General features: G+C 45.2%; 1 long non-coding RNA gene across 1 annotated transcript; it reads right to left on the reverse strand.

The window, feature by feature from the left end:
* Positions 1-6,797: 6,797 nt before the first annotated feature.
* On the reverse strand, positions 6,798-57,165 carry LOC123765931 (uncharacterized). The gene is made up of 3 exons (XR_011230719.1): positions 56,913-57,165; positions 34,104-34,174; positions 6,798-9,153 (listed from the first exon to the last, which is right to left on the reverse strand). It is a non-coding gene; the product is annotated as an uncharacterized lncRNA (long non-coding RNA).
* Between the last annotated feature and the right edge of the window lie 14,924 nt (positions 57,166-72,089).

Below are 72,089 nucleotides of genomic sequence, written 5' to 3' on the forward strand. Positions count from 1 at the left end.
TGGGAGAATGGGTTCGAGTCACTTCTGGGGTGTGAGTTTTCAGTTGCATATTGTCCTGGGGACCATTCAGGCTTGTTCGCATTTGTGTTCCTCACATGTGCCCCAAAGAATGAGGTGATTTGGTAAAATGCTATGTCCAAGATTACTATCCGAGTGCCGGCGGTGGGGTGGTTCAAATAGCCTCGGCTATCACCTCATTTTGTCCGGTCGTGATGGTCAAGTGGATTAAGGCGTCTTGTACATACCAGTTGCGTTGCTCCTGGGAGTATGGGTTCGAGTCACTGCTGGGGTGTGAGTTTTCAGTTGCATATTGTCCTGGGGACCATTCAGGCTTGTTCGCATTTGTGTTCCTCACGTGTGCCCCAAAGAATAAGGTGATTTGGTAAAATGCTATGCCCAAGATTACTATCCGAGTGCCGGCGATGGGGTGGTTCAAATAGCCTCGGCTATCACCTCATTTTGTCCGGTCGTGATGGTCAAGTGGATTAAGGCGTCTTGTACATACCAGTTGCCTTGCTCCTGGGAGTATGGGTTCGAGTCACTTCTGGGGTGTGAGTTTTCAGTTGCATATTGTCCTGGGGACCATTCAGGCTTGTTCGCATTTGTGTTCCTCACGTGTGCCCCAAAGAATGAGGTGATTTGGTAAAATGCTATGCCCAAGATTACTATCCGAGTGCCGGCGGTGGGGTGGTTCAAATAGCCTCGGCGATCACCTCATTTTGTCCGGTCGTGATGGTCAAGTGGATTAAGGCGTCTTGTACATACCAGTTGCGTTGCTCCTGGGAGAATGGGTTCGAGTCACTTCTGGGGTGTGAGTTTTCAGTTGCATATTGTCCTGGAGACCATTCAGGCTTGTTCGCATTTGTGTTCCTCACATGTGCCCCAAAGAATGAGGTGATTTGGTAAAATGCTATGCCCAAGATTACTATCCGAGTGCCGGCGGTGGGGTGGTTCAAATAGCCTCGGCTATCACCTCATTTTGTCTGGTCGTGATGGTCAAGTGGATTAAGGCGTCTTGTACATACCAGTTGCGTTGCTCCTGGGAGTATGGGTTCGAGTCACTTCTGGGGTGTGAGTTTTCAGTTGCATATTGTCCTGGGGACTATTCAGGCTTGTTCGCATTTGTGTTCCTCACGTGTGCCCCAAAGAATGAGGTGATTTGGTAAAATGCTATGCCCAAGATTACTATCCGAGTGCCGGCGGTGGGGTGGTTCAAATAGCCTCGGCTATCACCTCATTTTGTCCGGTCGTGATGGTCAAGTGGATTAAGGCGTCTTGTACATACCAGTTGCGTTGCTCCTGGGAGTATGGGTTTGAATCACTTCTGGGGTGTGAGTTTTCAGTTGCATATTGTCCTGGGGACCATTCAGGCTTGTTCGCATTTGTGTTCCTCACGTGTGCCCCAAAGAATGAGGTGATTTGATAAAATGCTATGCCCAAAATTACTATCCGAGTGCCGGCGGTGGGGTGGTTCAAATAGCCTCGGCTATCACCTCATTTTGTCCGGTCGTGATGGTCAAGTGGATTAAGGCGTCTTGTACATACCAGTTGCGTTGCTCCTGGGAGTATGGGTTTCGAGTCACTTCTGGGGTGTGAGTTTTCAGTTGCATATTGTCCTGGGGACCATTCAGGCTTGTTCACATTTGTGTTCCTCACGTGTGCCCCAAAGAATGAGGTGATTTGGTAAAATGCTATGCCCAAGATTACTATCCGAGTGCCGGCGGTGGGGTGGTTCAAATAGCCTCGGCTATCACCTCATTTTGTCCGGTCGTGATGGTCAAGTGGATTAAGGCGTCTTGTACATACCAGTTGCGTTGCTCCTGGGAGAATGGGTTCGAGTCACTTCTGGGGTGTGAGTTTTCAGTTGCATATTGTCCTGGGGACCATTCAGGCTTGTTCGCATTTGTGTTCCTCACATGTGCCTCAAAGAATGAGGTGATTTGGTAAAATGCTATGTCCAAGATTACTATCCGAGTGCCGGCGGTGGGGTGGTTCAAATAGCCTCGGCTATCACCTCATTTTGTCCGGTCGTGATGGTCAAGTGGATTAAGGCGTCTTGTACATACCAGTTGCGTTGCTCCTGGGAGTATGGGTTCGAGTCACTGCTGGGGTGTGAGTTTTCAGTTGCATATTGTCCTGGGGACCATTCAGGCTTGTTCGCATTTGTGTTCCTCACGTGTGCCCCAAAGAATAAGGTGATTTGGTAAAATGCTATGCCCAAGATTACTATCCGAGTGCCGGCGATGGGGTGGTTCAAATAGCCTCGGCTATCACCTCATTTTGTCCGGTCGTGATGGTCAAGTGGATTAAGGCGTCTTGTACATACCAGTTGCCTTGCTCCTGGGAGTATGGGTTCGAGTCACTTCTGCGGTGTGAGTTTTCAGTTGCATATTGTCCTGGGGACCATTCAGGCTTGTTCGCATTTGTGTTCCTCACATGTGCCCCAAAGAATGAGGTGATTTGGTAAAATGCTATGTCCAAGATTACTATCCGAGTGCCGGCGGTGGGGTGGTTCAAATAGCCTCGGCTATCACCTCATTTTGTCCGGTCGTGATGGTCAAGTGGATTAAGGCGTCTTGTACATACCAGTTGCGTTTCTCCTGGGAGTATGGGTTCGAGTCACTTCTGGGGTGTGAGTTTTCAGTTGCATATTTTCCTGGGGACCATTCAGGCTTGTTCGCATTTGTGTTCCTCACGTGTGCCCCAAAGAATGAGGTGATTTGGTAAAATGCTATGCCCAAGATTACTATCCGAGTGCCGGCGGTGGGGTGGTTCAAATAGCCTCGGCTATCACCTCATTTTGTCCGGTCGTGATGGTCAAGTGGATTAAGGCGTCTTGTACATACCAGTTGCGTTGCTCCTGGGAGTATGGGTTCGAGTCACTTCTGGGGTGTGAGTTTTCAGTTGCATATTGTCCTGGGGACCATTCAGGCTTGTTCGCATTTGTGTTCCTCACATGTGCCCCAAAGAATGAGGCGATTTGGTAAAATGCTATGCCCAAGATTACTATCCGAGTGCCGGCGGTGGGGTGGTTCAAATAGCCTCGGCTATCACCTCATTTTGTCCGGTCGTGATGGTCAAGTGGATTAAGGCGTCTTGTACATACCAGTTGCGTTGCTCCTGGGAGTATGGGTTCGAGTCACTTCTGGGGTGAGTTTTCAGTTGCATATTGTCCTGGGGACCATTCAGGCTTGTTCGCATTTGTGTTCCTCACGTGTGCCCCAAAGAATGAGGTGATTTGGTAAAATGCTATGCCCAAGATTACTATCCGAGTGCCGGCGGTGGGGTGGTTCAAATAGCCTCGGCTATCACCTCATTTTGTCCGGTCGTGATGGTCAAGTGGATTAAGGCGTCTTGTACATACCAGTTGCGTTGCTCCTGGGAGAATGGGTTCGAGTCACTTCTGGGGTGTGAGTTTTCAGTTGCATATTGTCCTGGGGACCATTCAGGCTTGTTCGCATTTGTGTTCCTCACATGTGCCTCAAAGAATGAGGTGATTTGGTAAAATGCTATGTCCAAGATTACTATCCGAGTGCCGGCGGTGGGGTGGTTCAAATAGCCTCGGCTATCACCTCATTTTGTCCGGTCGTGATGGTCAAGTGGATTAAGGCGTCTTGTACATACCAGTTGCGTTGCTCCTGGGAGTATGGGTTCGAGTCACTGCTGGGGTGTGAGTTTTCAGTTGCATATTGTCCTGGGGACCATTCAGGCTTGTTCGCATTTGTGTTCCTCACGTGTGCCCCAAAGAATAAGGTGATTTGGTAAAATGCTATGCCCAAGATTACTATCCGAGTGCCGGCGATGGGGTGGTTCAAATAGCCTCGGCTATCACCTCATTTTGTCCGGTCGTGATGGTCAAGTGGATTAAGGCGTCTTGTACATACCAGTTGCCTTGCTCCTGGGAGTATGGGTTCGAGTCACTTCTGCGGTGTGAGTTTTCAGTTGCATATTGTCCTGGGGACCATTCAGGCTTGTTCGCATTTGTGTTCCTCACATGTGCCCCAAAGAATGAGGTGATTTGGTAAAATGCTATGTCCAAGATTACTATCCGAGTGCCGGCGGTGGGGTGGTTCAAATAGCCTCGGCTATCACCTCATTTTGTCCGGTCGTGATGGTCAAGTGGATTAAGGCGTCTTGTACATACCAGTTGCGTTTCTCCTGGGAGTATGGGTTCGAGTCACTTCTGGGGTGTGAGTTTTCAGTTGCATATTTTCCTGGGGACCATTCAGGCTTGTTCGCATTTGTGTTCCTCACGTGTGCCCCAAAGAATGAGGTGATTTGGTAAAATGCTATGCCCAAGATTACTATCCGAGTGCCGGCGGTGGGGTGGTTCAAATAGCCTCGGCTATCACCTCATTTTGTCCGGTCGTGATGGTCAAGTGGATTAAGGCGTCTTGTACATACCAGTTGCGTTGCTCCTGGGAGTATGGGTTCGAGTCACTTCTGGGGTGTGAGTTTTCAGTTGCATATTGTCCTGGGGACCATTCAGGCTTGTTCGCATTTGTGTTCCTCACATGTGCCCCAAAGAATGAGGTGATTTGGTAAAATGCTATGCCCAAGATTACTATCCGAGTGCCGGCGGTGGGGTGGTTCAAATAGCCTCGGCTATCACCTCATTTTGTCCGGTCGTGATGGTCAAGTGGATTAAGGCGTCTTGTACATACCAGTTGCGTTGCTCCTGGGAGTATGGGTTCGAGTCACTTCTGGGGTGAGTTTTCAGTTGCATATTGTCCTGGGGACCATTCAGGCTTGTTCGCATTTGTGTTCCTCACGTGTGCCCCAAAGAATGAGGTGATTTGGTAAAATGCTATGCCCAAGATTACTATCCGAGTGCCGGCGGTGGGGTGGTTCAAATAGCCTCGGCTATCACCTCATTTTGTCCGGTCGTGATGGTCAAGTGGATTAAGGCGTCTTGTACATACCAGTTGCGTTGCTCCTGGGAGAATGGGTTCGAGTCACTTCTGGGGTGTGAGTTTTCAGTTGCATATTGTCCTGGGGACCATTCAGGCTTGTTCGCATTTGTGTTCCTCACATGTGCCCCAAAGAATGAGGTGATTTGGTAAAATGCTATGCCCAAGATTACTATCCGAGTGCCGGCGGTGGGGTGGTTCAAATAGCCTCGGCTATCACCTCGTTTTGTCTGGTCGTGATGGTCAAGTGGATTAAGGCGTCTTGTACATACCAGTTGCGTTGCTCCTGGGAGTATGGGTTCGAGTCACTTCTGGGGTGTGAGTTTTCAGTTGCATATTGTCCTGGGGACTATTCAGGCTTGTTCGCATTTGTGTTCCTCACGTGTGCCCCAAAGAATGAGGTGATTTGGTAAAATGCTATGCCCAAGATTACTATCCGAGTGCCGGCGGTGGGGTGGTTCAAATAGCCTCGGCTATCATCTCATTTTGTCCGGTCGTGATGGTCAAGTGGATTAAGGCGTCTTGTACATACCAGTTGCGTTGCTCCTGGGAGTATGGGTTCGAATCACTTCTGGGGTGTGAGTTTTCAGTTGCATATTGTCCTGGGGACCATTCAGGCTTGTTCGCATTTGTGTTCCTCACGTGTGCCCCAAAGAATGAGGTGATTTGATAAAATGCTATGCCCAAGATTACTATCCGAGTGCCGGCGGTGGGGTGGTTCAAATAGCCTCGGCTATCACCTCATTTTGTCCGGTCGTGATGGTCAAGTGGATTAAGGCGTCTTGTACATACCAGTTGCGTTGCTCCTGGGAGTATGGGTTCGAGTCACTGCTGGGGTGTGAGTTTTCAGTTGCATATTGTCCTGGGGACCATTCAGGCTTGTTCGCATTTGTGTTCCTCACGTGTGCCCCAAAGAATAAGGTGATTTGGTAAAATGCTATGCCCAAGATTACTATCCGAGTGCCGGCGGTGGGGTGGTTCAAATAGCCTCGGCTATCACCTCATTTTGTCCGGTCGTGATGGTTAAGTGGATTAAGGCGTCTTGTACATACCAGTTGCGTTGCTCCTGGGAGTATGGGTTCGAGTCACTTCTGGGGTGTGAGTTTTCAGTTGCATATTGTCCTGGGGACCATTCAGGCTTGTTCGCATTTGTGTTCCTCACGTGTGCCCCAAAGAATGAGGTGATTTGGTAAAATGCTATGCCCAAGATTACTATCCGAGTGCCGGCGGTGGGGTGGTTCAAATAGCCTCGGCTATCACCTCATTTTGTCCGGTCCTGATGGTCAAGTGGATTAAGGCGTCTTGTACATTCCAGTTGCGTTGCTCCTGGGAGTATGGGTTCGAGTCACTTCTGGGGTGTGAGTTTTCAGTTGCATATTGTCCTGGGGACCAGTCAGACATGTTCGCATATATATATATATATATATATATATATATATATATATATATATATATATATATATATATATATATATTGTTGGGGTTTCACCTCTCTTCTCTCTAGTCTGGGGTGAGCAATAGTTATGCTCAAGGTCATTCACCGTAGCCCTGCGGGTCTTCACTCGATCCTCACGGCGCCACTGCACGCCAGGAGAGTCTCCCAGTCCATCTTAATGGCCTCTTATTAAGAAAGAGTGAGAACACGACTCGTTCACATCGACTGTCGTGTGCCCTCCCCAACAATAGGGCTCTAGGGTTATCCACAAGATCGCCAACTGGTGTTTTAGGTGGCCAGTAACACCATCAGTGGACTGGTGTATTCAGTGGGAGCCTTGGCAAGGTCACACTCAAAGATCAGGAATCAGGCAGGTACTTATTGTTATCACTCTATGTTTACCAGTATAATATAGCCACAAGATCAATGGAGGGGATGATATAAACACAAAGATAGTTTTGTATTTTACTTAAAATGTATGAAAGATGTCATAAAGGCCAAACAATAATCCATAAATCAACTGATCCTGACGCGGCCGGTAATTCCCACGGATATTATGTGATCGTAAGATGGCAACATCTCCCTTCCTCATCAAGTGTCAAGAACAGCTGATCGCAATGGCCTCTCCGCGCGAACTTTGCTTGTTTTCTAGATTCACGCGCGCTGTTTCTTTAAAATTCTCCAATATTACTAGAAACTCGCACACATTCGATATTGGAACAAATAAACCGTATTACTCAGTTACACTGTACTCAGGCTCAAACAGTCTTTTCTACAATCAATGCTATAATGATTCACTGTAATGGCTTTACATTGTTCTTCACTCAGCAATATATTAAGAACTATTAACACTGGAGTTTTCAATACTTTCTCTCGTGGGCGATAACGCAATAATTCACTGTACTCACAAATGATTATTCACTGAATGAACATAGACATATATATGGTATACAAATCAATCATCAATACATGGAAAATAAATAGTTTCTGGGCACATAGCCTAACCTCCAAATACTGGCATAATATTATATATAATTTACCACTATATGTTCATATCAAAATCTATAGAAAGATATACACAACACAGTAAATTTATCACTGGTTCCTGGTGCCTGTACACACCAATAATCAACATGAATATTACAAGTACTCTTGATAGTACTGTCTAGCACACTGGTGCTTTATCGTGACATGGGTGAGACTTGCTCACGACATATAAAATCCTCAGGCTAGATAATATAGCCAAATAACATAGCTAACTAAAGGGGAATGGGGAGGGAACTAGAAACACCTACTTCACCCTATCCTCCGATGAGAGTCGAGATGTAGCTCCTGGTCCTCGTGTCGGGAACGCCCCCACACTACACGTCGTCGTGTCCTACCAGAGCCTCTCGTCTTCCCACCGTTTAGCGCGTCGTCTCCGTGCCTCCTCACTGCAGGTCCGTCCTCCTCCTTTACTTCTTGAAGGTTGGAGTCGGTCTCCTGGCCGTCGTCTTCTCCCAGCAACGGCTGTCGCCTACGTCTCAGCTACAGTCGTCCGGTTTCCCCAAATAGTCCTCTCTTCCTCAGCTACCCAGTGGCTCTGTCAGCCACTACGCTGTATTATAGACTCGTGGGTTGGTTGGTGTTGTCGTCGTCGATCCTTCTCTATGGACAACCCAACCCACAACTCGGCAGAGTGCTTATACTAGGAGATCACCCTTGGCGCTTCTGGCTCTTGGAGAGGGGCTCAGCGTCACACGTTTAGGGGATGCGGCTCCAACACTTAGCCTCGTTGTCACGTGCACACACCCACTCGAGCCGCTGTGACTCCCCACTCTCTCCTTATGAGATATGATCTCCTCAATCCCCTATGACTTACTAGTATTACCTCTTACCCTGTCCACAGCAGTGGTTCTTGGTTCTTTCTCTCTCTCTCTCCTTCTTCACTACTTCCTGTGAAGCCTCACTAGGACAAGGGCAAACACCAGCAAATTGTGACACATTTACTGGACAAAGCACATACACGATACATACACGCATATAATAATAATGAATCCTATACTCTATAATATCACAATCAGGTTGCACTCCAACACCATCAGAACTCTATTATCAGCTTATCAAGTGGTATCCTATCTCCTGGTTCACCACCTGATACTATTAACCTCCTCAAGTTGATCAAGCCTACATACACTGTTGCACTATCAGCAAGATAATGTATACATAGAAAACCAGCATTTGAATGCAATAACATATATCAGTATAAATGTTCATTGATACACAACAATGATTAATCGATCACTGTCAGTCCTCGAGCACATACATCTGTAGGTAATCAAGCCTACGACTGCAACTCTAAGCTTCAGAATAAATCACTCCTTGACATAAGAATGCAAACAGTCACTCACCTCTCACTGCGTCTTGCACGCTAATGACAACCAAACACTATCAACTCCCTATAAGTAATCCACCAGAACTTCCCCTTCCACCTCTGGAAGTTCACTACCCTAATATCCTTAGGTTCTTCCGGGCTTCACTACCAGGATCCTCTGCAGCTCCTCCAGGCTGCTATCATGAAGTTTCCTTGAGTAACTACGGTGCTTCACCCTTCTGCTAGGTTCCTCCACAGCTCTCTTGGCTGCTACACCATGAAGTTTCCCCGAGCAACTGTGGTGCTTCTCCACCTCTACAGAAGCACGTGACACTCCTCTTCACTGCTGCTTCTCCTCACAGCTCGAGGTCCTCTGCTCCACTACCTTGGAGTCTCATCAGCTACTTCATCTGCTGGCTTCGAAGTGCTCAGCAACTTCTTCCCCAAAGACAAACCTGCAACCCATCGACACTCCAATAAAATGTTCCCCTTTAACACATAAACAAAAATAACCACACAATATGCTTGCCTCAAACCTCTATCTGTCCTCTACATACAGTGAGAGTGGACTCCCCCGTTTTGGGCGGGTCCATACTCCACCTCGCCTGGCGGCGGTCCTCACTCGCGGGGAGGGTCTTCCTCCATCCGGAGCCAGGCTCCCTCAGTTGTCCGCCAGCGCTCAGAGGGGGCGGACGTCGCTCCGTGTTCCTCCCTCTCCACTCTCTTATTTCAGGCCTTCTGCCTTATTAAAACATGTCTAACTTATAAATAAACATCGCTACTGTCGCTGGGCACACGACCAACTATAAGCAATCACTATGAACTGGCGTATATCGTGCTTACCACAGATTAACTGATCGAGGGCGCTTTCCCTCTGACGGCGTCTGGTCAGGGCGCTCCACACAGCCCACGAAAATGCCTCTGAGCAGCTTATTAAACTCTCCTCGCCGTCCAAGACTTGACACCACAACGTTCTCAGCTCAATTCCACAGCTGGCACGTCTGCACACTTCTCTTCTCTTAGAGATATATCACTAGGGGTTCCCTTCTGGCGGGAGCTCAAACGGAGCGCGGCTTCCCCCTGCGATGTCTGGCACTCAAGTGAGGTCAAGGTCCTCCGGAAGCGAGCCTCACGCCTCCAGCAAAATGTCCACATCTCCTAGCCAGTCATTTATCTATTTCCTTACTTACTGCCCATAATCTTAAATTGTTTTACATATCCAACCAGCCATTTTTCATATGGGTTATCACCTCAATATTTGCTAGACCTTCTAGTTAGGTCAGGCTTGACGAATAACTCTCAAGGAGGGAGACTCGTTTCTCCTGTAGGCCGAGATCATAACAGCTGTCACGAACTGGTAAATTGCCACAGACGCCACATACGTCACTGCACGGCTTCACTGCTTATTGCACAGCACCTGACTGGAGCACTTGTTGCTCAAATAACCGTCAATTCCCTCTTCTGGTTCAACACATGAACTAGGGAAGACTTCTCAGAGTACTGGCGGACTTCCGGTGATGCGTAAATCCACGGGAGCGGGAACAACTGTCCAACTGACAGGACCAACCGTCGCACGTCCGACCTCTATGACGTGTCGTGTCTGACTGATGGCGCCAGCCCGGCTCGCGGGCCGGACCCCCTTCCTTCGTGTCATCACTTTTGCTACAGGAGGTTTTCATTGGCTCCCGGTGCCACACTGCTGTCGGAGACCAATCCGGTGCCACTGACGTCACACGGTTTTGGCGGGAGATCAGGGAAGCCAGCGCCATCTTGGCTCCCTAAAGGGCCTATACCACAGGCCAAAATATTACTATTTCACAAATTTCTCGGCTCTCCGAGAACACTCCACTTTCTCCCATATATCAAATTGTAGCCTGCAACGTAGAGAACGCTTGGGAAAAGCAGACATGACTCTTACTGCAGGCGTGGGAGAATTACAAGGGGGGGGGGAACTCCGTCACAATATATATATATATATATATATATATATATATATATATATATATATATATATGTCGTACCTAATAGCCAGAACGCACTTCTCAGCCTACTATTCAAGGCCCGATTTGCCTAATAAGCCAAGTTTTCATGAATTAATGTTTTTTCGTCTACCTAACCTACTTAACCTAACCTAACCTAGCTTTTTTTGGCTACCTAACCTAACCTTACCTATAAATTTAGGTTAGGTAGGGTTGGTTAGGTTCGGTCATATATCTACGTTAATTTTAACTCCAATAAAAAAAAATTGACCTCATACATAGAGAAAAGGGTTGCTTTATCATTTCATAAGAAAAAAATTATAGTAAATATATTAATTCAGGAAAACTTGGCTTATTAGGCAAATCGGGCCTTGAATAGTAGGCTGAGAAGTGAGTTCTGGCTACTAGGTACGACATATATATATATATATATATATATATATATATATATATATATATATATATATATATATATATAGGGAGAGGGAGAGGCCTAGGGGACGGACGGGTAGCGGAGGAGCTGCTGCCTTCTCAGCCATTACCCTGAGACATCTTGGCCTCACCGTACCAAGACTCAACCATATTCACCGTGAATACACCAAGCAGACGTGGAAGTGGCCAGAAGTGCCTACTGTGTACCATCTATGTGAAAACTTATCAAAACAGGTGGGTTGGCAGTGTGGAGTCATGGAGGCTGGAGTGAGGGGCCAGGATGGACCCTGCAGGCCTCCCATAGTGAGGGGAGGTGGGGGGTGAGTGAGGGGTGTTGTGTGGTCAGGAGAGAGAGGTGGGGGTTATGCGTGTGCCAAATAGTGTTTTGTGTTTTTCTTTTTTGAAAGTTTTGTTGAACAAGTTACGTTGTCAGCGATAATTGGCGCAACATATCTATCATATTGTGAGTACATCACACGTGCAGTGAGTCAGATTACAAGTGTGTGATTCAATCATTATTGTGCAGTGATATACGGGGGAATTATACCAGTGTTAGTGTCGCCCTGACCCCCGCCCCCACCCAGCGCCCCGGCCGGGAAGTACCTGCTCTCCCCCTACTACCCACCCCACCACGTCGCCTCCCCACCCACGAGGCCACCTTGCCACCCGCCCATAGAAGCCGGGAGGCTCCCATGTGTGTCTACGCCACCCACCCACCCAATGTATACCCACATATTGTGTAGTGGATGTATACCCACACTTTGTAAAGAGTTGGTATATGTATTACCACTCATCTGAGTAGTAAGTGTCACGGCCAGCTGATCATCCCCCCAGCCTCCAACCGCCGCCCACCCTCCAGTCTCCACCCGCCGTCCACCCTCCCGCCCAGCGCCCGCCCAGCGCCCGCCCATGTCGCAGCTCTCAACAGATAGCCAGGCTTCTCCAAGCCAAGATGAGCGATCAAGCAGGGGTAGACAAGGCAGATGTCAGACGTGTGACAGGGTATGCTATATCCGGTTGAGGGACGATAATGTGCGCTTTCATTCCAACAACGGAGCCAGGTGTTTGGGTTCTGGGCGCCCTCCCAGGCAGAACACCAATCAACAGCCCACACCGCCCGTAAGGCAAAACACCTTCCAGACCTTCATTCCCACAGAAAATTTATTAGAAGCTATCAAAGCAACATCGGCCAGAACCTTGCAGCACATCCCTAAAGCAGCCCGCCCCCATGCAGCAGCCAAATTATCTGCCCTCCTGAGAAAGGTCAACGACTCTCCTGGAACGACCCAAGCATGGCACAACCTCCTAATGTTTGGCAACATATGTCTAGCCACCCCTGCAAGGAGAGACAAAACCTTAGCTGCCTCAGTCATCAAAGCTATAAATGATTTTCCCAGGGAGGACAACCAGGTGCGCCTTCCCACTCGCGCGAGAAACACCCACGGCAGGAAGAGCAACAGTGGCATATCCGAGACATCAAAAATCAGAACATCAGTCACCAAGAAAATAGAAGAAGGAAACACTATTGGCGCAATACGAGTTATCACCAGTGAGGACTCAATTGCCGACAGAGATGCCGCAACAGCTCAAGCCCTAAGGAAGAAACACCCACCCAGGGCTCCGCGTGAGGACGACATTGTACAAGTGGGGGCTACCGGAGCAGAACCTCTCTGGGTGGCTGAATCTGTGGTCCATAAAGCAGCCATGTCCTTCCCTACAGGATCAGCAGGTGGGTTCACAGGACTAAAACCCAACCACCTCAAGCAAATGCTCAACCCTGCACTGGGTGACATTGCAAAGAACCTCTTGGTGGAACTAATCAGATTCACCAACACATGTCTAGCTGGCAACATACCAGCGTCCATAAGACCTATCTTTTTTGGAGCATCTCTCTGTGCTCTAAAGAAAAAGAATGGAGGGATCAGGCCAATAGCTGTGGGCAATTCTCTCCGGCGTCTCGTCGCAAAGGCAGCTGCAAGAACTGTTAGTGATGTAGCAGCCAACATGCTGAAGCCAAAACAGCTCGGGTTTGGCATTCCACAAGGGTGTGAGGCGGCAGCCCATGCAGCTCGAGCCTTCATCGCCAACATCACAGACGAAAAGGCCCTTATCAAGCTAGATTTCAAAAATGCCTACAATTTGGTGCGGAGGGATGCTGTACTCCGTGCGGTTCATAGTCATTTCCTTTCCCTCTACCCTTTTGCACATTCATGCTACAGTATGGATCTTAAGCTACTTTTTGGTGAACATGAAATTGACTCGCGAGAAGGCGTCCAACAGGGTGACCCCCTTGCTCCTCTGCTTAGTCATCAAACAAGTCACAGAGGTCCTGTCCAGCGAGCTTAACATCTGGTTTTTGGATGATTTTACCCTAGCTGGTTCCCAAGACTCCCTCCAGGAGGACATCAGAAAAATCCAGGAGCAAGGTGCAGTTTTAGGCCTCACCCTGAACCCTTCTAAATGTGAAATAATATGTTCCAACCAGGGCATCGTAGAGAGAATAGAGGGTCTTCTGCCAAATATCCATAAAACTAAACCTGAAGACAGCACACTCCTAAGAGCTATCCTGGGGTTGAAAGCCATCGATGAGGTCCTTGATAAGAAAATCGCCGACCTTAAGAGGATGGATGGGAGGATTGAGGATATTGATGCTCATGATGCACTCTACCTCATCACCAGATGTCTGTCCCTCCCCAGGTTAACCTACTTTCTGAGGTGTTCACCATCTTACAGTAGCCAAAAACTAAGTGAGTATGACTGGTTACTGAAATCAATGCTAGAAAAAGCCCTTAACCTCTCTCTCTCGATGACCTACAGTGGAAACAAGCCTCTCTTCCCGTAAGACTTGGGGGCCTCGGAGTTCGAACAGCAACGCAAATCGCTGTTCCAACCTTCCTGTCCTCCTTATCAGCATCCGACGACCTTGTGAAGGAAATTCTACCTGCCCACTTACATCAGCTGGCAGGTGTACATGATCCCAATTTTACACACTGTGCCACAGAGTGGGCCTCTCGTGCAGGCCAATCACCTCAACCACCATCCCCAAAAGCCCACAAGCAATCCAGCTGGGATGGCCCCATTGTAGACCGAGTTGCTGCAGAGTGCCTGGGTGCTGCAACAACACAACACGACATTGCTCGCCTCACAGCAGTAGCAGCACCACATGCATGGGATTTCCTGTTAGCAACCCCAATGTCGGCAACTGGCACGCGTCTCACACCACACGCCCTCCGAATTGCTGTGGCCCTCCGAATTGCTGTGGCCCTCCGCCTTGCTGCCCCAATCCACACCAGATATAGGTGTATTTGCGGCGAGGTGGTGGCTGACAGGTACGGCCACCATGGCCTACTCTGCCAAAGCACAGGGGGATGGCACTCAAGGCACAGTGAAGTTAACGACATCATCAAGAGGAGCCTCACCACAGCTGGATGCCCAGCTGAAAGAGAGCCCCGTTACCTAACGCCCCGTAACTCTGATGCTTTTATTGGTCGCCCGGATGGTATCACAGTGAACCCCTGGAAGAATGGCAAGCAGTTGGTATGGGACTACACGTGCGTATCAACCCTGGCTAACACCTACATTAACCTCAGTGATGCACAACCAGGTGGTGCTGCCACCCACAGGGAAGCAGCCAAATCCCGTAAGTATAGAGAACTGGATCACCACTACAATTTTGTCCCCATTGCTTCTGAGACACTCGGCGCCTGGGGTAAAAGTGCTACCAGTTTTTTGAAGGAACTGGGTTCTAGGATCATTGAAATGACAAGGGACCCAAGAGCTGCAAGCTTTCTTTTCCAGCGCCTCAGTGTGGCGATACAGAGGGGAAATGCGCACTGCATCCAGGGTTCCTGCCCGCCATCTGAGGAGCTGGAGGAACTCGACAACCTATGATAACCATCTTTGTAACCTATATGTAACTCCTTTTTTGTAACAAAGTTCAAATAAAGTAAATATATATGTGCACATACAAAAGAATGGGGGTGGTAGAAGATAATATTAGTGTTCAGTGAGAAACCACAAGGTCTCCTCTGAATACTTTTTATTTTCTTCTCCGAGGCTATGGGTCCCCACATTGGCACCAGAGGTGGTACCCTCACAAACTTATATATATATATATTGTGACGGTAACGCGTTGGTGTTCGGCTGTTTAAGGCTAGGGGTATGGCCTCGTCACATAGTTATAAAAAAAAATAGAAAAACTGGAACTTCGTCTGTGGTAAGGTAAGGAGAAGACACACAAAACACAAGTAAACTTTAACAATGAAATTTTAATTACGTTAAATAAATCAAAACATGAAAAAATGGACAAACAAATTCTTATAATAAAATCAATCAATCAAAATAATAAGAATAATTAAATGACACAATGAAAAGTTACGTTAAGATAAAATAACAAGAAGTGCAACACAAAATTAAAGGGAGGTGCTGGAATATTGGCTTTAAGCTACCACCTCTCTCAGTACACGCTAACGTCTAGCCGGGAGGAGTGATAGCTGCGAAAGCACAGAATATTCTGAGGTCTGAGGTCGTGGCGACCCCAGACATCAAGTAGTATGGGGGGGCGAGTGCAGGTGCAGCCAGGCCGGCGACCAATCAGCGGAGCCGGTAGCGATCAACAGGTAGTTTGGCGGTTTGAGTCTGAACAGGTGTCTCTGGCTGCAACGTTTTGCGCTCTGGCAAACCTTGGAGATGTTGTTGTCGTTGTTGGACATTTCTTCCCTAGTAGTTATATATATTTGTGGCGACGTATTTGTGGAGGGAAGAGCAGGCTCAATCTCTTGAAGGAGATTATCGTCACAACTCTCCCCCGAAGCCTGCGGTTCTGGAAGAAGTACGTCGTTATGTGGTGGCGTAATGGATGGAGTTGCTTCTACTTCATAAACTCTGGAGAGATCATGGGCTAAGATGTTGTCAGACTCTTGGTATAGCGTGTCTCCAGGTTGAATTTCTGCAGGTAGCAAGCCCATAGTAGAAGACGTTGAGATGGGAAGTGGGCGTGCTGCAGGTGGTGTAGGGTGGTGTGGTCCGTATTGATGGTGGACCGAGCACTTTTCAGGTGTGGAGTGAAGTGCTGAAGCTTCAGGATGAGGAAGAGTAGCTCCTTGCCAATTGTTCCGTAGTTCCTTGTAGCAGTAGTCGCTGACAGGTGTATTCTTCTCGCCTCGTTGCTGCATCACGACACCACCATCGTCGGTACCATTGGCGTCGACATGGAGGATGAAGGGCTTATCTGACGAGGTGAGAGTGGAATTAGAAGAGGGCAAAGGAGCACGATTATTATCCTGAAAGCATTTGGGAAGATCATTAAGGATTTTGGAATTAGAAAGCGCTGACTCCTTGTCAGTGCTTTCGGGAGGAGAAGCTGGGATGGTCTCACTGTGGATGTAGGGTTCTGTGAAGGTGGAATAATTAGTCAGGACAGTGGGAGGAGTACCATTATATTGCTTCAGGAGGTTGACGTGGCACAGCTGGGTCTTCCGCCGCCTATCTGGAGTCTCTATTACGTAGTTGTTATTATTCCTGCACTCTTTGACGCAGTAGGGTCCTGAAAATCTGTTTTGTAAAGGTGAACCTGGGATAGGGAAATAGGCAAGGACGAAGTCTCCCGGCTTGAATTTTCTTACTTTGCTGGTCTGGTCGTAATGAGTCTTCATTCTCACCTGGGCTTTCAATAGATTATCATGGGCAAAGCGGTGGACTCTCTCTAGAATGTGTTGAAGGTTTTGAAGAAACTGGGGCACATTCTGATGCTCACTGAAGGTGGCATCTCTGAGAGAGTCTTTGAAAGCCTTAAGGGGAGTACGGCACTTACGGCCGTAGAGCATCTCATAAGGAGATACTCCTAGGGACTTATTGGGGAGACTTCTGAAAATACACATTATAAGGTCAATCTGCTTATCCCAATCCTTCGAGGTTTCACTACAAAACTTTTTCAAGAGTGCTTTGATGGTCTGATGACTACGTTCAAGAGAACCCTGTGAAGCAGGATGATAGGGGCTGGACAATACCTGTTTGATGTTGAACTCCTCCAGTGTCCTTTTGAAGAGATCACTGGTGAAGTTGGTACCACAGTCACTTTGAATCTCCCTGGGAAATCCGTATTGAGTGAAGATCTTCAATAGATGTTTTATAACCGTAGCAGCCGTGATGTTCTTCACTGGAACTGCTATGGGAAATCTGGTGGTAGGACACAGGATGGTTAGGATGTAGGCGTTACCTGAACTGGTCCGAGGTAAAGGACCGACACAGTCTATTATGAGTCTGTGGAAAGGTTCCGCAGGGACCTGTATGGGAATCAGTGGCGCTCTGGGAATGGAGATGTTCGGTTTGCCTGCCATCTGACATGTATGACACTGTTTTACGTACTGTTTGACGTTATTTACCATACCTGGCCAGTAGTAGTCTTGACGAATCCCATGGTAAGTCTTGTTGAAGCCGTAGTGGGAGAACGCTCCATGGGCCAGGTGTAGAATAGTGGGCCGCAGGCTGGTGGGAATCACAAGTTGTTCGATGTTGGCCCAATCGTCCTCCTCCTTCAGTTTACTGGGTCTATATCTGCGGTAGAGTAAGTCGTTCTCTAGGAAGAACCCAGGAATACTGTCGGGTTGAGTCTCAGCCTGGAAAAACAATGGTGTTAAAGTAAGATCTTCCCTCTGCAACTTACGGAACTCCAACTTGGTCAGATGCGGGGGGAGTTTCTGAGGGTCTTGAGGGACAGCGGTAGCAGTAGAGTCAGCTGGCTGTGGACGTGCGGCTTGTGCACGGGTGGTCACGAGAACCGGAGGAGAAACTTCATCACTCTCTTGAACCTCTGCTGGAACATACTCTAGAATAGGGTTTAGTGGCACAGAGTTACACACCTGGGGTTTGTCCATGACGATCAGGTTGGTCGGTTGCAGGTCTTCTGCCAAGTCGTTGCCTAGGAGAAGTTGCACTCCAGGCATGGGAAAAGGCTTTTCCCTGACGGCGACTTGGACTTCCCCGTTCACGTAGGGACAATCCAGGTGGACTCTGGCGAGAGGGTATGGAGTGGTAGCAGTGAGGTCAGTGATGAAGACAGTTTCTCCGGTGTAGACGATGTTGGGCACAGCCGACTTCAAGATGATCGATTGAAGAGCCGCTGTGTCCCTCAAGATCTTCAATTTGAAACGTCCCTCCGGATTTGAACCGTTGGCAGAGACAGTTCCAGTATACAGGTGGTTACTGAAAAGAGAAAGATCTTTAACAATAAAACCAACATTCATCACAGGCTTACCGGACTTAGGAGGAGTTGGTTTGGGTCTTTGTTGGTCAGTGGTTCCCTTGTATTGAGACTTACCACACTTGTCTATGGTATGTCCATAGAGTCTACAATACTTGCAGTACAGTTGTGAACCAGCTTGATCGGGGCTCACCTTCTCGTAACTGTACCACGACTTCTTACTGGAGGATGGTTCGGGTGTCAGCCGGTGGATGAGGCTGTGTCAGCCGACTTAGCACACTTCAGGTAGTCGGTTTCTTCTTTATCTGCTAAGTAGAGGCGGACAGGAGGCGGCACACGTCTCAGGAATTCTTCAACAAGCATCAGGTTGACGAGTTCTGTAAAAGTAGAGACATGTGCTGCTTCCAGCCATTTCATGAAATACCTCCGTTTCGTGTTAGCAAACTCAAGGTAGTGGTACTTGCCTTCAGGTGGTCACGGAATTTCCTTCTATAACTTTCGGTGGAAAGTAGGTAGGCGTCCAACACTGCTTGTTTCAGAGTGTGGTAGTCATTCTCAGACGCCAGAGTACTGAGTGTGACTGCAGCTCTACCTGTAAGATGGACTCTGAGAAGTGTGGCCCATTGGTCGACAGGCCAACTGAGTTGATTAGCAAGAGTTTCAAAGGTGGTGAAAAACACATCAACTTCTGCTTCTACAAAGGATGGCATTAACTTACTTGCATGTGATATATTAAAACTGACGGGAAGATTGGCAGTAGCTTGCTGGCGTTGAGTGAAGTGTGAAGTTTCCAAGGCGATTTCGCGTTGACGACACTCTAGAGCCAGAGTCGCTTGTTGCTTGTCATGTTCGCGTTGTATTTCCAACTTGCGTTGTTTTGTTTCAAGCTGTACTCTCTCACGTTCATGGAGCAAGGCGACCTCACGTTCGTGGAGGGCGAGTCCACGTTCGTGTTCTTCTCTCCTCAAGGCAGCTTCGCGTTCTTGTTCATCTCTCCTCAAGGCAGCTTCGCGTTCTTGTTCGTCCCTTCGTATGGCAGCTGCTTCTCTTTGCTGCTCACGTTCAATCTTGGCCAGCTCTAGTTTAAGTTTCATCGTTGCCAAGTCAGTTTTCTCTGCAATATAGTAAGTTTCATGAGTTTCAGAGTCTATCTTACCTTGCTCTAAATAGTAATCCAGCAACAGGTTGTGTAGGTCGTTTTTGTTGGCTTGGTAGGGAACTTCTAGTTGATACTCATGTGCAAGAGTTTGTAATTCAGTCTTCTTGGCACGACTTAAAGTCCCTATTTCACCTGCTGGATTTGCACGGAAAGCTTGGAGACGAAACATGGTGAAATTAGCAAATAAAGGTACACGAATATTCAATAGTGAATGTCAGAAACAGGACAACGTGGCAACTGGTACCTATCCTGTGAGATCTTTAACAATTAAAGTTAAGTAAAAGATGGTAAATGATTAAATTAAATCAAGGGCGCAGGAAATCTTGTACCCGGTACTCATGTAAGAGGATAAGGGCAAGAAAATCCTACTAACAAATGAAACAGAGTTTCGAAAACAAATGAAACAGTTAAATGCTTCAAAAGTAAAATTGGTAGTCCAAGGATGTAGGCATACCTTGCCGAGTCTCTATAGGACATAAAGCAAGTTTTTCCTACTGAATTTAATATGATACTTACAGAATTAGCGAACTTTTGTGCTCTGAAAAGTAAGCTAATTCCCTACCGTTGTATGTATCATCATCTCTGACTGACGTGTAGGGGTGCGAGGTGTCAACTGGTGACGAGAACTGCTGCTGAGGTCCCAATTCAGCAACTAAAGTTCGAGCTAGAGGAACTATGGCCCTCTTTGTCCTCCTACAGTCAGATTGCAGAAGATTGGGTACTCTTGACCCGGGGCAGACCACAGTACCAGGGTACCAATATGATGATCTGTCAGAATGAGAAATATTCAAGGGACATAGATGGTAAACACGAGTAATAACACGGAGGGAGAGATGACCAATTAAGAGTATGACTGCGGCCTACAGTCACCACGTAATCCAAAGTTGTCTCACCTTCACTATATGTTACTCTCGTAATGCACAATACACCGCACCTTATAAAAAATGAAATTGAATATGAAAAATAGTAAAGCTACGTTAACAAAGTTAAATACGCTTACCATAAATTACCACTTGGCACCAGTACCTGAGTGAAGCTCCTAGGACAGGCCCCCATATAACTTGTGACGGTAACGCGTTGGTGTTCGGCTGTTTAAGGCTAGGGGTATGGCCTCGTCACATAGTTATAAAAAAAAATAGAAAAACTGGAACTTCGTCTGTGGTAAGGTAAGGAGAAGACACACAAAACACAAGTAAACTTTAACAATGAAATTTTAATTACGTTAAATAAATCAAAACATGAAAAAATGGACAAACAAATTCTTATAATAAAATCAATCAATCAAAATAATAAGAATAATTAAATGACACAATGAAAAGTTACGTTAAGATAAAATAACAAGAAGTGCAACACAAAATTAAAGGGAGGTGCTGGAATATTGGCTTTAAGCTACCACCTCTCTCAGTACACGCTAACGTCTAGCCGGGAGGAGTGATAGCTGCGAAAGCACAGAATATTCTGAGGTCTGAGGTCGTGGCGACCCCAGACATCAAGTAGTATGGGGGGGCGAGTGCAGGTGCAGCCAGGCCGGCGACCAATCAGCGGAGCCGGTAGCGATCAACAGGTAGTTTGGCGGTTTGAGTCTGAACAGGTGTCTCTGGCTGCAACGTTTTGCGCTCTGGCAAACCTTGGAGATATTGTTGTCGTTGTTGGACATTTCTTCCCTAGTAGTTATATATATTTGTGGCGACATATTTGTGGAGGGAAGAGCAGGCTCAATCTCTTGAAGGAGATTATCGTCACAATATATATATATATATATATATATATATATATATATATATATATATATATATATATATATATATATATATATGCGAACAAGCCTGAATGGTCCCCAGGACTATATGCGAATGAAAACTCACACCCCAGAAGTGACTCGAACCTATACTCCCAGGAGCAACGCAACTGGTAACTACAGGGCGCCTTAATCCACTTGACCATCACGGCCGTCAAAAGGAAGTGATAGCCAAGGCTATTTGAGCCACTTCCCCGACGGCAACTCGGATGATAATCTTGGGCATAGCATTTCACCAAATCACCTCATTCTTTGGGGCACACGTGAGGAACACAAATGCGAACAAGCCTGAATGGTCCCCAGGACTATATGCGAATGAAAGCTCACACCCCAGAAGTGACTCGAACCCATACTCCCAGGAGCAACGCAACTGATAACTACAGGGCGCCTTAATCCACTTGACCATCACGGCCGTCAAAAGGAAGTGATAGCCAAGGCTATTTGAGCCACTTCCCCGATGGCAACTCGGATGGTAATCTTGGGCATAGCATTTCACCAAATCACCTCATTCTTTGGGGTACACGTGAGGAACACAAATGCGAACAAGCCTGAATGGTCCCCAGGACTATACACGAATGAAAACTCACACCCCAGAAGTGACTCGAACCCATACTCCCAGGAGCAACGCAACTGGTAACTACAGGGCGCCTTAATCCACTTGACCATCACGGCCGTCAAAAGGAAGTGATAGCCAAGGCTATTTGAGCCACTTCCCCGACGGCAACTCGGATGGTAATCTTGGGCATAGCATTTCACCAAAGAATGAGGTGATTTGGCGAACCAGGAAGAACAGAACCGGATCAACGCAAAACGCGCTCCGGACCCAAACGCCGTGGCACGCAAACAACAGCGGAGGGCCGCCACTGAACACAAAAATGACACACCCCCGGCCCGACCAACGAAGCACCAACAAACCCTGGACCCCTCCAGAATGCAGCAGCCCCACCCCGCGCCAGAAAAGATGGAGACTGCTGCCATCAAACAACCAAAACGCTAAAACCGAAGGAGCAAGAAAACTCAGCGAACCGACCCCCAGAGGCCCAAAGGAAAGAGCCGACGAAAAAACACACCGGAACTGAAGGGGCACTACCAACCGAGGAGAAGACAGAGCACGCTGACCAGAGACCAGGATGGTGCAAGCGGCGCACGAACAGGCCGGAGGTGAAACGACGCACAAGACAGCTGACTAACGGTGCAGAAGCAACACCAAGACCGAAAGCAAGCTGAAGCGGCTCCGCCTGCGCCGCACGAAAAGAGGCGACAGCATGTGGCAAGACGACGGCCCCCAAACCCCCACTAGAAAACCAAGCCGAGAGTAAACCAAGCTAACAAGAGTAACCACCTAAGAAGGGACAGGAAAAGGAAGGACCGCCAAAATACCCATACTGCCGCCAAGAGAAGCACGCAGGTGGGACACCTACCACGAATGCCACCCGACCACCAACCGGAGGCGAGACCACGAGGCAGAACATAAGCAGCCCCGACAAGGCCCCCCTAAGCCCAGGAAAAAGACGGAGCCGCGAGAAGATCTCAGGCGCGACCACCAAAACCCAGGCGGCACAAGGAGATGGAACGTCTGCCGAACAGAAAAACTCCCCAAAGCATGCAAGCCCACCAGGAGTTCAGAAACGACGGGTCCGACGCGAGACATCGCAAGAACCCCCCCCCAAAAAAAAAAAACAACAACCGGCAGGGCAAGCTAGGAAAACCAAAGAAGGCGGAAGGGTCGCCGCCAGAACAGGACCCGAACCAAGGGGCACGAACAACTGCAATAGACCGAGACAAAGAAGCACATCACAGGACACAGGCTGACCAACGCCTAAGAACACACGCAGAACATCCCTGCTGCAGAGGAGGCAGGAAGAAAGAGCAGAAGCACAAAAAACCCCAGGAGAACAACCAGGGGTGGACAATCAGGCAGGGACAAAAACCCCACGCAATCCCCAGGCACAAAATGGCAGCAAAGGGCCACTCCACAACCGGACACAGGAACAAGGACACGCCACCGTGAAACACGGTACCAATGCACACGTGCAGCAGCAGCAACAGGCACCACTGCAACATGCAATATGTAAATAGCAACTCCCCTCTGCAAAGGCAGAGAACGGAGCAGGCAGACCCCAGACAGGGCCAACGGAGACAACAAAACCCTGCAGGCCCAGAAACCTGCACCAGGCGACCGACGGCGGAGAAACCCCGCTCGATACCTGCTGGATGAGGTACTGGGAGCTCTTTTACACCTGAAGCCCAGCCCAAGGTCAGGCCAGACCGGCCAGAGGATGGCCCACCAGGCAGCTGCTAGGAGCAGTCCACCGGCCCACATACCCCCACAACCAGGACGGGCCGGAACTGCCATACGAAAACAGGCCAGTGCGCCCTGGAAGTCCACGGACGAACCAGCAAGAAGGCTTATGCTCGCAAGTAGGTCGTGTAACAAGCACAGACCATTGATGGTAATACAGTGTTCCCCAAAAGTGCCAATAGCACCACTGCACTCCACTGGTACTATCCCGCAAGTTCTACCAGATAGGCGGGACCCAAGAGCCAGAGCTCAAATCCTGCAAGCACAGCCAGGAGCCTCACCAGGTGAGTACAGAACCAGCCCTACAACCCCCACACCTCACAACATTAAAAAAGGAGGGTCCCCTGAATGACTCCAGCATGGGTTGGACATGCACATGAGGGGGACAGGAAGGGGTGATAAAGGGACAGTCACTGGTGTGCGAACGGTCTCAGTCGTACAAAAATATACCTAAATAAAGACAGGTATATAAACACCGCCGCATCCAGCGCCCGGCCAAAAGATGCCAGACCGCAGAAACTCACCTGGCGAATGGTGGCACGAACTTGACACGACTCAACCGTGCCCAGAAGAACTTGGGAGCACCGCCAGGTGAAGACGCCAGAGCCGGACCCTGCCGGACCCGCAGGAGAACAGGGAGAGGCGAAGGAGGTGGTCCACACCCAAGACACAGGGAAAACCGCGGTGTCCTCCCCACAACTGGGAACCAGGACACCCCCGGCGCGAAGGGGCACATACCGCAGCCAGGGAGAAGAACGAGAGGCGAAGCACTGTAGCAAAAAAGGGCGCAAAACCCCAGCACTGAAACACCGCCTAGACCAAAACAAACTCCACGGCGCATGCGCATAACACGCTGGCCGAACCGCACACCCTCCCTGCGGGAAGGCGCCAGCCAGGACTACTGCACGAGAAAAGGAGCCAAAAGAGGAAGCAGGAACAATAAAACCGGCCAAAGAAGCAAAGAGCCCAAAAAGGAACCCAACCGGGCGACAAGTAGCCCAACCGGGCGACAAGTAGCCCAACCGGGCGACAAGTAGCCCAACCGGGCGACAAGTAGCCCAACCGGGCGACAAGTAGCCCAACCGGGCGACAAGTAGCCCAACAGGGCGACAAGTAGCCCAACAGGGCGACAAGTAGCCCAACAGGGCGACAAGTAGCCCAACAGGGCGACAAGTAGCCCAACAGGGCGACAAGTAGCCCAACAGGGCGACAAGTAGCCCAACAGGGCGACAAGTAGCCCAACAGGGCGACAAGTAGCCCAACAGGGCGACAAGTAGCCCAACAGGGCGACAAGTAGCCCAACAGGGCGACAAGTAGCCCAACAGGGCGACAAGTACGAGGAGCCGACAGACGTTCCAATAATGCGGGAAGTAGCGAAAAACCTTCCCGTACCCTCGAGAACACAGAAACCAACACTAGTCCCGAAGGCACACGAAGGCGCAGGCGCACCCGAGATCAGAAGTCACGCAGGACCCCATCGAACGGGGAAACATGACAAAAACACCGCCCCAAAAAGGGGGGGAGGAAACATCCACCCACAGGACGGAACCAACCGACTCAAAGGCCAAGGAACCGAGCCCGGGGAGGGGCCGACGTCCAACAGCACGTACGGCGAGTGGGGAGGAAAGACCCCACTCCGCGTAACCACAAGCCCCGCCTAGAAAGGGAAAAAACCCCCACGGGGTCTAACGGGGCCAAGGCCCCCCCAAGTCAGCCCCTCCCCAGCCCCGGAAACCTACACGACAGGCCCCGGGGCCGAGCCGTTCCCCCAAAGCCCCGGCCGTACCAGAAAACCGGGGCAGCCGTGAAAACACTAAGGAAGGGAGCCCACTGGCAGACTCATACAACACGGCTGGAGGAACAGGCCCAAATGCCCCCGTCACTACCCCGGAAGGGGAATTCCCCGAGACTGCCCGATTCTCAACACCACCAAAAACCCCGCCCCGAACCTACAGACGGTAAGGAACCGGATGCAGGCAGGAAGGGTGAACCAGGGGAAAGACAAGGGGGCGTGGATGGAACCGAAGCAACCAACACCCCCAAGTCCCAAAACGAACTACAATGGGGCAGCCCCGGGGCTCCCGGGGAGGAAACCACGAGAACGTTGCCACCACCAAGGCTCAAGTGCAACGCCCCTGCTGCCCGCACCCGCTTTGTTAGCACAACTGGGTAACCGAGCCACAACGAGCAACCAAACTCGCAGGACTCCGGGTCGAAGGTGTCACCGACCCCACAGGCAGCAGACGGAGGCAAAACAGAGTCACCTAGAGACAAAAGGTGAGAGCAACCCTCAAACTCGCTGGAAGCGAGGGGGGGACTCTGGGGTCACATCCATCGGACCCGCGCGCCCCCAGGGGTTTCCCAGGGTCCCGAGCGTTTACTTTAAGAGGACTCGCACTCAGGTAATCCCAGGCAGGGTACTGCTAACCGGCACCCAAAGCTACCAAACAACTTTCTAAGAGCTGAACCCCCGGGACGTGTACACTCACAGGGACCTAGCAGGGGGTACCACCAGAAAATACTCAGAACACAAGGGACACAAGGGGCAAGAATGAAGGCAGACCCCCCCACCAGGTAGATAAACAAAAAGAAAAAGAAAACCCCCGCAAGAGGACAGCGTACCCAAGCGGAACAGAGCCGGCCGCTATGATTGGTAAAGACAAGCTGCACAGTACCCCGCGCCCCACCAGTGCAAACACTGCCCCTTACTCTAAGGCGAACAAGGGAGACAGAACACCCGAGCACACAAAGAGCGGCCGAAAACCAAGCAGTAAACGGCCAAGCAGGGGCAGGACCCAAGGAACTTGTGGAAGGTGGCCCCAAGCCCCAAGGGCAGTACTTACAGGGCACCTAGGGAAGGGAACCCTAGGCGCATGCAGCCCGAGTACTGAAGAATCACTCCCGGCTCACGCACCACCTAGAAAACAGACACCACACTCTAGGTACAGTGCTGAAACAACCACTGGAGCCGGAGCACATAACCATTGCCTATAGCATCAGCCGAAGAACTGATGGGTGGATAGCCGGCGAAGGAGGTCTGGGGCTCCCCCTTCCCCCTCCCGGGGAGGGGGGAGCTGCGCAGACAGCGGCGCGGTGACGTATGACGTCATACTAGTTTCCTTGTTTTCTGTTGAAGAGTTCTATCCACTAGTTCGGCTTAGGTAGCAATTTTCACCAGAATAGGGGTTTGTTTTGGAATGCTTACCTTTCTGGATGCTTGACCCGGTCGATGGCAGACATAGAATGCTTCCAACCACACGGGGGTTTCTATAGGCCATTGCTCCCCTTGCCTCTCTGAGGGGGCCAGGTTCTGGCTCGTGGTCCCCGGTAGGCCCTAGAACTCCATACACATGACTGATGCCAAAGTCTGACATTAGCATATCAGCCAGTAAAGCTCCGGGGAGCCGACGGGGCTCCCCCCAGAAAAGAAGCGTTGACAAAGCAGTTGCCAGACGAGGTCTGCTTTGCCTGAGCTGTCAGGCGGGGTGTTGCCACAAAGATATTATTACCTAATTATTTCAATGTCTCTGATTAATTTTTTCTTTGTTGTTTTGCAGTAATATTATTCAATAGTGTGTATTGTGATATATTTATATAATAAAATGTGTGAACCATCGCTATACTCAAAATTATGGTGTGCATATTAGTGATTCAATTATTATGTTCATAAAACAATAAACAAATAGTTTTGCTGTTATTATACAATATACACAGGTTATATAAAGGTATCTGCATGTTTTACTCACCATAACGAACCACTAAGTTGGTATTGTGAGTCAAAATGCAACGAGGAGTGACCGCCACACACCAGCCAGCCACTCGCTGGCACTCCCTCCCTCAACAACACCTTACTTGCCCACATTCTCCTCCCACAATACTGTTTTTGCCTTTATTCACTATACACAGACTTTATATATAAGTATTTACATGTTTTGTTCACCAAAACTGTACATCTAAGCATGTATGATGAGTAAAGACAATAAGACATAGCTACTCACACAGTCAGCTGGTGGTGGCCGCCTTCACTGGTTTGAGGCCAGATGCACTAATATTTCTCCTCCAACAATACTGTTTGTGGTGTTATTACACTATATACACACATTATATATAAGTATCTACATGTTTTATTCAGCATACCTGTACAATTAAGCTGGTATGGTGCCCAAAGACCATAGTGGCCACCAGTAAACAAGACATGTCTTGTAGACGACGCACCTCCCTCACCAAAATGGTGACCCCAACATACTTCTATTGCTGTTATTACACGCTATACACACGTTACATATAAGTATCTACATTTGTGTTCACCATAGTGAACCACTAAGCTGGTGTGGTAAGTCCAGTCAACAAAAAGTGGCCACACACAGTCAGAAGACGAAGCCACAACCCTCCCTCAACATTACTCCTCCCACCATGGAGCGCTATATGTCACCACAATCCTGCTATTATCAGAATCCTGGTAAGTTTGATTACAGTCAGGGGGGTCTTCTGTAATACTATCATCGCTAAATAATAGCATGAACATATATATTTTGACATTTTTAGGCGATGCTGTGGTCACAAGCTGAACAGTGGTTCTGTGAACTCATGCTGCATGTGTCAGCCTTGGTGGCTCGCCCTGTACTGAAGCTCTAACACCCAGGAATGTTGGCCAGGATTTTTTTTCTAGGTGGTGTCTGTCAACTAACGGTCGTAGCTGCACTATAGCTGCCCCCTATCCTATGCAGGGTGTTTAAATTAAGGAACTAAACACTAAAACAGCTATTAATGTATAATGTTAAACAAAGAAAAATAATTTATTTGCATCGTCGGAGGCGTCCGAGAATCTGCGAGAAGCAGCGCGACCCCACCATGTGGTGTTCCCATTATTCAAACGAGCGCTCGCCTAACAAGACGAATTGTCGGCAATCGGGGTGTTCGTTAACCAAATTGCGCGCCATTTGAGGCGGTCGTCACTCGAGGTTCTACTGTAATGGATTTATAAGTGTTTCAGGTTCTCCAAACAACAGGGATCAACAAAAACTCCATGATTTGCTCATCATCAGCTCTACTGAACTGCCTGAAGAACAAGAATGTGAGAACTACTCAGGTGTAGCTCATCAACTGATTAGATCAGAGATAAACTTTAATGATACTATTAAATCTATCAGAATAGATAAAAACAATCACTAAAGCACCAGACAGGTAAGCTCACTAAACTAGCTTATCCCAATGATAAGTAAGATCTCATTAAATCAGCTATAAATATAAAACCAACCTAAATATAAAACCAACCTTTATATTAATGAGTGCCTTACCAAGCAGCGTTGATCCTCCTCTACAGACTGCATCATGTTCACAAACAAAACCTAAATCTTATCAAGCAGTGCTGCACCAGGAATGGAACAATCATTGGTAAGAAAGAACAGGCAAAAGACGTGAAATAAAAAGTGTCCAACAATTATTGGCTTTCTTTGTTGATTGTGACAACTGGAAGCCAGCAAACTTCCAATGTCATTGCTGAAACTAACACATGAGTGACCAAGCCTTACCTAGCCTAACCTTATTTAAATTTAGTTTTTTTATATTTTTATATCAATTAATATATGCTTCTTTTTTATATAATTGGCTTCAAATACATGTAATTTACCCTCTTATAACTATTACTACAATGACTTCAATTTTATAAAATGTAATAATATTTTGAATGCTTAATTTGTCTAGTTATCAGATTCTTAGTTTACAATATTTGCAACTTACCCATTTATCTGTTGATCTAACACTTCAATTTCCCAAAATGTTATAAACCTTGAACTCTTAATTTGTCGAATTATCTGAATCTTTAATTCATTACTTTGCGAATTAAAAATTAATAATTTAATTTCTCACTTATATATCTGCCCATTAATATTAGCTACTAGTCTTGTTTGTTGTCTAATATTCCAGTATTGTTAATGGATTCCTAAGCTTTAAGTACATCAGTGTTTCCAGCCCATATGTGTTTGTTTCTATTGCATACCCTTATCCAACTTGTCTTATTACCATATGATATTACTGTATTACAATCTTAAGAGATTACTGAATTTTTAATTTGATTAATTATGTTTCTTTTTTTATTAATTATTTTGAATCTGAATCCATTTGTTTATTCACAATCTTAATCTAATTGTCTAATTCTCACTTTGTTCTCTTTTTTTTTTTTTTGCCTGTGTATTGCCTGTTTATATTGCATATCCTTGCTCATCTTGTATTATTACCATATAATATTCATGTATTACAATATTAATCTAATTCTTAACTTAGCTAATTATTTGTATTCCATTTGATTAATTATTTAAATCTCAATTCGTTTATTCTAGAAATCTTAATTTGATTAATTATCTAATTTCCCACTCTTCTGTTCTTCATTATTTTTACTTTTATATCTGGTAAATTTTATTACTTATATCAGTACAGTATCTGCTAAATGTTATTACTTACATATCTGCTGAATAATATTTGCAATCACTTCACTATTCCTGCATTTTTTTCTTTTCAAATACAGTGCATCATCACTCTTAACGAATTCCCGGATGGTCCAAATGAATTGTATTTGGCACTAAATGTTCAGTGGAACATACAAAAATTAATTTGTGTTGTTCCACTGATGGTGATGACCTAGTCCGGCATGGCAGGGCTGTGAGAGCTGTGTACTGTACACACTCTCCACATCGTTCACTTCAATATCCATATCACTAGTAGCAGACACCTGTGTTAGGTCTTTTTCCAGATTTGGGTTATGAAAATCATTGGCATGCTCATCTTCAAGCAATATTCCTTGTATTCCAACATCAGATGATGTTTTCTTAAAAACATTTCCGACTAGGACTGGGAGCTCGATATGGATGAATACGACATGGTTGCTACCTTGAATATGAGCCTACCCATGACCGTGGGGAATGCTGGGAATATTTTTCAATCTGCCAAACACCTCAGGAATCCATCTTGTACCCAAGTCAACACCGTGTTGGACAGGTGTTTGGGAGCCAGAGTCGCGTGTGCCACTCATTGTTGCTCACTCAGTATTAACCCAGCCAGTAGCCCTAGGACATTCTGGGAATTTTTTCCAAGATGGCTGCCTCTCACTGGAGGTCCTAAGAGTACATTTTGTACCCAACCTACCGCGAGCACATACCACAAATAAAACATACTTTTGTCAGTTGGCACAGTAATTGGCGAATGGCATGTGTCGTTTGGCACAGTGCAGTGGTTAAGGTGTTATGCGCACCCCTGATTGAGCAAAATTATGCGCTATTTGCATTTCAGAGGGTTAATACACTCAACATAACTGGGTAATAACACCATGAAAACCCTTAAACTGCACAACACGTCATATGATGTGTTGAGTAACTTGCTATAAATTGTGCATCATGTCATATGACGTGATGGAATACCACACAAGATTTGAATGGCCAGCAGGGTAGGGGGGCCCCCATACGCTGGCCAGGGGCTATAGTAAACCAGCTGCTATTTTGTAAAAAATATCCAGCTCATGCTACCAATGCGTGGGAGGCCCCAATTACCCAGCGGTCACCATGGCGAACGCATGGCCAAACGCCTCCTGAGCACGCACCACACAATAACTTACTCAAGAGCTAATAACTAGCGAATTATTTTCTGATGGTGAGGAAAGTGATTTTTGATGACCCTGACATTGATAAGGACTACAGACAATTGTCCGATGATAGTAGCACAGACAGTGAATATGTGATACAGTACAGTCTCCTCCCATGGCGAGGCCTACATGCTCACCCGTGCCTCCTCGCCCAGTGTCTACTCCAATTCACCCACGACCACACAGTTCTTGTGCTTATTTAGAGTACGAGGATATTTTGGGCGATGAGTCAGAGGAAGGTGACTCATTTTCTGGTTTTAGTGAAGTGGATTCAGAACATAGTGTTACCATGCCTGTTGCTAGTACCAGTGGTGATTCCAGGCGAGAATTTGTCGTGTCAGCAGCGTCTCGCCCAGCCAAGCGCCGCCGCATGGCACCAAATGAGGAACCAAGACCCTCATGTTCACGTGATTTCACCTCACGTTCACATAGCACCCGTACTTTGCATAGACGGACTTTAGCTCCTGGTCCACGGTGTGCAACGCTTCCTCGCGTGTCGAGCTGCTGTTGCGTCTCGCAGGACAGCAGGTGTCCTTGTGTGGAGTGATGGTGATGATTTTATTCCTCTAATTCCTGCCTTTGACAATAAAGAAGTTGGGATTACAGACCTTTTCCCTGATAATGGTGAGGACATGTGTGAAATGGATTACTTTAGAGCATTTTATGATGAGCCGCTCATGGAATATATTGTACACCAAATGAACCTTCATGCGACTCATCTCATTGGAAAAGAGATAACAGAATATTCACGATTGCAGCGTTGGAAAAACACCACTGTAGGTGAAATATATGTATTTTTGGCAATATGTATGTTGATGAAACATTGTGTCAAACATGCTATCACAGATTATTGGAGCAAAGACCAGACTATTCCAACACCTTTCTTCAGGAAATATATGTCCCGAGACAGGTTTCAGATACTCCTCAGGTGTCTTCATTTTGCAAGTAATGAGGACCGGACAGAGGATGATAGACTTTGGAGAGTCAGGCACTATATGAATGAAGCGATTGGTAAGTTCAGAGATTTCTATGTACCAGCACAGAAGCTGGTGATTGACGATTCCCTTGTGCTTTTCAGAGGACGTGTTGCATTCAAGCAGTATATTCCCTCTAAACGTAACAGATTTGGATTGAAATTCCTTGTTCTTTGTGACTGTGAAACAGGATACGTGTTACACATGATTCTGTATTCTGCTAGTGATGTAGACATTCCCGGTAATGACCAACATGGTTTCTCAGGTAGTGTGGTAAAGTCACTGATGGTACCATGGATGAACAAGGACCACATTTTATACACGGATAACTGCTATACAAGTCCTTTGCAAGCTAAGTTCTTGATTTAAAATAGAACTGGATTGTTTGGTACAGTAAAGCCAAGTAGAAGGGAAATGCCAGTGTTTGACAATAAACTTGAAGTTTGTGACTGTCAGCTAAGAAAAAGTGATCAAATACGTTCAGTTACGTGGAAAGACAAAAGAGAAGTGAACTTGCTGACAACCATTCGTGATGGTACAATGATGAACAGTGGCAAGGTGAACTGAGTAACGCAAGAACCAGTATATAAGCCAGATTGTGTTCTTGACTATAATATCAACATGCGTTTGGTTGATAAATCTGACATGATGGTGGGCACTGTCGAGTGTGTGGAAAACATTGAAGTGGACGAAAAGATTGTTTTTCCGTCTTGTTGACATAAGCATCCTGAACAGCTATAATATGTATCTGGTGAAAACTGGACGTAAACCAAGTTTCCGTTCGTTTGCTTTTACACTTGGGACACAGTTAATAGCAAAGTTTGGCAAAGATGTTTCTGGCATACAAAGACCCATCATGAACCCAGTGTTGCAGCATGCTGCTACACCCAGGCTCGCTCACACGGAGGGCTTTCAAGCACACAGACTAAAACATTTGCCACCAGCTGGAAAGCGTGCAATAGGCCAACGTGATTGCTTAGTTTGTAGAACAATAAAAGAGATCAGAAACGTAAACTTGTGCAAACATGGTGTGAAGTGTGTGCAGTCCCATTGTGTGCTGTCAATTGCTTCTACAACTACCACTCTCTCCAAGAATTCTAAATGTGCAATAATAGTGCAAAAACCTGTAAATAGTGCGTGCTTGTGTGTAAATATAATAATGAACAATGTGAATACATATTATATTTGCATAATGGGAAAATATTTTTGTGTGCATGTGTATACTCAATGTATGCAACATTTATTACCATTGAACATGAAGTAACATTATATGCAACACAATTAGTGAATAATATTTGTGATAAAATATGCCTAGACACTGTAAATAATGCAGCAAAAATAAATTTGTGGCAATTCTGACTGCTTGAAGACTGCGCACAATGCCTCTGGGACGCACCTTGCATGAGCAAGCATGCAGGGTGTGACATCATCGCTCATATTGTCGGCTCATTTATGTCATTTGTATGTACGATTAATTTTTTCTCTCTCTCTTGTGGTCAGGGAACACAAATTAACAGTTTAGGAAGATTTTTTTTTTTTTTTTTGTTATGCGCCTGTGGGTGACAAGGGACAAATAGCCCTTACCAACACAAGGGTTAATACACTCAACATCACTGGGTCATGCCAATATGATTAACACTCACCATCACTGGGTAATGACAATATGATTAACACTCACCATCACTGGGTAATGACAATATGATTAACACTCACCATCACTGGGTAATAACAATATGATTAATACACTCACCATCACTGGGTAATGACTATAATTAATACACTCACCATCACTGGTAAATGACAACGCCAACATTAATACACTAGTTAATGAAAATATCTTGATTAATACACTCACAATCACTGGATATTGACATCAACATGATAAACACACACACTGGTAGTACAGTAAGAATAAAATTGTCCTTACCATCATTAATGGGCAGAAGTTGTGTTTGCTATCGTCCTGGGTAGCTGAGCAGAGACTGGACGCAGTGTTACCTATTAAGGCAAAATAAAACAAATTTAAGGTTTCTATGGCTAAATTTTTCCCACCAAAACATAGTAAATGTTTAGAAAAATTAAATAATTCTTTTTGGTATTATGCTTTGAGCAAAAGTGAGGAGGGTGGGCAGGAGTAAGGAGGGTGGGCAGGAGTAAGGAGGGTGGGCAGGAGTAAGGAAGGTGGGCAGGAATAAGGAGGATGGGATGGAATAAGGAGGGTGGGCAGGAGTAAAGAGGGTGGGCAGGAGTAAGGAGGATGGGCAGGAATAAGGAGGGTGGGCAGGAGTAAAGAGGGTGGGCAGGAATGGGGAAGGGGGTATGGGCAGGTTCTTGACTGCCTCCCCTCCCTCTCTAACAGCCTATGTAATACAAACCATGTGCATGTGCTGGGCAAAAAATATTTGAATAATGTGAAAATTAATATTAAATGTTAAACAAATCTCCAACTTATTGACTTTAGCATCATGAAAGTTTAATCCCAATATTTTCAGAAATGTGTTTTAGACAATTTTTTTTTTAAAGGAGAACATTTTGTTGATAAAAACAGCAGCTTCTATTAACTGGAAATGAGGGATAATGCAGTAATAAAGAGATGCAAGCACTTGTTCAATGTACAAAGAAGAAAAATAGTAGCAAGAAGTGTCCACAAAGTGGATATGCAGCTAATGTCTGTATAGCATTGCTGAGTAATACATAATAATACTAATAATAAAATAATAATGAATTTGTTATCATGCTCTATTTTGTTATAAATCATAAAAATGCATCGCCTAATGTTAATCTGTTACTTTCACTAATGTCCAAAAAACCAGCGTTGAATGTAATGAAATGCCATTTTCTGGGTGAGTCCCGGAGGCTCCCCGGAGCTATCCCAGGCTGATATGCTAATGTCAGACTTTGGCATCAGTCATGTGTATGGAGTTCTTAGGCCTACCGGGGACCACGGCCAGAACCGGGCCCCCTCAGAGAGGCAAGGGGAGCAATGGCCTATAGAAGCCCCCGTGTAGTTGGAAGCATTCTATGTCTGCCATCGACCGGAACAGGCACCCAGAAAGGTAAGCGCCCCAAAACAAACCCCTATTCTGGTTAAAATTGCTACCTAAAACCGAACTAGTGGATAGAACTCCCCAACCGAAAACAAGCAAACTAGTGTGACGTCACACACTGCCGCGCCGCTGTCTGCGCAGCTCCCCCCTCCCCGGGAGGGGGAAGGGGGAGCCCCAGACCCCCCGCGCCGGCTACCCACACCTCAGTTCTTGAGGCTGGATGTCAAAAACGCGAAAAACCGCCGACCGGAGGGAGGGAGGGATGCCGGGGAGCCTCCGGGACTCACCCAGAAAATGGCGTTTCATTACATTCAACGCTGGTTTTCTGGGGGGAGCCCCGTCGGCTCCCCGGAGCTAACTACCCACAGACAGAAAAAGAGGGACTTACCAGGGAGGCGGTCGTCGCTCACCCCTCAACTCGAAGCCGAGACAACTGGCTGCAACCGCCGACCCAAAGCAACACAGGCCCGACGAGGCCCAGGGACATTCACAAGGTAACGCGCAGCCAGGACCCTGTTCGACCGCCAAAATCCCCGCGCCCGAATATCAGACCAAGACATATTCCCAAAGACGGCAGCAAGAGCCGCGAACTTACGAACGTCATGGGCACGGGGATAGACCCCGGCTGGCTGGACCTAATAACCCTGCGGACGACCTGAGAGACCCGAACCCGCGAACAGGGAAGAAGGGAAACCGGATCAACCCACAGCGCGTCCCCGGACACAGAAGCTGTGGCGCGCAAATAACGGCGAAGCGCCGCAACCGGACACAAAACATGATGCACCTCCGGCCTGACCAACCAAGCATCAACCACCCATGGACCCCTCCGGAACGCAGCAGTCTCATTCTTCGCCAAAAAAGAAGGAGACGGCTGCAAACGAACAAAACTATCACCACGACCAAAACTAACACCACACGCAAAGCACAGTGCAGTAGCGACACCGGAGCCAGAGCACACGACCATCACCTATAGCATCAGCCTCAAGAACTGAGGTGTGGGTAGCCGGCGCGGGGGGTCTGGGGCTCCCCCTTCCCCCTCCCGGGGAGGGGGGAGCTGCGCAGACAGCGGCGCGGCAGTGTGTGACGTCACACTAGTTTGCTTGTTTTCGGTTGGGGAGTTCTATCCACTAGTTCGGTTTTAGGTAGCAATTTTAACCAGAATAGGGGTTTGTTTTGGGGCGCTTACCTTTCTGGGTGCCTGTTCCGGTCGATGGCAGACATAGAATGCTTCCAACTACACGGGGGCTTCTATAGGCCATTGCTCCCCTTGCCTCTCTGAGGGGGCCCGGTTCAGGCCGTGGTCCCCGGTAGGCCTAAGAACTCCATACACATGACTGATGCCAAAGTCTGACATTAGCATATCAGCCTGGGATAGCTCCGGGGAGCCGACGGGGCTCCCCCCAGAAAACCAGCATTGAATGTAATGAAACGCCATTTACTGGGTGAGTCCGGGAGGCTCCCCGGAGCTTACCAGGCTGATATGCTAATGTCAGACTTTGGCATCAGTCATGTGTACGGAGTTCTTATGGGCCTACCGGGGACCACGAACCAGAACCTCGTCCCCCTCAGAGAGGCAAGGGAAGCAATGGCCTATAGAAACCCCTGTGTGGTTGGAAGCATTCAATGTTTGCCATCGACCGGGTTAGGCACCCAGAAAGGTAGACGTCCGAAAACAAACTCCTATTCTGGTGAAAATTGCAACCAAAAGTCGAACGAGTGGATAAAACTCTCCAAACAAAAACAAGCAAACTAGTATAATGTCATTCGTCGTCGTGCCACTGTCTGCGCAGCCCCCCTCCCCTCCTCCCCGGGAGGGGGAAGGGGGAGCCCCAGACCTACTGCGCCGGCGATCCACGCCCCAGTTCTGAGGCTGGATGTCAAAACATGCGAAAAAATCGCCGACCGGAGGGAGGGATTCCGGGGAACCTCCGGGACTCACCCAGAAAATGGCGTTTCATTACATTCAACGCTGGTTTTCTGGGGGATTCCCTACGGCTCCCAGGAGCAAACTACCCACAGAGGAAAAGAATAGGGACTTACCCGGGAGGTGGTTGCTGCTCACTCCTCAACTCGAAGTCGAGACAACTGGCTGCCTCCGCCGACCCAAAGCAACACAGGCCCGACTGGGCCCAGGGACACTGACAAGGTACCGAGCAGCCAGGACCTTGTTCGACCACCAAAATCCCCGCGCCCGAATGTCAGCCCAGGACATATTGCCAAAGACGGCGGCAAGAGCCGCGAACTTGCGGACGTCATGGGAATGGGGATAGACCGCAGGCTGGCTAGCCTTAACCACTTAACTGCGCCAACCGAGTATTCTCGGTCGGTGGGAAACTGCGCAACCGAGAAAACTTTTTTTATTTTTCGGTACCAATTCTAAATGTGTAAGAGGTTGGTTGTGTACAAAATGGACTCTTTAGGACCTCCAGTGAGAGGCAGCCATCTTGGAAAAAAAAAAAATTCAATCGACTTGAGAATGGTCCAGGACGGACCGAAACGTCGTCGTCCCTTCAACTTCTAGTGTGTGGTCTGGTCAACATACTTCAGCCACGTTATTGTGACTCATCGCCTGTAAATTCCCAGAATGCCCTAGGGCTGCTGGCTGGGTTAGTACTGAATGAGCAACCATGGGTGGCGCACGCGTCTCTGGCTCCCAAACACCTGTCCGACGCAGTGTTGAAAGATAACGCTCTGTTGGTGAAATACAAACCTTATTGTTTGAAGAACATAAGGGTCATAATATTGGTGAAGCTAGGCGCAATAAGGACCTAACACAAAGGTCGGATGCAAGTGATACAGCACCTATGAGGACGATACAGCGAGCATATCCAGTTGTAGCTCTGAGCGTCACCCTTGCAATCCTATGCTATCTACAATTTATTTAGATGATACATAGATGAATCGTTTTCTGCGTTCAGTGATGATGCATCTGATACGAATAGCATAGATGAACAGTGTTAGCGGCTTCCATGGTGGTGTTTTCCGTAGATATTTTAAAAAATACCTGAATCTCTTCCTAACTGACGGACACTCTTTGAGGCTAGCTGAATCTCTTTCTGACTGACGGGGGCTGGGCAAAGGTCTTACCACTCTTGAGGTAAGCTGAATCTCTTCATGTGTGGGACCATACAAAGCGATCTTTTCAAGACTACCTTACAAATTTTTTATCTTTTCCTATTTCCTATAATTGATCTTTTCCTATAATCTTTTCAATACTACCTTATGCTTTACAAGCTTGGCTACATACAACCTACAAGTACTAAAGCCAAGGGTGTTCGTGAGTGCGTTATTTGCAAGCACACAAAATGAAGAAACAGGAAGCAAAAATTTATCTGTACCTGGTGCACTGAGAGCGAAGTCGCACTGTGTACCATGGGCTACTTCGTTGACTATATTCACTTCCGAAGTACTGAGTGTGTAATACAGTGTGTTACTGTGTAAATAGTGTGTGAAACTGTACATATTGTAAATTTAGTGAATTTTTAACAGGTAATATTGCGACAATAAACATTTATTGTGAACACATTACTGACACATGTACAATATCACAGTTCCATGGAACATTAACCCTTAAAGTGCGCATCACTTCATATGAAGTGTAAATCGTTTTACCAGTCAACTGCGCTTCACTTCATATGAAGTGTATGGGTACCGCGCACGATTTGAATGGCCCGCGGTGTAGCTGGGGGTCCCATACGCTGCCCAGGGGCTCTAGTAAACAGCGGCCATTTTGAAAAAAAATCCAGCTCACGCTCCGATGGCATGGGAGGCCTCAGTTTAGCGAGAGTCACCATGGCGAGCGCACGGTCAAACGCCTCACGAGCACGCATCACTCAGTCCCTCACCCCAGAGCAAATAGCCCACGAATTATTCTCTGAAGGTGAAGAAAGTGTGTTTGACGATTCAGACAACGATGAGGATTATACACAGTTGTCGGGAGATAGTAGCAGCAGCAGTGAAAGTGAAAATGACCGCCATGCCATGGCGAGGCCTATACGCTCTCCCATGCCTCCTCGCCCATTTTCTACCCCAATTCTACCACGACCTCATAGTTCCTGTGGATATTTTCTGTTTGAGGGTGACGAGTCAGAGGGAGGTGACTCCTTTTCTGGGTTTAGTGACTCAGATCAAAGTTTTATTGAGCCTGTGGCTGGTACCAGTGGTGTAACTGGGCGAGAAATTGTCGCGTCAGCAGCATCTCGCCCAGCCAAGTGCCACCGCATGGCACCACATGAGGGACCAAGACCCTCGTGTTCACGTGCATCCACCTCACGTGCATCCACCTCACGTGCATCCACCTCATGTGCATCCACCTCACGTGCATCCACCTCACGTGCATCCACCTCACGTGCATCCACCTCACGTGCATCCACCTCAAGTGCATCCACCTCACGTGCATCCACCTCACGTGCACCCACCTCACGTGCACGTAGCCGCCGTGCTTCTCGCAGACGGTATTCAGCTCCTGGTCGCCGGTATGCATCGCTTCCTCGCCGTCTTTCCTCTGCATCTCGCAGGACGCCTGGTGTACTTGAGTGGAGTGATGGTGACGATTTTATTCCTAATATTCCTCACTTTGACGATAAAGATGTAGGGATTACAAACCTTTTCCCTAATCAAGGTGAGGACATGGCTGAGATGGAATATTTTACAGCATTCTATGATGAACCACTCATGGAATACATTGTACACCAAACGAACCTGCATGCTGCTTACCTGATTGAGAGGGAAATCACAGAATTTTCACGACTGCAGCGTTGGAAAAATACCACAGTGGCGGAAATGTATGTGTTTTTGGCACTCTGTTTGTTGATGAAGCACTGTCACAAACATGCAATAAATGACTATTGGAGCAAGGACAAGACAATACCAACACCTTTATTCGGGAAATATATGTCACGAGACAGGTTTCAGATACTCCTCAGGTGTCTACATTTTGGAAGTGTTCAGGACCGAACACCTGATGATAGACTGTGGCGAGTGAGGCACTACATGAACGATGTTATTGGAAAATTCAGAGATTTTTACGTACCAGCACAGAAGCTGGTGGTTGATGAATCTCTCATACTTTTCAAGGGACGTGTTCCATTCAAACAGTACATTCCCTCAAAACGAAACCGATTTGGCCTGAAATTTTTTGTTCTTTGTGATTGTGAGACAGGATACGTGTTACACATGATTCTGTACTCGGCTAGTGATGTAGACATTCCCGGTAACGACGAACATGGATTCTCGGGGAGTGTAGTGAAGACCATCATGGCTCCGTGGATGAACAAGGGACACATTTTATACACAGATAATTACTATACAAGTCCCTTGCTAGCTCGGTTCTTGCTAGAAAATAGAACCTGATTGGTTGGTACAGTAAAGCCACAACGAAGGGAAATGCCTGTGTTTGACAACGACATTGCAGTTGGTGAGTGTCAGAGAAGGAAAAGTGATAACATTCTGTCAGTTCGGTGGAAAGACAAAAGAGAGGTGAACTTGTTGACAACAATTCATGATGGAACAATGGTGAACAGTGGGAAAGTGAGCCATAAAACAAACGCACCACTATATAAGCCAGACTGTGTTTTAGACTATAATATCAACATGCGGTTGATTGATAAATCAGACATGATGATTGGCACTGCAGAGTGTGTGCGGAAGACATGTAGGTGGACGAAAAAAGTGTTCTTCCATCTTGTGGACATGAGCATGCTGAACTGTTTCAACATGTACCTTGTGAGAACTGGACGTAAGCCCACTTTCCGTGACTTTGTATTTGATGCTGCAATACAGTTATTAGGAAAGTTTGCAAAAGATGTCCCAGGTATTCAGCGGCCCATCATAAACCCACTGTTGCAGCATGCTGGTACTCCACGCCTCGCTCACACTGAAGGCTTCCTAGCACACACACTTAAGTATTTGCCACCTGGTGTGAAGCGTGCAATAGCCCAACGTGATTGCTTGGTGTGTAAAACAACGACACGTAGAGACAAGAAACGGAAGCTTGTGCAAACATGGTGTGAAACGTGTGGTATCCCATTATGTGCTGTCGACTGCTTCAATGACTACCACAGTCTAGAAATCTTCTAAGTGTGCTTCAAAGTGTGTATAGCGTGTGCGAGTGTGTAAATATGTAAACATATAAGCAGAACATATAATATAATAGACTGTAATGACATATTATATTGCCGTAATTGAAAACATTTGTGCGCCTGTGTATACTCAAATATGCAACAATTATTGATACAAAATATGTTCAAACAGTATTTGAAACACAATTAGTGAAAAAAAATTAGATAAAATGCGCTTAGACATTGTAAATAAATAGCGCGAAAATATATTTGTGGCAACTCTGGCTGTTTGAGGACCGCGCGCAACATCTCCCGGGCGTGTACTGCATGAGCGACCATGCAGATTGTGACGTCATCGCAGAGCTTCTCGGCTCTATTGCAACAAAAGTAAGTACAATAGAATTTTTTTTTTATTTTTCCTGTGATCAGTGAACAGAACTTAACAGATTAGCAAAAAAAAAAAATTTTTTTTTTTTTCAAAATGACATGCGCCTGTGTGGATAGCAGGATATTAGACCCCGAGCATGTTAAGGGTTAAGAACATTCTACTGTATACATATTGTAAAGGACACATATATGCATCATATACGATAAAAAAAAATAAAACCACATTGGGAATACATAAAACAAATAATTGAAAATGTGTATGTCATAACACCCAGTGCTTGAATGGCCCATGCGACCGTGTCAGGGCGATTCACCCCTGGTTGATACCTGGTTGATGGGGTTCTGGGAGTTCTTCTACTCCCCAAGCCCGGCCCGAGGCCAGGCTTGACTTGTGAGAGTTTGGTCCACCAGGCTGTTGCTTGGAGCGGCCCGCAGGCCCACATACCCACCACAGCCCGGTTGGTCCGGCACTCCTTGGAGGAATAAATCTACTTTCCTCTTGAAAATGTCCACGGTTGTTCCGGGAATATTTCTTATGCTTGCTGGGAGGGTGTTGAACAACCGGGGACCTCTGATGCTTATACAGTGTTCTCCGATTGTGCCTATGGCACCTCTGCTCTTCACTGGTTCTATTCTGTTCTGTCACGCACGGGTGACCAGGCCCTGATGACGTCACAACGCACCTTGTCCACGTCCCCACAGCCAAAGTAAGTGGAATTTCGTATTTATTTTTACATAGACATGTTCAGGGAAGGGAATTTATCATTTTACGAAGAAAAATTAATTTTTGGGGAACACTTTATTTCATGTGCACCGGGGGAATTTCACAATAAACTCTGCGCAGCACAGTGGTTAATAACCCTCTGGATGACCTTGGAGACCCGCACCCTCGAACAAGGAAGAAGGGAAACCGGATTGACCCACAGCGCATCCACGGACACTGAAGCCGTGGCGCGCAAATAACGGCAGAGAGCCGCAACCGGACACAAAACATGATGCACCCCTGGCCGAACCAACCAAGCATCAACAACCCAAGGGCCTCTCCGGAACGCAGCAGTCTCATTCTTCGCCAGAAAAGAAGGAGAAGGTTGCAGACAAACAAAACGATCACCCCGACCAAAGGAGCAGAAACCTCTGCGCCGGAGGAGAGCATGAAGCTCACCCACTCGACCCCCAGAGGCCAATACCAACAGGAAAAGAGCCTTCGAAAAACAATCCAGAACCGAGGGGGCCACAACAAAACGAGGAGAAGAAAAGAGAGCACTCTGTCCAAAGGCCAGGACGGCTCAGGCGGCGCATGTGCAGGCTAGAGGTAAAACAACGCCCGAGACAGCTTGCGAAACGGCGCAGATGTGACATCAATACCGAAAGCAAGCTGAAGCAGCTTCGCCAGCGCCGCACGATATGAGGCGACAGTGTCAGGCATAAGATGACGGTCCTGGAACAACCAAGAGAGAAAGGACAACACCACCCTAACCGAAGGGAAGTATAACGACGAAGACGTAAGAAGAACCGGAAGGACTGTCAGGAAACTTCATACTGCCGCCAAGACGAAGCCCACAGGTGGGACACTAATAAGAAAGCCACCTGATCACCATAGAGATGATAAACTCGAGTCAAAAATACCATACTCAAAGACTCGAGGAGAGGATCGAACCAGCCACGTGACGTACAAGGCCGATCTGTTGGAAGAGGCGGAGCCGCGGAAAAACCTCTGGGTTCGAACACCGAGCAAGCAGTGCCTGAAACCATGGCTGGGCCGGCCACCAAGAGGCCAAGAGGATAACTCTCCCCTGTCTCTAAGCGAATCAGGACCTGGAGCCTGGATTCCGTGGAGAGGGGAACAAAACGAGATAGGCCATCGGCCAAGACGTTGGACACACCCCGCACGTGAACTGCCAGGAGAGCTAAACCCCGAGAACTCAGCAGACGAGTCACCCGAAACGACCAACGCCAAAGAGCCAAGGACCGCATCGAACCCGCCCCCCCCCCCCTCCTGTTCAGACAATGAAACACCGGGGAGCAGTCCGAATGGAGCCGGATCATCGACCCTCGAGCGACTCAAATCCTCCAAAGAGCAAACCACGCCGCCGCGAATTCCCGCACAGTGCTGTGGGCTCGGCGGAAAGATGGACCCCACCGACCCTGACCAGCCTGGTGAGCACTGGTCACAAAGCCCCAGGCGAGAGATGACGCGTCCGTGAACACATCAAGCAAGGGCTCGGGTAGGTGCCACGGCACTGAACCCCAAAAAACCCGAAGAGGAAGCCAGTGACACCGCAACCGGCGCAAAGCCCCTGGGGTCCGAATCCAGCGATCGCGAGAGAGGCGGAAGGGACGTCCCCGAAGGAACCAGAAAAGCCGACGAAGCCAAACCCGATCCGGCGGGTAGACAAGCATCGCAAAGTTCAGGCTCCCGCACAGACCCTCGAGCAACCACCGGGAGACCTGGGAGCCCCCCAGAAACAGGCACAAGCGGGACCGCAGCTGCAGAAGAGACTCCGGAGGAAGAGACAAGGAAGCGGTCCGAGAGTCCCACCCAAGGCCCAGGTCCGAACCTGGGAGGGAACCAGATGGGACTTCCTCCAGTTCACCAAGAACCCGAACCAGGCGACCTGAGAAAGAATCAGATCCCTGGCTAGCAGACAAGCGGACTGACTGGGAGCCCAAACCAGCCAGTCGTCAAGGTAGGCCAACACCCAAACACCTAACAGATGCAGACAGGTCACCACGACCTGCGTGAGGCGCATGAAACCGTGAGGTCCCAGGTTCAGACCGAACGGAAGACAACGAAAGCGGTAAGCACGAAGCCCCACAACAAAACCGAGCCAGTCCCTGAACCCTGGATGAATCAGGACGTGCCAATAAGCGTCCCGGAGGTCCAGGGACACCATCCAAGCGCCCAGCTCCAACGGGAGGCGAACCTGGGACAGTGTGGTCATCTGAAAGGAGGGGCAATGAACCCAGGGGTTCAGACAGGACAAGTCCAGAATGAACTGCATTTCCACGCAGTCCCGTTTCGGGACTGGAAACAGACAGGAAATCCATCTGAGGGACGTCATCGTTTCGACCACGCCCAAACGAACCCACTCCAAGATGACCAGACAGAGCGCAGGGGAAGAAGCCTGCCCCGCCAGGCTCCCACCCAACGCCACCGGAGGCCGTGCAAAATGGCCTGAATCGTCCACAAATCCTGGGACCAGGCGTGAGCGAACAACACAAACCTCCCCCCCATCGCCCCGTCAATGGGGTGAACCGCAAAACGGCTGGTGCCCCTTACGAGACCCAGAACCTCGCACAGAGCAAACACCGCGCCGACCAGACGAAGGAGGCGCCGAACCCAAACCTGACACCAGTGGCCTACCACGAAGAGAGGAACCCTGAGTCTTGGCACGACCCTTCCGGGAAGGCCCACCACGGGACCCCCGCAGATCTAGCAAGTCCGACATAGGATGGCAAGAAGTCAAAGCAGCCTGAATAAACTGCACAACGGCCGAAGCCTCAAACAAGAGAGGGCAAAAAGGGGACGAAAGCCTAAGAGCCAAGGCCCAAGTGGATTCCACAGAGGAGGCAAGCACCACCTGCCGACACGCGAGCCGGGAGGAATAAAACAGAGCCACCGCATCCCGCAAGATCGGCGCGAAAAGCTTCAGCATGGCAGCCAACGAGCGAGCCGGCGAGGCCAAGGCGCCAGACCCCAGAAAAGCCCTAAGCGCCTCCTCATCCTTCGTGAGCCAGTCAGAAGACAGCTCCAGGAGGCAAAAAAGCGTGCAAGGCCGCAACCAAAAGGCCCTGAGCACGCAAGTCCTCCGCCACCTGCACCGTCGAAAGGAGGGGAACCTGCACATGGAGCTGAACGACACAAACATCCCAGGGAAGGGCAGGAGCAAACAAGCACTCATTGAGGTGCTCAAGGTCGCCCCCCAGGAAAACCTGAAGCACCGTTGAAGCTTCCCACCACTCAAGTGTGTGGGAACAGCAGAAGGAGTGCCAAGCCTTCGAGGCAAAGACAGGACAGTCCACCAGCCAGGACGACTCCGGAACCTCGTAACAGAGCCAGAAAGGGAACGAAGTCCCAAACCTGAAATCCGAGGGATCCATTGCCGAGGCATAATCCGGGTCACGCAGGAGGTTCGCCGCAAGGGCCGCCCGCACCACAGCAGGTTGGCTGCAACAAGCCGAAAACCTCCGGAAAGAGAACCGAAGTACCCGGGGAACACGGAACCAAACCAGGGAAGGGGCAGACACCAAATCCACCTCGTACGATGAGGGAGGAAAGAAAACCCCACTCCTTGCAACAGTAAGCCCCGCTCAGAGGGTACAAAAACCCAGGCGGGGTCCAGCGGGGCCCAAGGCCCCCAAGTCAGCCCCTCCCCAGCCTCAGAGTCCTCTCTGGCAGGACCCGGGGCTGAGTCCTCCCCCTAAGCACCGACTCCACTAGACAAGACCGGTGCAGCCGTAGAAGCCAGATAGAAAGAGGCCCACTGGTCAGACCCAAAGGCTTCGGCTGGGGGAGGAGACTCGAATGCCTCCATCGCCACACTGGAAGGGGCATCCCCCGAGGCTGCCCGAGTCTCAAGACCAACTAACCCCTGCCCTGACTCCGAAACCCTCAGACATTTAAGGGCTGGAAGCGGGGGAGGGGAAGGACCAGGAGGTGCGGACTGAACCAGGGTCGAAGCAACCCCCACCCCCAAGTCCGGGTCCCTATAAGTAAAACGGGGCAGCCGCGGGGAATCCGGGTAAACAACCAACCTAGCGTGTTGCAACAACCGAAACCTAAAATGCAACACTTGTGCAGCCTGTACCCGAAGATCATCATCCATAGACTGGGTAAATTGAGTCACCAGCAAGCAACAGTACTCACAGGACTCAGGGTTGAAAGTGTCACCGACCCAACAGGCTGCATGACGGAGGCAAAAACAGTGAGGGTCGCCCTGAAACAAGGGGACCGAACAACCCTCAAACTCGCACGAAGCAAGGGGGGACCTCGGGGTCACATCCATTGGACCCACGCGTCCCCTACGGGATTCCAGGGGGTCCTGAGCGTTTACTTGAAGAGGACTCTCGCTCAGGTAAACCCAGTTAGGGTACTGTTAACTGGCGCCCAAAACTACCAAACAAACTGTCTAAAGCTGAACCCCAGGGACGTGTACACTCATGGGGACCAAGCAGGGGGCACCACCAGGTATCAGGGTGAGGCCAAACACCAGTGGCAATGAGGGCAGAACCCCCCACCAAGGCAAAAGAAAAAGAAAAACAAAACCCCACAAGAGGACAATGTACCCCAAGGAACAGAGCCTGCCGCTGTGATAGGTGACAACTAGCTGCACAGCACCCTGCGCCCCTACCAGTGCGAAAAACTGCCTCTTACCCTAAGGTAAACCACGGGAGACAAAACCCCCAAGTACCCAAAGAGCGGCCGAGAAACCGAGCAGTAAAACGGACACACAGAGGCAGACCCCGAGAAACTTGTGGAAGGTAACCCCAAGCTACAAGGGCAGTACTTACTGGGCACCTAGGAAAGGGAACCCTAGGCGCATGCAGCCCGAGTACTGAGGAATAACTCCTGTCTCTCGCACCCCTAGAGAACAGCAGCCACACACAAGGCACAGTGCCGCAAAACGACCGGAGCCAGAGCACACAACCGAGCTGATAGCATCAGCGTCAAGAACTGGGGTGTAGATTGCGGGTGCAGTAAGTCTGGGGCTCCCCCTTCCCCCTCCCGGGGAGGGGGGGCTGCGCAGACAGTGGCGCGACGACGAATGATGTCATACTAGTTTGCTCGTTTTTGTTTGGGGAGTTCTATCCACTCGTTCGGCTTTTGGTTGCAATTTTCACCAGAATAGGGGATTGTTTTGAGATGCCTACCTTTCTGGGTGCCTAACCCGGTCGATGGCAGACATAGAATGCTTCCAACCACACGGAGGGTTCTATAGGCCATTGTTCCCCTTGCCTCTCTGAGGGGGGCCAGGTTCTGGTTCGTGGTCCCCGGTAGGCAATAAGAATTCCGTACACATGACTAATGCCAAAGTCTGACATTAGCATATCAGCCTGGTAAGCTCCGGGTAGCTGTAAGGGCTTCCCCCAGAAAATATTATTTTTTTTTGGGGGGGGGGAAGATTTTTTTTTTTTGGGGGGGGGGGATTTTTTTTTCTCCTTTGTTTATCTCATTTTGTTTTAACCTCTACATCCTGGAGAGTGCATACCCATCCCTAACTATGTCAAGATAGAATGAAATTGGTCACAAAATAAATCAGTCACAACTGGCGAAACTTGGGACTTTGAATTTTTTTTTACTGGGTTTTTTCACAGATTTCAAATTCTATATTCATTGTCTCTTTAGGCTGTTTTGATGATTAGGGACCAGATTAGAGTTTTATCACTTTTAAAAAGTATACATTTTTATCCCCTAAATCATTATAATTACCCCTATATTATAGTTTTTTGGGGGGTTATTTTTTCTTGACATCATTCCAACACACATTGACCTACAACTTTCACATATTTGAGTACGAATGCCAAACAAAGTTTATTGAAACATAAGTAAATTAATGAATTAGAACTACCTTTTTCATTGTCAATAACTTCAGCTTCCATTATTGTATCTCTAAAACTTTGAGTGAGCTTAAAAAAATTCATATACGTATGCCATGCACAGCTTAAGGGTTAATACAGAACTGCACTGTATAAAATGCATAAAACTTCAAACTAACAATATTTCACTAATTATAACAATAATAATATTTTAAATAAAATAACTTGTAACAGTCAATATGTACATTAAATTTTGAGTATGCCTATAAAATAAGCACAGGTCATGTTAATGCGTTGGGCCTGGATGAGATGGCTGGCACCATGTGCTTCTCTTCTTCCTGGGGTAAAAACGTCGGGCTCGCACGCGAAGGATTTTCGTGATAAATTTGAACAATTTTTACTGTTTGAACACATTTAATCTGTCAAGATGTCTCAGAGCAGCATTCATGATATTGAAGGTATAAAACAAAAGAGAAAACATTTGTCAATTGATCAGACAGTTGACTTGACAGAGAAAGTAGAGCATGGATACTCTGTCACTCGACTCACCCAAGAAGTCAACATTGGTAAAGCTACAGTTTGTGATGTAAAAAAGCAGAAGGATAATATTAAGAAATTTTTTGCTCAAACTGATGCAATAGGCAACAGGAAAAATTAAGGCCTGCTAAGTATACGGATTTGGACTCGTCTGTATTTAAATGGTTTACACAGCATGGTGCGAAAGGAATTGCTGTTTCAGTTGATTCTATTAGAAATGCAGCTGAAAGACTTGCTGTAAAGTTAAACATAGACAATTTCAAGGCTTGTATTGAATGGGTATGTCGATTTAAAGAGAGCTATGGCATCATTAACAAGAAAATTTGTGGCGAGGCATTAAGTGCAGATGTTGGAAGTGCTAATGCATATAAGCATAAACTTTCTCAGCACATGATATCTAATAATCTAAGCTGGTTTTAAGTGTACAATGCAGATAAAACAGGCTTTAACTGGAAATGCCTTCAAAGAAACACTTTGGCCTTCAGGCTTGAGAAGAGTATTCCTGGTTGCAAGGTAAAGAAGGAAAGAATTTCAGCATTATTGTGCTGAAATACAGATCGCAGTCACTGAACAAAGTACGCAATTGTTGGGAAATCTGCCAACCTCAGAGCATTGAAAAACTGCATGAACAGACTACCTGTCATCTACTACAATACAAAAAATGCCTGGTTCACACAGATTATTTTTGAGGATTGGTTCCTGAATCACTTTTGTAAAGAAGTAAAAAAGCAGCAGATCAATATGTGTAGAATTCATCCTGCTGAGGTAAAGGCAATGTTGTTGACTGATAATGCCCCAGCTCACCCCATTGCTAAATTAACATCGCCTGATGGCAAAATAACATGTATGGCTTTACCACAAAATACTACATCTGTAATACAGCCTATGGATTAGGGGTTATCTATGCTCTCAAAGGCTTTATAAAAGAGCTATGAATTCAGATATTGTGGAAATTCTGCTCTCTGAGGAAGACGAGATGCCTAATAAGGATACAAAGGCTAGTAGAACACTAGAAAATTTCAAGAAATATTCAATTAAAGATGCAATTTACAACTAGGCCAAGGAATGGAGCGAGTTGAAGGTCACCACACAAAAGAATGCATGGAATAAAATTCTGAGTCCGGTACCTGGTTAGAATAAAGATGAAGATGACTATGATTTTGAGGGCTTTGCTAATGCGATTTTTGAGACAGTCAGAGATGCAGGTGAGGAAGATTTGCAACTTTCTGATGTGAATGAGTGGTTAGATAATGATGCTGATGATCCAGGTTATGGTGAATTAACTGGTAATGAGATTATCCAGTGTGTTACTGGTAATAATGATGAGGATGTGGAACAGGAAGATGACAGTGTGTTATCTATTCCATATGCTGCATCATTGCAAAAGGTTAATGATCTGCTTGATTTGGTTGCTGTAACTAATAATGAAGAGCTGAGAGATTATTACCTGCACCTAAAGGACATGAAAGATATTATAATAAAGCTCACAACAAAGAAACAAACTAAGATTCAAAAGTTTTTGGTATGGTTTCACAGTAGGCCTACAGGACCAGCACCCAGCACTAGCAAAGACTCACCTTCCGAGGATGCCCAGGCCACTGGACTAGCACCCAGCACTAGCAAGGACACACCTTCTAAGGATGTACAGGCAAGTGGACAAGCACCCAGCACTAGCAAGGACACTCCTTCCAAGGATGCCCAGGCAACTGGACCAGCACCCAGCACTGGCCATAACTTACCTGGGAGTAACAATTGAGCTGTACAGCACAGTTCTAATGACATTATATGTACAAAGTATAGTTTATATGATATAAGTGTACTGCAGTAGTGTGATTCTAGTGGTCTGTACTTCATGTACAGATTGTAGTGTATAATGTACATTTGTTAGAAAAGTTACTGTTCTTTAAACAATTTATATTCATATGTGTGGCACTCTCAGGATATTAAGACTAGCAAAGTTTGCACTACACAACTCAACTGGTAGGGTAAGTACAGTACTCTAACGTGCAATATCAATTTATTTCATTGCAATACAAATTCTTTATTATTTAAATTTTTCATAAGGCAAATGTGGACTGGCATATGCATTAACCCTTAAAGTGCGCATCACGTCATATGACGTGTTGGAAGTTGTTCCAGTCAACTGCATATCACGTCATATGATGTGTTGGAGTTCTACGCAAGATTTAAACAGCCCGCAGATACACGGGGTTCACCACACCTTCATCAGGGCTCTTGTAAACAGACGCCATTTTTAAAAGTTTAAAAGCATAATTTTTAAATTATGCAGTCTCCGTGGTGTAGTGGTAAGACACTCGCCTGGCGTTCCGCGAGCGCTATGTCATGGGTTCGTATCCTGGCTGGGGAGGATTTACTGGGCGCAATTCCTTAACTGTAGCCTCTGTTTAACGCAACAGTAAAATGTGTACTTGGATGAAAAAACGATTCTTCGCGGCAGGGGATCGTATTCCAGGGACCATAGGATTAAGGACTTGCCCGAAACGCTACGCGTACTAGTGGCTGTACAAGAATGTAACAACTCTTGTATATATCTCAAAAAAAAAAAAAAAAAAAAAAAAAAAAAAAAAATCGTGGGCCAAACTCCCGGGTGTTATTGGCCTCAGTATTGAGTGAACAACCAAGCCTGACGCACGCACCATGAGCTAACAGCACTGCTGTTCAGCTTGTGACCACAGCATCGCCTAAAAATACCAAAATATACTTGTTCATGCTATTGTGTAGCGATGATATTATTACAGAAGACCCCTGACTGTGATAAAACTGACCAGGGTTCTGATAATAGCAGGATTGTAGTGATATTTAGTGCTGTGCACCATGGAGGGAGAAGTAATGCTGTGGGAGGGAGGATGGTGGCGATGTCTTCTGACTGTGTGTGGCCACCTTTTATTGACTGCACTCATCATACCAGCTTAGTGGTTCGCTATGGTGAACACAAATGTAGATACTTCTATATAACGTGTGTATAGAGGGTATAAACAGCAAGAGAAGGTTTGGAGTCACCATTTTGGTGAGGTCGGTGGCGTCGTCTGCACGACACCACCGTGCAGACGACGGTGTTGTTTACTGGTTACCACGATGGTCTTTGGGCACCATACCAGTTTATTTGTACAAGTATGGTGAATAAAACAGGTAGATATTTATATATAATGTGTGTATATAGCGTAATAACACCACAAAGTATTGTTGGAGGAGAAATGTACAAGAATGTAACAACTCTTGTATATATCTCAAAAAAAAAAAAAAAAAAATATTAGTGCATCTGGCCTTGAGGGCGGCAGCCATCAGCTGACTGTGTGAGGTCCTACGTCTTTGTGCCTTTACTCACCATACAAGCTTAGCTGTACAGTTTTGGTGAACAAAACATGTAGATACTTATATATAACGTCTGTATATAGTGAATTATAGAAAAAAACAGTATTGTGGGAGGAGAACGTGGGTGAGTCAGATGACTTGAGGGAGGGCGGGAGTGGCTGGCTGGTACACGGCGGTCACTCTTCATTACTTTTTGACTCATAGTAGCTACTTAGTGGTTCGTTATAGTGAACAAAACATGCAGATACTTATATATAACCTGTGCTTATAGTGTAATAACCGACAAAGTATTTGTTCACTGATTGATGAACATAATTGAATCAACAATATGCACACCATATTTTTGAGTACAGCAATGATTCACTCATTTTATTATATAAATATATCAAACTACACACTATTGAATAATATTACAGCAAAAAAACTATGAAAAATCAATCAGAGACATTGAAATAATTAGGTAATTATCTCTTTGTGGCAACTCCGGCCTGACAGCTTGCGAGCAACAGACCGCCTGGGATGCATGCTGAGTCAGCGCCTATAATTTGCCAAACTTCCCCGCCCTATAGCGGGCAATATATGCCACTTACGATTTTTTATTATTTTTCCCGTGATCAGTGAACACAAATTAACAGGTTAGGAAGAAAAAATAATTTTTTTTTTTCAAAATGACATGCGCCTGTGGGGATGACAGGATATTAACCCTTAAACTGCGCATGGCGTATATATATGCCCTGAGTAACATGTCCCATGGTGCGCATGGCGTATATATACGCCATAGGGTGCCAGGCCTGATTCAAATGGCCCGCGGCTACACGGGGTTCACAGTAGCTTCCTCAGGGCTCTTGTAAACAGATGCCATTTTAAAAAAAAATCGTGGGCAATATTCTCAGGTGTGAGAGGCACAGTACTGTTGGAGCAACCAAGGCTGGCGCACGCAGCATGAGCGAACAGCATTAATGTTCAGCTTGTGACCACAGCATCGCCGAAAAATGTCAAAATAAATATATAATTGTTATTATTTAGCGATGACAATATTACAGATGACCAATGACTGTGATATAAATAACCAGGGTTGTGATAATAGCAGGATTGTTGTAATAATTAGCGCTGTGGGAGGAGTGATGCTGAGAGTCGGAGGGAGACAGCATCGTTTACTGACTGTGTGGCTACCTGTTATTGTTTGCATTCACCATACCAGGTCAGTGGTTCTCTATGGTGAACACAAATGTAGATACTTATATATAATGTGTGTATTAGTGTAATAACAGCAAAAGGATTATGCTGGGAGGAGCCATATGGGTGACGGAGGTGACGTCGTCTGCACGATTTGTCTAGCTGTTTAGAGGGTGGCTACTATGCTCTTTGGGCGCACTACAAGCTTAGGTGTACAGTTACAGTGCATAAAACATGTAGATACTTATATATAATATGTGTATATAGGGTAATAACACTGCAAAAGGTATTGTTGGGGGAGAAAGTTTAGTGCGTGTGACCTTGAAAGAGTGAGGGAGCCGCCAGCCGCCATCTGTGTATAGCGACGACTCTTAGTGCCTGAACTAACTATATCAGCTTAGCTGTACAGTTGTGGTGAACAAAATATACACATACTTATATATAACGTTTGTATATAGTGTAATAACACCACAACTGGTATTGTTGGGGGAGAAAGTTTAGTGCGTGTGTTGAGGGAGTGGCAGCGAGTGGCTGGCTGGTGTGTGGCGGTAACTCCTCGTTGCTTTTCGACTCTCAATACCAACTTAGTGGTTCGTTATGGTGACCAAAACATGCCAATACTTATATATAACCTGTGTATAGAGTGTAATAGCAGCAAAACTATTTGTTTATAGTTTTATAAACATAATAATTGAATCACTAATATGCACATCATACTTTTGAGTATAGCTATTATTAACCACTTTTATTATATAAATATATTACAATACACACTATTGAATAATATTACTGCAAAGAAACTAAGAAAAAATCAATCTGAGACATTGAAACAATTAGGTAATAATATCTTTGTGGCAACTCCCATCTGTCAACGCGGGTGACGCTGACCGGGTCTGACGACCGCTCTGTCAACGCCCACTTTTTGCCAGACTTCCTCGGTCAATTGCGCCCAAAATATGTCACCTACGATTTTTTTTTTATTTTTTCCGTGCTCAGGGGACACAAATTAACATGTTTAGAAGACGAAAAAAAAATTTTGAATTTTTTTTTTCTTGCGCACAGGGGTGTAAATGTCCCAAGGACCCCTGAGCAGTGTAAGGGTTAAACCCCGAGCATGTTAAGGGTTAATGTGATTGTATTTTTTTTTGGGGGGGGGGGGGCGAAGGGAGTTGCTGGGGCCAAACGGATGGAATGAATTCCACACTGGAATGAATCGGCTATGCCCCATATAGTTCATTCAAGCAAGTACACACATTTAATTTCTACAATTACTATCTACATTTAATGTCATCTAATTTCATGCATTTCTTTGATAAAGTGTTTACTCATGTCCTTTATGATCTTGGTTATTTGAAACTGTTGGCCAAATTAAACTTAAATTATAGTATGTTACTCTATGTTCTGATATGTTCAAAGAAAATGTTATGAGGAATAGTTCACTTGCTTTTCTAAACTACACCTTGTATTTCCATTCTATAATTAATGTAAATAAACTACTGTACTGTTGCTAGAACTACTGACTCCATAATGTAATAGTCTATGCTTGTCATCCTTAAGTATCACCTTCTTTGTATTAATTTTTTATTTTCCTTGAACATTCTCATTTTGTTAGCTTACTTCTCTAATAGTATTAAGTGCTTTATCCCGTCACAACTTTAATTAAAAAAATTCTATATTATTATTAATTTTGCCCGAAACGCTTTGCGTAATAGTAGCTTCATTAGTATGTGTAACTTCTGTCCCTTCAATTGAACAATATTCTTATGTTCTTTGTACACACAATCTTTTGAATAAATAATAATATTATTATTATTATTTATACAGAAAATCACACTAAAGTGATATACTGTACATCAATGAGAAAATTCACTCGGGCTGTGAGATGATGCAAACCTGCAATGTTTGCATTACCTCACAGTCTCAGTGGATTGTTCAGTGATGTATATCACCTTAGTGTGATTTTCTGTGTATCTGAAGTTGTGCATACAGTGTTGAACTACAGTACTTTATCCTTCACCTGAGTGCTTGGGGTCTTACATAAAATTGGACTGGCTTCAGGACTGTGATATCAGGATATCACAGACTTCCTGTGATATCAGTAGAAATCCGATTGTAAGAAAGTCAGTGGTGGTACAGTAGTAGAGAATGCAGCTGGCAATGCCTTGGTCATGGGTTTGCAACACCACACAGTCCCAGTGGAATTTCTCATTATTATTATTAATATTATAAAAGTTATCATTATTCGATAGGCCAATGTCCACACCCCAACAATGCCATTGGCATATAATTTACCCCAACAATTCTACTGGCCTACATCTACACCTCCAACAATTCCATAGTCCTATTTCCATACCCCAACATTTTTGTTGAAGAAAAAAAAATGCTGTTTGTTGACCAACTTGTATATTGTCTATTTTCTACCATGTTCCCCCCCTTTTTTCATCTTTTATTATTTTTATTTTTTATTTTCAATGCAATTTATACTTTAAGCTCAATTACTATTAAGTTTTAGTCTAAGTGTTTTTTTTCCCCCCACCTCACCTTGCCCAAACGCTATGCGTACTAGTGGCTTTAGGTATTGTATGTACTACCTCTATCTTTAAATCAAACAGAATGTTTGTACTGTAACTCTTGCAACTATGTATGTACTTTTCCTAAATAAGTTTTTATTATTAACAATTGTATGTTGGGGGTGTAAGACAATGTTGGTGCAGACAATGGTGGAGCAGAAAGCTCAGTACTCACTTCCCCCCTTCAGAGCAGGAGAGATTGCTGAAATAGAGGGAATACAGATAACATATACGACACGCATCGTCGAGATAAAACACCTAAATTATTGGGATTGTCTCAAAGCTCTCCAAATGTACTCTCTAAAAAGGAGACGAGAGAGATACCAAATAATATATTGGAAAATACTGGAGGGCCAGGTCCTAAATCTACACAGTAAAATAACAATGTACTGGAGTGAATGATATGGAAGAAAATGCAGGATTGAACCAGTGAAGAGCAGAGGTGCCATAGGCACAATCAGAGAACACAAGAACATAAGAGGAAAGGCAACTGCAGACGGCCTATTGGCCCATACGAGGCAGCTCCTATCTATAACCACCCAATCCCACTCATATACATGTCCAACTCGCGCTTGAAACAATTGAGGGACCCCACCTCCACCACGTCACGCGGTAATTGGTTCCACAAATCAACAACCCTGTTACCGAACCAGTATTTACCCAAGTCTTTCCTAAATCTAAATTTATCCAATTTATACCCATTGTTTCGTGTTCTGTCTTGAGCTGATACTTTTAATACCCTATTAATATCCCCTTTGTTGTGTCCATTCATCCACTTGTAAACCTCTATCATATCACCCCCTAACTCTTCACTGTATAAACATCAGAGGTCCGCGGTTGTTCAACGTTCTCCCAGTGACTATAAGAAATATTGCCGGAACAACCGTGGACATCTTCAAGAGAAAACTGGACTGTTTTCTAAGAGAAGTTCCGGATCAGCCAGGCTGTGGTGGGTATGTGGCCCTGCGGGCCGCTCCAAGCAACAGCCAAGTACCAAACTCTCACAAGTCGAGCCTGGCCTCGGGCCGGGCTTGGGGAGTAGAAGAACTCCCAGAACCCCATCAAGCAGGTAATGCACTCCAGTACTTACGGAGGATGACGAGAGTGCGAGGAACAAGGTGGTCAGGTGGAGCCAGTGACTCCTTCCTTCAACAGTTTTGTCTCTCCCTCGTGGTATATCCTCAATGTCTTCAGTGGTGTGGCCTCACCACACACTTACACTGCCATAAGTGTCCTGAGAGTACTGTGGGAGGGACAATTTGGCGGGTATTGTGGACACAGGTCTTTAAGACATGCGAACTTCACGAGTCGTGGAGACGTCGCATAGCAACCTTTGTTGTGATGACGTCACTCGCTCGCTCGCTTACCCACCACGTCGCTTTTCCCATTTTCTTTGGTTACTGATCTTTGCCGACGTTTAATTTACTTGAGAGACACTAATATTGGTGGCCTCAACGAGGACAGGAAGTTGGCGGCTTGTCAAAGGTACTACCCATTTGCCTGGAGGATCTTTTCTATCTGTATTTTAAAACCCAGTAGAGTTTTGGCGTTTACCTTATCTACTCTTTGGCTGGTAGGCTGTTCCACGGGTTTACCACCATAAGGGTGAAAAAGCCTCTCCTGTTTTCTGTCCTACATTGTGGCTTGTTGAGCTTGAACCTGTCGCTCCTCGTTCGTATTACATCTGACCTTGTGAAGAAAGTGTCCGGATCAACATCGTCCAAATTGTTGAGTATTTTAAGTGTTTCGATGAGCTCCGCCCTGTCATGCCTGGTTTGCAGTGTTGTTTGGCCAGTGGCCCTCAACCCTTCCTGATACGAGAGATGACTAATCTCTGGTATGATTTTTGTTGCCCGGTGTTGCATCTTCTCCAGAGCAACTATGTCTTTCTGAAGATAAGGTCTCAATGCCTGTATGCAATAATCCAGGTGGGGGCGCACCAGAGACTTATACAATTGAAGGACTACTTTAGTTTCCTTGAAGGTAAAGGCACGCTTGATTATTCCCAAGATTTGGTTCGCTTTTTTTACTGCCGCTCCCACTTGTTGTGCAACTTTTAGTGAATGATGGATTCTGATTCCAATGTCGCATTCTTCATCTATCTGTTGTAAGGTAGTGTGGGCAATTTGGTAGTTGTGAAGTGGAATGTTATGCCCTACAGGCAAGGTCTTGCATTTATCGACATTAAAGAGCATTTGCCAGTCATCTGACCATTGGTGGAGTTCATGTAGATCTCTTTGTAAGGTCTCAATATCACTTTCACTTCCTTCTTTATCATAGATCTTAGTGTCATCTGCAAATGTGTCATCTGCCCAACATTCCATCTCCCAGGATGAACAGGACCAGCAAAAGCTGCTTGACTATGTTATTGTGTCGTCCCAAAATATTCCTGTGGAACGTGAAGGTGAAAAGTGTATTGAAATTGTTCATGTTCTCATAAAAGACGAATTGCGTGTCACTCTAAATAAAACCGACATTATTGCTGCCTACAGAGTAAGCAAAAAGAATCCATCAGGTCTAAACCAGCGAAAAATTCGCCTCAAGCTAGCTTCCCAGTCCATAAAATCGCATCTTGTCCGGACAGCTGCATCCCAACGACAGGGAATCTACATCAACGAGTGCTTGACTAGAAAAAGACAGCAACTCCTCCACCGCCTGCGTCAAATCCGTCATCAAAACCCAGCTGCGATTCATCAGTGCTTCGTTAGAGATGGCGTGATTAAAGTGAGAAAGACCTCAGGAGGTAAAATGTTTACAATTGCTAATGAGAATAACCTCAACACTTTCCTCTCCCAATGTGGTTTGTCCTACCATATTATCCCTCTCATTGAGTCAACATAATTAACCCCCTTGTCACCTAGTGCGGGCTACGTATCCTAAGTCTCTTTGTTACACTTTTTTAAAGTAAATTTTAATTTAATGTATATTTGTCATTTATTTGACTTAATTAATTGAGTGCATTAATATTTTCAAATCAAAATCAAATGTTTATTTAGGTAAGGTACATACATACAAGAGATTTTACAAAGAGTGATGGATTTATAGATAGGGCTAGTACATACAATGCCTAAAGCCACTATTACGCAAAGCGTTTCGGGCAGGAAAAACTTAAATGACTAAAGCTTAATACTAATTGAGCATAAAGAGTAAAATGAAAACATGGAATGAAAACATAGCTGAAAAAGCAGCACAAATACAATTCTGTCGACAAACAGCGCTCTTTAGAAAAAAAACAGACATTGGTTGACAATAGAAGGGTAAGGTAGGTTACAGGGAATTTATTAGGCATAGCTTTGTTTTTATCTTAAACTGGTTGAGAGAGGTACAGTCTTTAACATGGTTGGGAAGGTCATTCCACATTCTGGGCCCCTTGATTTGTAGAGCATTTCTAGTTTGATTAAGTCGTACTCTAGGAATATAAAAACTGTATTTATTTCTGGTATGGTGCTCATGGGTTCTGTTACAACATTCTATGAAGCTTTTGAGATCAGGATTGGCATTATAGTTTAGCGTTTTATATATGTATAATACACATGAGAGAATGTGCAGTGACTTATAATGTCTAACATATTCAGAGATTTGAGTAGGGGTACCGAGTGATGTCTGGGGCCAGAGTTGGATATTGTCCTAATAGCAGCTTTGTGTTGAGTAATTAGAGGACGTAAATGATTTTGGGTAGTAGAACCCCAAGCACAAATACCATAGTTGAGTATTTTCTTTATTTTCCATTTTCTTTAGTTCTTATTAATTATAGGATCATAACTAAACTATTTATAGTTAATAATCATTAGATTAAACTTGCCTATGTTTATTATTCAACTTTTTTCTTTGATTTCATTTATTACCTAGGTTGCCTAGCCTCGCCATACTCCCTTACTCCATTGTACCCCTGGCTTTGTTTGTGTCTCAAATTGCAAATTATTACTTACAGTGTACCTGAGAGTACTTGTAAGCAATCTACCTAATTTTTCTTTTTTTTTCTTTTTTTGTTCATTTTGTGTTTGTCTTGAATAGGTCTTGTTTATATTTTAATTTTCCCCCTTTTATATCAAAATTTTGTTTTGTAATTGCCATTCTTGCCTTGTTTTCCTACAACCAGCCTTCTTATGCAAACAAGTATAGACCCAGAACTAAACCTCTTATCCACTATCTTTGACAATCATCATTTTAATGATCAAAATTGCAGATATTTTACAGCACATGATGTAAATAATGTATTAACACATAATCACAATATCTCTGTAATTAACTTGAATGTAAGATCTCTAAGCGAACACTTCGATGATGTTAGTGCCTTGATTGAAGCTATTGACAACAAATTATCTTTTATTATACTTACTGAAACGTGGTTAAAAGAGGCTGCTACTCAACTCTTTAACATGCCAAACTACTCAGCAATTCACAACTGTCGACCAATTCAGAGAGGTGGTGGTACTGCTCTTTACTACCACCAAGAACTAACATGCTTAAAAGTAATTAGAACTAGAGACTACTGTGGGAAGTATATCTTCGCCAGCTTCAGAGTCAAGGGTGCTGAGTCTGTCCTGACTGTGGGTGCAGTCTATAGAATTCCTAACACTGATGTGTCCGATTTCAACTCTAATCTTAGAAATCTAATACTCGATAACAGACTGAACAAAAACCATCTAATTATCGCAGGGGACTTTAATATTGACCTCTGCGAGCCTGAACACCATACTGCTGCCAGCTTCCTCAACTGTATGAATTCCTGCTTCTTCATGCCCTTAATCACTAGACCTACTAGAATCACTGATAGTACTGCCACAGCTCTTGATCACATCTGGACCAACATAACCTCTCCGCTTACTTCATGGATAATCATCGATAGCACAACAGACCATTATCCCACATTTCTCTTAACTAACATTAACAAACCACCTCTAGAGGCAAGGGAGATAAGCTTTAGGCTGCACAATGAAACTGCTATAGGCAATTTTATAGCTGCTGCTGCTAATGTCAACTGGGAGTCCGAGTTAGGTAACATAGGGGACATCAACCTAGCAGTGCAATCTTTTCTTCAAAATACTCTCAACCTTTATAACACTCACTGTCCTATGCTAATGAAACAAGTCACAACTAAAAGGCTAAACAGTCCTTGGCTTACAAAAGGGATACTTTAATCCACAAAGAGCGCTGTTTGTCGACATAATTGTATTTGTGCTGCTTTTTCATCTATGTTTTCATTTCTTGTTTTCATTCTACTCATTATGCTCAATTAGTATTAAGCTTGTCATTTAAGTTTATCATGCCCAAAACGCTTTGCGTAATAGTGGCTTTAGGCATTGTATGTACTAGCTCTACCTATAAGTCAACCAATCTTTGTAAAAATTTATTGTATGTATGTACCTTACCTAAATAAACATTTTTTTTTTATTAATAAAAAACATGACTTTGAGAACAAGTATAGGTTAGGAATCGTCTCCAAAGAATTTTAAAAGAATTACTGGTCATTGCTATCTAAAATAATTAGGAGAGCCAAAATTAAATACTACGAAGATAAATTTACCCACACAAAGGGCAACATTTATAAAACATGGAGCACAATTTCACAAATATTGGGATCAAAGAAGCTTTTAAATAACAAACCAATACTCCTGTCTAATAACGCTGGTCAGCTTTCAGCCTCTGATTCTGCTATTGAGTTCAATAGGTTCTTCTCTTCCATTGGTTCATCCCTTGCAAATGATATTCCATCTTCCAAATACAAATACAAATATTTATTCAGGTAGAGTACATACATACAAGGTGAGATACAAAAGTTGATGGATTTACAGATAGCGCTAGTACATACAATGCCTAAAGCCACTATTACGCAATGCGTTTCGGGCAGGAAAAACACTTAGACTAAATCTTAATACTAATTGAGATTAAAGCATAAATTGTGTTGAGAGAAAATAAGAAAAAAATGAAAAAAGGGGGGGGGGGTTAAACATGGCAGAAAAAATGCAAAAAATACAATTTGGTCAACAAACAGCATTGTTTAAAGTAGTAGACATGGGTTGACATTTTGGGGGTGAGGTAGGTTACATGGAGTTAATAAGGTAGTACTTTGTGTTTATCTTAAACTGGTTGGAAGAGGTACAGTCTTTAAGTCCAGTCGAGTTAAGTCCAAATTAGTACAATCCAGTACTAATTTTCTGGACAATCTTAAAGGTAACTATCCACAGTCTCTGTACCTAATGCCTACTAATTCCACTGATGTTACTGACATAATCCTTTCCATTAAAACCAAGTCTAGTGCCCTTAGAGGAGATACCAACTCTTATTTACAAAAAAGCCTCCAGATCTTTAGCTCCTGCCATTGCATTGCTCTTCAGCTAGTCACTTGAACTCCAAACCTTTCCAGATATTAAAAAAAAAGCGAGAGTAACCCCTGTCCACAAATGTGGTGATCCCACTGATGTCAACAACTTCAGACATATATCAATTCTGCCAAACTTGTCAAAAATATTTGAAAAACTAAACTACAAGCACCTTTACTCTTATCTAGCCAAACTCAATATACTTCGCTCTTGTCAATATGGCTTCAGACCCCCAAAAAGCACTAACGATGCACTTATTAGTATGATTAACTTGATACATGCAGCTCTTGATAAAAATGAGTTCAATGTTCAATGGCCTTTGATACTGTTAATCACAACTACCTCTTACTTAAACTCCAGCATTATGGAATCCGAGGCCTTGCCCTTGACTACATCCGATCCTATCTTAGTGACAGACACCAATATGTAACCATCAATGATACAACTTCTTCCACTCTACCAATTACCGTTGGAGTGCCACAGGGCAGCATCTTAGGACCTCTTCTATTTCTTATATATATAAACGATCTGCCTAATGTCTCTAATATTCTCAAACCTATATTGTTTGCTGACGATACTACCCTTATCTACTCAAACCTCAACCCACATACACTAAATAATGTTGTGAATAATGAATTAAAAAAAGTCCACTTATGGATGTCAACGAACAAACTAACATTAAACATCGAAAAGACTTACTACATCTTATTTGGAAGCAAATCATCAAATGCAATTCAGCTACAGATAGACAACATTAACATCAGTAATAAAAATGATGGCAAGTTTCTTGGCCTATTCCTAGACAAGAGACTCAACTTCAGCACCCACATTCAACACATAACTAAGAAAGTCTCTAAGACAGTTGGTATACTCTCCAAAATCAGATATTACGTTCCTAACTCTGCTCTCCTCTCACTATATTATGCACTAATTTACCCCTATCTTAATTATGGTATCTGTGCATGGGGGTCTACCACTGCAAACCACCTTAAGCCCATCATCACACAGCAAAAATCTGCTATCAGATTAATAACTAACTCTGCTTTCAGACAACACTCAGCTCCCTTGTTTAAATCCCTAAACTTGCTAAATATTAACTCCCTCCACACATTCTCTTGTGTCAACTACATTTACAAAACCCTGTTCTTAAATGCAAACCATGCTCTGAAACTCTCCCTGGACAGATGTAATAGGACCCATTATCACCACACCAGAAATAAATATCTCTTTGATATCCCCAGGGTCAAACTTAATCTGTGTAAACACTCTATGCAAATTAAGGGACCTAGTCTATGGAACTCACTCCCTAGTGAATTGAAGAACTGTAAAACTTTTGCCTTATTTAAAAGCAAAACCAAAAAGTACCTAACTTCATCTATTTAGTTTCCTACACTGAGCTTTAAATTTGCTCTGTACCTAGTGTTACCCAATCTCCTAATTTTTATGTAATATCAAACAACCTTATCATTGTGTTCATTGCTGTCTTCTTTTATGTGCTAGCCATATATGCTGTATTGTGACTACCAATTTTTGTCAACTACCATTCAAGCTGTCATTGCAATCAATCTTATATTGTTTCTGCTGTATTGTGCCTACCAATTTGTTGTCAACTACCATTTTAAGCTGTCATTGCAATCAATCATAGCTACCTATGTGCTTTAATATACTGTACCTATAATTTTCTCTCATCTTTTTTTTTCATTCCATGTAATCTGTTATCATTTTTTTGTCTATAAATTTTGCAAGTATTTACCTCCTTAAAATTTTCTTAGATTAAGGTCCTGCCCGAAACGCTGCGCGTGCTAGTGGCTTTACAAGACTGTAATTACCATATTTGTATCCTCACATTCCTTATGTACATTCTTGTATATGCATAAATAAATAAATAAATAAATAAATAAATGTTGGGTTATTTGTGGACCTGCGTAAGGCTTTTGACACTGTCAACTACCAAAACCTTCTTCTTAAATTGCAATATTATGGAGTCAGAGGACACTCCCTGCAATACCTCAAATCTTATCTTACTGACAGGCTCCAGTATGTTTTTGTGAATAATTCAATTTCTCTCACCCTACCCATCAACATTGGTGTTCCTCAGGGCAGCATACTTGGCCCTCTCCTCTTTCTCATCTACATTAATGACCTTCCAAATGCCTTCCAACATCTCTAACCAATTCTTTTTGCTGACGACACGACCTTCATTTACTCCAGTCCTGACCCCCTTGCTCTAAATGTCACAGTGAATACTGAGCTAAATAAAGTCCATCACTGGCTAACTGCCAACAAAATCACCCTCAATATTGACAAAACTTTCTATATTTTGTTTAGCAATAAATCGTCAAATGAAATAAATCTCAGGACTAGCAATACCCAAATTTGCTACAAAGTGGATGGCAAATTCCTTGGCTGGTTGATGGGTTCTGGTTGATACCTGGTTGATGGGGTTCTGGGAGTTCTTCTACTCCCCAAGCCTGGCCCGAGGCCAGACTTGACTTGTGAGAGTTTGGTCCACCAGGCTGTTGCTTGGAGCGGCCCGCAGGCGCACATACCCACCACAGCCCGGCTGGTCCGGCACTCCTTGAAGGAAACAATCTAGTTTCCTCTTGAAGATGTCCACGGTTGTTCCTATAATATTTATGATGCTCGCTGGTAGGACGTTGAACAACCGTGGACCTCTGATGTTTATACAGTGTTCTCTGATTGTGCCTATGGCACCTCTGCTCTTCACTGGTTCTATTCTGCATTTTCTTCCATGTCGTTCACTCCAGTACGTTGTTATTTTACTGTGCAGATTTGAGACCTGACCCTCCAGTATTTTCCATGTGTATATTATTTGGTATCTTTCTCGTCTCCTTTCTAGTGAGTACATTTGGAGAGCATTGAGACGATCCCAATAATTTAGGTGCTTTATCTCGTCTATGCGTGCCGTATATGTTCTCTGTATTCCCTCAATTTCAGCAATCTCTCCTGCTCTGAAGGGGAAGTGAGTACTGAGCAGTACTCAAGACGGGACAACACAAGTGATTTGAAGAGTACAACCATTGTGATGGGATCTCTGGACTTGAAGGTTAATAATAATAATAAATAAATAAATAAATGTTTATTCAGGTAAGGTACATACATACAAGAGATTTTACAAAGATTGATGGATTTATAGGTAGAGCTAGTACATACAATGCCTAAAGCCACTATTACGCAAAGCGTTTCGGGCAAGAAAAACATTAATGACTAAAGCTTAATACTAATTGAGTATAAAGAATAAAATGTGTTAAGAACAAATAAAAATAGAGTTAAAAAAAGGGGAACATGGCTGAAAAAGCAGCACAAATACAATTAGGTCGACAAACAGCGTTGATAAAAAAACAGACATGGATTGACAATAGAGGGGTAAGGTAGGTTGCAGGGAATTTATTAGGTAGTGCTTCGTTTTTATCTTAAACTGGTTGAGAGAGGTACAGTCTTTAACATGGTTGGGAAGGTCATTCCACATTCTGGGTCCCTTGATTTGTAGAGCATTTCTAGTTTGATTAAGTCGTACTCTAGGAATATCAAAACTGTATTTATTTCTGGTGTGGTGCTCATGGGTTCTGTTACAACCTTCTATGAAGCTTTTGATATCAGGATTGGCATTACAGTTTAGCGTTTTATATATGTATAATACACATGAGAGAATGTGCAATGACTTAATGTCTAACATATTCAGAGATTTGAGTAAGGGTACCGAGTGATGTCTGGGGCCAGAGTTGGATATTGTCCTAATAGCAGCTTTGTGTTGGGTAATTAGAGTACGTAAATGCTTTTGGGTAGTAGAGCCCCAAGCACAAATACCATAGTTGAGATATGGATAGATGAGGGAGTAATAGAGAGTCACCAGGGCAGGGCGGGGTACATAATATCTGATCTTAGAAAGAATGCCAACAGTTTTTTAAACTTTTTTCATATATTTAGAATGTGTCCCTGGAAATTCAGCTTGTGGTCAATGAGAACGCCAAGGAATTTGCCATCTAATTTGTTAAAAATTTGGGTATTGTTTATTTTGAGATTTATTTGATTAGAGGATTTATTGCCTCGTAATCCATCCTATAATTTTTCTGGCTGACGCAGTACTTGCTTGGTTAAGTTCCCTAAACGTCAGGTCGTCGGACATCATTATTCCCAAATCCTTGACATGCTGTTTTCCTACTATGGGCAGATTTGATTATGTTTTGTACCCTGTATTATGTTTAAGATCCTCATTTTTGCCGTATCTGAGTACCTGGAATTTATCACCGTTAAACATCATGTTATTTTCTGCTGCCCAATCGAAAACTTTGTTAATATCTGTTTGTAGTTTATCAATGTCTTCAGCAGAGGTAATTTTCATGCTGATTTTTGTATCATCTGCAAAGGATGACACGAAGCTGTGACTTGTGTTTTTGTCTATGTCTGATATGAGAATAAGGAACAGCAGTGGTGCAAGCAGGACTGTACCTTGAGGTACAGAGCTTTTAATTGCGCTCGGACTCGATTTTACTTGAATGACTGTTACTCTTTGCGTTCTGCTCGACAGGAAATTGAGTATCCAGCGTCCTACTTTACCAGTTATAGCCATTGACCTCATTTTGTGTGCAATCACTCCATGGTCACATTTGTCGAATGCCTTTGCAAAATCTGTGTGTACGAAAACTGCATTATGTTCTTCCTCTAATGCCTCAGTGATTTTGTCATAGTGGTCAAGTAGCTGTGAGAGGCATGATCTTCCTGCTCTAAATCCATGTTGGCCTGGATTTTGGAGGTCATTGGTTTCCATATGAATCCAGTGACCTGATTCCTGATCACTCTCTCAAATACTTTTATTATGTGGGACGTTAGTGCAACTGATCTATAATTCTTTGCCAATGCTTTGCTACCACCCTTGTGTAGAGGGGCAATATCTGCTGCTTTAAGCGCATCCGGTATCTCCCCTGTGTCCAAGCTCTTCCTCCACACTATACTGGGTGCCTGTGCTACTGGCACTTTGCATTTCTTTATAAATATGGAATTCCATGAGTCTGGACCCGGGGCTGAGTGCATGGGCATATTGTCAATTTCTCTTTCAAGATCTACAAATCTACTCTACAAATCAAGGGGCCCAGAATGTGGAATGCTTTAGGGCATTGTATGTGCTAGCTCTATCTATAAAGCCAACAAACTTTGTAAAATCTCTTTATGTATGTACCTTACCTAAATAAAAATTATTATTATTATTATTATTATTATTATCTGCCACGCTTGTGCTAATATCAGTTATATTTACAGGTGTTTGAGTATCATTCATAAAGAAATTGTCCGATTCTTCCACTTTCATGCTGAGTATTGGAGTGCTAAACATGTCCTTATACTGCTTTTTCAGGATTTCACTAATTTCCTTGTCATCCTCAGTGTATGAACCTCCACTAGTACGAATAGGTCCAATACTGGCAGTGGTTTTCGCTTTTGATTTAGCATATGTGAAGAAATATTTTGGATTTTTCTTTATTTCTTGAATTGCTTTCTGTTCTAGTTGCCTTTCTTTAGTCTAATAGGAATGCTTCAGTCTCTGTTCGATTTCTTCAATCTCCCTGTTTAAATTATGTCTTCTTTGTATGGAGAGTCGTGTCTGCTTAAGCATTTCCGTTAATTTCTTCCTCCTTTTGTAATGTCGTCTGCGTAAATTCTCTTTCTGTATTGGACCTCTTTCTGGCTTTCCTCAAAGGAACATGTTTCAGACAGACTTCATATGCTTCAGAAGTCAGTTTTTCTATTCCCTGTGTAGGATTTTTTTCTTCGGACATTTTCCCATTGAATGTTTGTAAGTTCCCTGTTTATTTTCTCCCAGTCTATCCTTTTATTATTAAAATTGAATTTATTGAATAGCCCTTCTCGCTTGTTGAGTCTCTTGGGCCTACTACCGTTATTAATGTTAGTTTGCACTTCAATGAGCTTGTGGTCCGAGTACGTAGTGTCTGAGACAGTAATGTCTCTGATTAGCTCCTCATTGTTCGTGAATATCAGGTCCAGCGTGTTTTCGTTTCTAGTTGGTTCTGTAATCTGCTGACTGAGCGAGAATTTGTCACAGAATCTCAGTAGTTCTCTGACCTGTAGTTGGTTATTTCCCGGTTGACTTCCTGCTATAATGTTATTGTTTACTATTCTCCATTTTAAACTGGGTAGATTGAAGTCTCCAAGGAAGATGATGTCTGGTACTGGGTTTGCTAGGTTATCAAGGATATTCTCTATTTTGTGGATCTGTTCAGTGAATTCCTCAACTGTTGCAGCTGGAGGTTTGTATATTAAAATAATAAGTAGATTCATATTTTCTACCTTGATTCCAAGTACCTCTACCACCTCATTGGACGAGTTCAGGAGCTCTGTGCATGCCAGCTCCTCCTTAATATACAGACCTACTCCTCCACTTGACCTAATTACTCTGTCACATCTATATAGATTATAATTCGGGATCCAGATTTCACTATCCATGTGGTCTTTTGTGTGGGTTTCTGTAAATGCATCAAATATTGAGTTCGATTCTATTAGGAGGCCATGTATGAACTTAACTTTATTTCTTGATTTTGGTTTCAAGCCTTGTATGTTTGCAAATATGAATGATTTCCCACATTGCGTGTCACTTCTGGTTGGCTTTGGTAGTTCTCCCCCCACTCTACCCTGGTCCAGGGTGTGTTGTTTTGGAAGTGATTCGTCCAGTTTTGGTAGTAGGACGGGTGTTGTGTGGTGTAGTACCTGTGTGCTTGTTGATAATTTGTATTCCAGTCTTGTGGGTATCTGTAGTGTCATATTGATCTTCCCGTCTATAACGCTGTGTACCTCTCACGTGGAATTCCGGACACTTAAAATTGTAGCATTTTTTGTCCCTAATTGAAAATTGACATAATTTAGGGTGAAAGTATCTACACCCTGTTCCAAAACGGCATGTACCCCTCCATGTACCATGGATGTACCATCCATGTACCATGGATGTACCATCCATGTACCATCCCTCCAAACACACACCGAAACTACGACGTTGGTACAACGTTCGAACAAGTTTTAACACCTCCTAACCAGTTATAACAACCAATATAGCAAGTTGTAACAACGTTCTAATACGTCATAAATACGTTAAGCCAAGATGTAACAACTTTATTACAAGTTGTAACAAGCGGAAAATAGAGACAGTTACGGTTTGTGTTTCCAGGGATGGATGTACCCATGGGGGTACATCCATGTACCATGGATGAGTGTGCCTGTAAGACACATGGTGGTGATGTACCATGGGAGAGAGAGCCTGTAAGACACATGGTGGTGATGTACCATGGGAGAGTGTGCCTGTAAGACACATGGTGGTGATGTACCATGAGAGAGTGTGCCTGTAAGACACATGGTGGTGATGTACCATGGGAGAGTGTGCCTGTAAGACACATGGTGGTGATGTACCATGGGAGTGTGTGCCTGTAAGACACATGGGGTGATGTACCATGGGAGAGTGTGCCTGTAAGACACATGGTGGTGATGTACCATGGGAGAGTTTGCCTTTAAGACACATGGTGAGATGTACCATGAGAGAGTGTGCCTGTAAGACACATGGTGGTGATGTACCATGGGAGAGTTTGCCTTTAAGACACATGGTGGTAATGTACCATGGGAGAGTGTGCCTGTAAGACACATGGTGGTGATGTACCATGGGAGAGTGTGCCTGTAAGACACATGGTGGTGATGTACCATGGGAGAGTGTGCCTGTAAGACACATGGTGGTGATGTACCATGGGAGAGTGTGCCTGTAAGACACATGGTGGTGATGTACCATGGGAGAGAGAGCCTGTAAGACACATGGTGGTGATGTACCATGGGAGAGTGTGCCTGTAAGACACATGGTGGTGATGTACCATGGGAGAGTGTGCCTGTAAGACACATGGTGGTGATGTACCATGGGAGAGAGAGCCTGTAAGACACACAGACATTCACCCATAACGCTATGCGTGCTATTGACTGTACAAGAATGTAAGAACCCTTGTATACAAAAATAATAAATAAAATACAGTAATATATCATAATATATTACTGTATTATATCATAATTATGTAAAATATTATAATTCCTATTGTTTAGCTTTCTAAGTTTTCTCAACCATTACAGGGGTTACTGTGTGCAGGTGTTTAACATTAGGGTCATTACATGGGTTACTGTGTGCAGGTGTTTAACATTAGGGCCATTACAGGGGTTACTGTGTGCAGGTGTTTAACATTAGGGGGGGGGGCAGGGTCCATACAGGCTTCACATACAGCTGTAATTAGGTCAGTTTCAGTCTCATCTGTCCTGCACCTCGCAGTGTTCTACAATGTTAAAGATTTTTCTTTTAAACCATTTCATATATTAATGGGCCCCAGAGACATCATCTATAACTTTTGTTACTCCTCTGCATGAACCTTTTGTTTCTAATTTCACCCAAAAAATCATAAAAAATTTTCCTTGAAATATTATCGGCAACTTTTAATCTCACAATATTATCTTTCTCTTTCTTGATGATATTGAGCCCTGGTGCCACACCTGAGCTGGGGCCACCAACCATCTCTGGGGCCCCCTGCATCTTTCCGTAGGTTATGCCAGAAGGTCTGGCCCCCCCCCCCCTGCACCCTTCCATAGATTATGCCAAAAGGAATGGGACTCTCTCCCTGCTTCTTTCCGTAGGTTGTGGCAAAAGGTCTGCAGTACCACGCATCTTTTTGTGGGTTATGCCAAATGGTCTGGAGCACCCTGCAACTTTCCATAGGGTTTTCCAAAAGATCTGGGGCCCCCTGCATCTTTCTGTAGGTTATGCCAAAAGGTAGATCTATTTTGAAATTCCCTAACATGATTATTCCAACCTGGCATACTACTTCTTTAATTGGTTATAAGATAAATACTCTCTTTCCCTGCACTATCTAGCACTGAAACGACAGATGTGAAAAAGTCCTTGAGATTGTTCTGATGCAAATTGCACTGAATAATATTGCAAGCAATTGCATCACTTGTGATTTGAGTATTGGTTAAGCAGGCATTTAAACTTATCCAGGTCAGCAAGAATGGCCTTCCTACGTTTAGGTGTGTTCTAGGGAGGTTTATGTTATCTTTGGCAGCAGCAACTTGTGAGTGAGGTATATTGGAGGTGGCCATGGCAGGATGATACCAGGACAGGTTGTCATCACTGACAGCCTTATACTTAAAGGTGTCACCAGTTATATCATCAATAAGAAAATGATCAATATGACACCTTCCATTCCTATCTCATGACATAACGCTATAGTTAATAGTAAATTAATCATTAATAGCAGGATTATGTAAATTTTCAGCATCCATGAATTCATTAAACAAATTTAAGTATACATCTTAGCGGGTAAAATCAATGTTAAAAATCACCTACCACCCCATGAGTTCAGCATTATGATACAAATTAGTCAATTGATATATTTCTGATCATATATTTCCATACTCATCTGCACAGTTGATATTGCTTGTGGAAACCATGCATATACACACACACATAATCAAATACTGCTGAGCACCTTTCAGGCCCCTGAGCAAAGGGGCCTGACAGCTGAGTGGACAGCACATCGGATTCGTAGTCCTGAGGTTCCAGGTTCGATCCTTGGTGGAGACGAAAACAAATGGGCAGTTTCTTTCATCCTGATGAGTCTGTTCACCTAGCAGTAAATATGTACCTGAGAGATAGACAGCTGCTACAGGCTGCTTCCTTGGGATTGTGTAACAAAAAGGAGGCCTGGTCGAGGACCGGGCCGTGGGGGACGATAAGCCCCGAAATCATCTCCAGATAACTATAGGACACAAGTATAGCAGGAGTGAGCCCTGATACAATATTGACAACCTCAACTTTACATTGCATATTGTTATGCCCAGGATAGCAGCAGCACCATAGGGTCTTCCAGGACCTGACCAGTCAATAGACATGTCAA

The sequence above is a fragment of the Procambarus clarkii genome, chromosome 37 (genome assembly GCF_040958095.1).
Source record: "Procambarus clarkii isolate CNS0578487 chromosome 37, FALCON_Pclarkii_2.0, whole genome shotgun sequence".
Taxonomy (NCBI): domain Eukaryota; kingdom Metazoa; phylum Arthropoda; class Malacostraca; order Decapoda; family Cambaridae; genus Procambarus; species Procambarus clarkii.